Source organism: Vicugna pacos, chromosome 6 (genome assembly GCF_048564905.1).
Source record: "Vicugna pacos chromosome 6, VicPac4, whole genome shotgun sequence".
NCBI lineage: Eukaryota > Metazoa > Chordata > Mammalia > Artiodactyla > Camelidae > Vicugna > Vicugna pacos.
Window position 1 is genome coordinate 618,602 of NC_132992.1, and position 68,272 is coordinate 686,873.

General features: G+C 45.8%; 3 long non-coding RNA genes across 3 annotated transcripts; 2 read left to right on the forward strand and 1 right to left on the reverse strand.

The window, feature by feature from the left end:
* Nucleotides 1-10,728: 10,728 nt before the first annotated feature.
* On the reverse strand, nucleotides 10,729-24,246 carry LOC140696742 (uncharacterized). The gene is made up of 10 exons (XR_012073219.1): nucleotides 24,117-24,246; nucleotides 22,303-22,385; nucleotides 18,996-19,100; nucleotides 18,510-18,670; nucleotides 15,551-15,668; nucleotides 15,068-15,109; nucleotides 14,628-14,681; nucleotides 12,274-12,386; nucleotides 11,966-12,054; nucleotides 10,729-10,879 (listed from the first exon to the last, which is right to left on the reverse strand). It is a non-coding gene; the product is annotated as an uncharacterized lncRNA (long non-coding RNA).
* A 179-nt stretch (nucleotides 24,247-24,425) lies between these two features.
* Nucleotides 24,426-30,671, forward strand: LOC140696740 (uncharacterized). The gene is made up of 4 exons (XR_012073217.1): nucleotides 24,426-24,661; nucleotides 26,058-26,223; nucleotides 29,421-29,550; nucleotides 30,404-30,671. It is a non-coding gene; the product is annotated as an uncharacterized lncRNA (long non-coding RNA).
* Nucleotides 30,672-50,106: 19,435 nt separating this feature from the next.
* On the forward strand, nucleotides 50,107-61,882 carry LOC140696744 (uncharacterized). The gene is made up of 3 exons (XR_012073221.1): nucleotides 50,107-50,382; nucleotides 59,640-59,789; nucleotides 61,826-61,882. It is a non-coding gene; the product is annotated as an uncharacterized lncRNA (long non-coding RNA).
* Nucleotides 61,883-68,272: the final 6,390 nt, after the last annotated feature.

The window sequence follows — 68,272 nt, forward strand, 5'->3', positions numbered from 1 at the left end:
GCCCTAACAAGTTATTTTTGTATGTCTAGCTTTCTGTGGTTTGCAAAGCCTGCGACTAATGATTCCCTTACAGTGAGTTATTTTGAAATTATAAGTTACTGGACACCGTACCCTCATATCACACTTGAAAAAAATTGATCCACATAAGCAAGGTGATCTGACTTAGTAGTTATGAGCAGGGGCTCTGGGGTCAGCCTGCCTGAGCATAAATTCTCACTCTGCCTCCAGGGGGTTCTGTGTGAATCTTGGAAAAATTATTGTTGTTGTTGTTGTTGTTATTATTTGTGCCTCTTTTTCCTTCCCTTTTAAATAGCGAGAAATATGTAGACTCTATCTCTTACCGCGTTGCCAGGATTAAATGAGTAAACGTCTGTGCTGCCCACTTCCCTGGGTTTCAGCATTCTACAGGCAATCAGAGTCAATCTCAGAGGCATTCTCCTCTGTCTTCGTCAGTCTGGGATGCTGTAACAAATTACCGTGGGTCGGGTGGCTTAAACAACCAGCATGTTCCTTAAGTTTTGGAGGCTGAGGTCAATGTATCTGGGAGAGAATAGCCTTCATGGCTCGAAGATGGCTGTCTTCCCTCTATCTTCATGGGCCAGAGAGCAGAGAGAAGCAAGCAATCTGGGACCCTTTATAACAGCACTAATCCCATTCATGAGGGCTCTACTCTCATGACTTCACTTTATCCTAGTAATCACCTCCCAAAGGCCCCGCCTCCCATACCATCACCCTGGGAGATGGGGTTTCGACATATGGATTTTGAGGGGATGCAAACATTCAGCCCTCACATCGGCTAACTCTCCCCAACATGCAGTCATCAAACCTGTAGCTAATATCAAAGAAATGTTTATATCCCTCTGCACAATTCCATTCCTGCATCCACTAACACTGAAGCCCTGTTATTTTATTCCTTATTTTTCTGGTAGAGATTTAATTGATTCCTCTAATCCAATGCTCTCCTCACTCCAAACAGTCGTCTTAACAGCCCTGCCAGGTAGGTCTTCCTTAAGACACCTTCCCACTGCACCTGGTTGTTTTTCAGTATAAATGTCAGAATCCTCTCCACACCCCAGCCTAGACCTTTAATCCCTTACACTACCGCCCACTATGTTATTTTTCTATTACCACTGTAACAAATTTCCATAAGCTTAACAACTTAAACCAGCACAGATTTATCACCTTATGGCTGTGGAGGTCAGAGATCCAACACAGTTCTCATTGAGCTAAATTCAACTTAACAGCAGGGTTCCTTCCTTCTAGAGGATCTAGAAGAGAATGTTTCCTTGTTTTTGGTTTTTTTTCTAGCTTCCAGAGGTCACCCAACTTCCTTAGCTTGTGCCCCACGACTTCCTCCATTTTCATGGCCAGCAGCCTTTCTGAACACTGCTCCATGGCTACACCTCCCTCTGAGTTTAAACTCAGCTGGGCTATGTCCTCCATTTTAAGGACCCCTGTGATTACATTGGGCCCACCTGGACAATCCAGGCTACTCATCCTATTGTCTCATCTCAGGATCCCCTTCTCCCCTCCCATTCAGGCATTATGTATGTGGCTGTGACATTCACCTTGTGTGACATTTCCTCTCATGAGCAATTTAAAGTTCAAGGCACTTATGAATGACTTTTTGTTTTTCTTCCTTAGTCTTTCTACATTCAGTATGTGTGGTGAGATTATATGAATCCTTTTAATTTGTGGCCCTCCACTAATCTTTAATAATGTATCATGGGTTTAAAAGGCTAATAGACAATTTAAAAGACAGAAATCCTCTAAGATTTTTCTCCTAATATAATCTGTCATCCCTTTTACCATGTACAGAAACATGTCACAGTTGGCTAACCTGTGGCGGGGGAGGGACATGATTCTGCCAACACACTCCCCTCATTCTCACCAATTTGATGATCGGCTAACCAAGGATCTATGCTCCCCGCTTCGCTCACTTCCTCCTCCTTTCCACTGACTATTCTGTTCCCACTGCTACCTTCATTCACCACATCAGGATTTCATGACCACATTCTTCTCTAAATAAAGTGGATATCTTGCATCTAATGTCTGATAACTGTTCTTATTGTATATGCACACACTGACCTACACATAACTCCACTGATCTCTTTATTTTCCTAGAATCGTCCAGAGGAATCAGTTCCATGATGATGATGATGATGATACTGACAGTGATGACAAGGGCCTCTCAAAGATTGATAAAGAGGGAATCAATAAAGAGAGGGAATCATTAAAAAATTGCCCCGGAAACAGGCTTAAAAGTAAATAACTGCTAAAGTGTTTAATGAAATTGACTAATATTTAACTATTTTTAAAACTTTGTAACACTGAATTTAAAATTTTAATGGGAATTTTCATTCACCCCTAACCAAGATTCAACTCCAGGACCAAAATCTAGGGAATTCTATCTTCTAACAAATTGTCCACTAGCCTTTTAAACACGTGATCCTTTAAAAAGGATAATTGCTGGGCTGAAAATAAGCAGGATTCATATAATCTCACCAGACATAGTGAATGTGGAAAGACCAGGGAAGAAAAACAAAAAGCCATTCATAATGTCTTGAAACTTACGTTGCACACAGGAGAAAATGTTAGCCAAGGTGAGTGTCACATCAACATGACGCCTGAGTGGGATGGGGAAGCTGATCTTCCTCATCAGACATTTATGCTGATTTGTTAGATGCCAACACAATTTCCTCATTGGATTTGCTTCTAATACGTATGGAAGAGTTTAGGCTCTACCAAGAGCAGACTAAACATTTTCCCCTGCTGTCAGGTCACTGGACTGAATGTCCCCACAAGAAGGACATGATTATGTTTCATAGGTAAGTCTTCTTGAGAAGCAACAGGCTTTTCAAGGGCAGAACTGCATGTCCCCCCATGGAGGGCTGGAGGAGGGCTAGATGGGACACTAGAAAAACAGCAGGAGTGAGTTCACATACTGCTGCTCAGGTCGCCAAAGTCAGCAGTGCTATCTCTAAGGATATGTCATTCTCCCAAAATTTCCATGAGTGAAGGAGCCTGTGAACACTAAGCAGGTTTTTAAGACACAGCAGCACATAATTTACATCACAACTCAATTACAGTATGTTTTGATATTTGGAAAATAATTAGCCATTGTTCTTTGAAACTGCAGAAGTAGCAATAGAAATAAAAAAGACTGAGACGTCTTGGAGACAACAATCAATAAACAATTCTAAATCTGCAGGATTTCTTGACAATATGCAAGCAATGAGCTAGATGTGTGCTGCAGATACCTCTTACTGCAGGGCTCACTGCTGCAAAGCATAGAACTAGTTTTCTCAGCAGATATAGGGAACCAAGTCAAGATTCCTAATTTTGAGAGGTTTACCATATGGCTGGAAAGATCAGACAAGTACATACAGCCAAATATGAATAAATGTAATCAAATAATATGAAATGTGAATGGAGCACAGAAGAAAGAGAAATTCCTTTCACCTGGGATCTAGAGAGACTTCTTCTGAAAATGCGGCTTTGGAGATGGCCAAAGACATGGGTGGAATTTTGGTAGAACAGGATGTAAGGAATTTAGAAACTGATTGTAAAATTCATATAAAAATGCAAAGGATCCCAAATATCCAAAACAACTTTGAACAAGAAAAACAAAGTTGGAAGACTTACACTATATAATTTTCAGAATTTTTTTATAAAGCTACAGTAATCAGAAAGTATGCTGTTGGTGTAAAACAGGAAAATAGAATAATGGAACGGAATAGAAAGTTCAGAACTAAACCAATACTTATATAGACAATTGATTCTCAAAAAGGATGCAGTGGAGAAAAGGATCTTTTCAACAAGTAGTGCTGGAATTGTTAGACAGTGATACGCAAAAAAAAAAAATGAACTTTGATCCACACCTCACAAAATATACAAAAATTAACTCAAAGTGGATCATAGATCTTAATAGGAAATCTAAAACTATAAAACAGCTAGGAGAAAAAGCATAGGCTTAAGCTTTATGGCCTTGGGTTTGGCAAATATTTCTTTGCTATGACACCAAAAGTATCATCTATTTTAAAAAGTAACTGATAGAGTGAACTTTACAAAAATGAAGACTCTTCAAAGCTCTTCTAAACACTGCTAAGCAAATGAAAAGACAAGCCATAGACAGAAGCTATTTGCAGATCATATATCTGGTAAAGGTCTCTCTTTGTGTCTGATCCAGAATAAAAACATTTCAAAACACAATAATAATGCAAACACCTGAATGAATGAATGAGGCCGGAAAACACACTTCAGTAAAGATATACAGATGGATAATAAGCATATGAAAAGATGCTGATTAAAGATGCCATTAGTCATTATAGAAATGCTTTTAAAAACCACAGTGAGATACTAGTTCACATATATACTAGAATGTATACGATTAGAAAGACCGACCTTACAAAGTGCTGGCAAGGAAGTAGAGCAACCAGAACTGATACACACCACGAGGAATTTACAATAGCACAACCATTTTGGAAAACTGTTTAACAGTTTCTTTTAAAAAGGTAAACACCTATCTACCATATAACCCAGATATTTCTCATCTGATGCTTTAGAAAATAAAAGCGTATGTCCATAAAAAGACTTGTAACCAAATATCCACTGCAATATTATTTATAATAGCTCAAGTTGGAAATAACCCATGCATCCATCAAGAAGTAAATGGAGAAAGAAAGGATGGTCTAACCAAACACTCTTCACAATAAACTATTCAGAAAAACTCAGCATTAAGCAATACTCTGCTATGAGAAAAATAAGCTATTAATACAGCAACACAGATGATTCTCAAAATAATTACACTGAATGAAAGAAGTTAGACAACATAGAGTAGATACTGCATGAATCCATTCATACAACGATCTTGAAAATGCAAACCAGTATGCTGTGATAGAAAGCAGATCAATGGTTTCCAGGTGAATAGACGGGGAGGGAGGGAAGGAAAACAAAATGCAGGAGAAGAGTTTTGTGGGTGATGGGTATTTTCACTGTCTTGAATGTGGTCATGGTTTCTTGGGGATATACTTATGTCAAAAAGCATTAAGTTGTACACTTTAAATATGTGAAAATTATTTTGCCAAGTATACCTCAAAGCTGTCTTAAGAAAAAAGGAACTTTTGTCGACGCAACTCAGGGCTTTATTGGAGTGAGATGATCAGTCTCTCACCCTGTCTGCCTAACGGGAAGGTAGAAAACCTCTTACGGAAGATAAGATATGGATTTTTCATTTGCAATATCTGCCATGTAATAAAGAATTTCTAGACATGCAACATGTCAAGACTATATGATGGATAAAATGAGAATAAGAAATATTAGACAAAGGATGCAAACCCCCAGGTGATGTAGGCATCAGAGTTACCAATAAAGGCTATAAAACACTTTTAATATATTCAAGAAAATAAGGAAATGATGGGACAACAGATAACAGGGTCAAGACTTTCACCAGAGAAATATACTGGAATGTATTTTTAAGAAAAATCAAACAGATACTCTAGAACTGAAGCTTTCAGCTCTGGAAACAGGTAAACAGAGCTAATTAGGATCCCTTTTAAGTAAAACTTTCAGTAATGCCGGATAAAATACAACAACAAAAGTAACACAGAGATAACTATGGAGAGAGAAGTTCCCAGGTGACAATAAAAAGAGGACACTTAACGCCAAAATGGTAATCTTGTGAGCTGATGCCACAGCACCCTGGAGGGAAGGGGTTTTCATCTGCACATAAATAGGGATACAATGTCCATTTAGGAAAAAGGGTCCATACCAGATGTAGAAGAGTCTTCCTTTATAGAAACCTCTGCATAATACGTAATGGACGACTTGCCTCTTCACTGAAAGGAAGACTCAAAGTTCTCCACCTGTGCACGCAGGAAAGGGGTGAAACAGCCGGTTCTCTAGGGAAAAACAAAATCTCCCTTAAAAAAATCTAATCTCCACGCCCCTGCTTTATATGAATGTGGAATCCAAATTGATACTCCAAGTAAGATTCCGGAATTCCCAAACTGAAAAATATACTTCAAGGTTGATCATATCACCTGGAGCCTTAGGATAAGCAACACAAAATTGTTCTCTAGGGAAACTTTATAAACCAGGATGTAAGGGACAATCATAGGAAAAAAATTGTACTCACTATAGAGAAACTCCCACAACTCTACACACACACAGACACACAACTATAAACAGAAGGAAATAAGTGCCACAGGGAAGAAAGAGCTCACCGTAAAACACAGGATGATTAATATTCCAGAGCCTAAAATTATGAAACAATCTAAGAGAGAGCATAAAATAAGTATGACTGAATCATTAAAAGATAAAATGAATCTTATGTAACATAATGAACAATCAGGACATCATGTAAAAGAAAGCAGATCAATTTTTTTATAGAGCTAAACAGAACTTATGGAAACAAAATACAGATATCATTTGGTATATAAAATTCAATGTATGGGTTAAGTAACATTTTAATCTTCAATATCTAGGGTGTTCATTAAAATTCAACAGTAATCTCTAAAGTAATTGTTTAAAAAGAGAATAAAAATAAAGAAGTCAAAATGAAGAATGCAAAATAGGCCGGTCACTATCCTAAGTTCTCCATCCACTTTATCACTTAATACTCAGTCTTTGAGGTGAATAGTACCACTTTTTGTATATGAAGAAAGTGAGTCTCAAAGGGTTTACATATCCTGGTTACATGGTTAGCAAGGGAGGGAACCAAGCCCGGATAGGCTGTCTCTAGACGCCATGCCCTTAACCATGACTGCAAGGTCATAACAGGCAGGAGAAAAGCAGAGCAAAGCAAATAGAAATCACAAAACAAGAGGCCAGAAATACAACATCATCACTAATCACACTGTATTTAGATGAAATAATGAGTTAAAAGATTTACAGATTTCATTTGTTTACCTGAGACAAAGCAGAATTAAAACTTAAAACTGGTTGAAAGCTTAGAAGAATAACAGAAAGAAGTCAAAAGTTAGAGCCAGAAAAAGAGACACTTGAGAAATACTAATCAATGGAAAGGGAATCACTCAAGCCTCCCTCAGGTTCATAGGTACCTGAAACCCACCTTGGCCTGACACTTACCAGCTCTGTGCCTGAGCAAAACACTCAATCCCCCGGAATCTTCGTTCACTCACCTGTGAATGTAAGGAACGATCCCTCCTTCCATCCGGCCAATTTGTATTGACTGCTGTGCCACGGGTACTGGTCAAGCCACCTGAGGTCCGTCAGTGAACAAATAAGGATCCTTGTCCCTATAGGACTGAGGAGGAGCAGAACATAAATTACAGTCGTGACAGTCATGTGAAATATATGGTATTCTAGAAGGTGATAGAAATAATATGATCAGGGAGAGGGGGTTTCTGGGGCAGAGACAAGGGGAAGGCAGTTTCCAGTTTAAAATGAGATGGCCAGAGCAGGCCTCACTGAGGACCTTGAGAAGGGGGTGCTAGTTGCTGAGCTTCCTCTAACACAGCACCGCACACTGGGTGACGGGAACCACAGGGGCTCACTGTCTCACAGCCCTGGGGGCGGGGAGTCTGCAGGCAGGGTGTCAGCAGGGCTGGCTCCTCCTGAGGGCTGGGAGGGAGAGGCTGGTCCAGGCCTCTCTCCTTGGCTTGGAGACGACCGTCTTCTCTCCACATTTCATCACGTCATCTCCCATGTACACGTGTCTCTGTGTCCACATTGCCCCTTTTTATCAGGACACAAGTCATACTGGATTAAGGCCCACCCTATTGACCTCTTCTTAACCAATGACCTCTGCAACAAACCTATTACCAAATGGGGTCATATTCTGTAGTCCTGGCGGTTAGGACTTCAGCATATGAGTTTGACAGAGACCGGCCAGGGCAACAGGCCTGTGGGTGCAAGTCTGATGTCCCCAAGGGCCAGCAGGGAGGCCAGTGTTGCTGGAGCAGAGTGAGCCAGGGGAGAAAACCGGAGATGAGCTCAGCTTGGGGAGGGGAAGGAAACCTGTAAGGTCACCATAAGGACACTTGCTTCTTCACTGTGTGAAATGAGAAGCCATTGCAGGATTTTGAGCAGAGAAGATCACACCCAGGGTCTCACTCATGCCTGACTTAGGCGATGAGGATGAAAATATTTAGGCTTTTGAGCTGATAATACTTAGACTACATGTTGGACTTTGACTTGATGGTGTAGTAAATGAGACTCTGGAGGGTGTTGGGATGAGGTGGATGCATTTTGCATGTGGGATGGACAAGAACCAGTGGAGCCAAAGGGAAGAACTTTGTAGAATAATGGCCCCCAATATGTCCACGGTCTGATCCCTAGAACCTGGGAATATGTCACTGTGCATGGCAAAAGGGACTCTGCAGGTGTGACTGTCAAGGACCTTGGGATGGCAGATCACTGTGGGAAAGCAAACGTCATCACGGAGGTCCTTAGAGGACAGAGGCACATTGGTCAGAGACAGAGATGTGAAGTGGCAGCAGAAGTCACAGTGACACAGGGCCCTGGGCCAAGGAGTATGAGCACCTATGCAAGCTGGGAAAGGTAGGAAGATGAATCCCTCCCAAGAGCCTCGGTGTGAAACGTAGCCTTGGCCACACGTTGGTTTTAGCCCACTGACATTGACTTTGCACTTCTGCACCCTAGAACAGTGAGAAGATGAATGTGTATTGCTTTAAGCCACTGAGTCTGTGGTCCTTTGTTACAACAGCAATAGGAAAGGAACTCAGGAACCAACATGAACATGAACCACTGGCTGCCTGCTGTGCTGGCAGGAAGTCCTTAGTCTCTGAACCTGGGGGAGTCTCCTGTCTTCTGGCAGCATCCACAAACTACCTCATGCTAACTTGGCAGCTTGCAGGTGGTCAAATCTTAACCCTGCACAGTTCTTGATATTTAGTTAATAAAAAAGATGGTGTCATCATGGGTATTTTTCCATCTTTTAAATACACTTCAGTTTTCTAATTGAGAGACCATGTAAATAGTTTTCAATCTTAATAATAAATAACTGTGGTTTTATTTGGTTACTTAAATTATGAATAATAATATTCACATTAGTAAAAGTTATTAAAATCAACATTCTTCAATGAAAATATCAAGTTTCTTTTTGCATGAACATGTATTAACTACAAGAAATGTTCCATGCTTTGTTCTACGATTTAGTGTTAGGGTCTTAAAGAATAATATTTTCCTCAAAAGATATTATAGTGAGAGGATTCCTTTTAGTGGAACAGTTCCTACATAAAATCTGGTGCATGGCTCAGGCCACAGGGAAACTAGAAATGATAGAAATCAGGAGGCATTATAAACACAGAACAATTTTTAAAGGAATTAAAAAACTGGATGTATGAAAACAAAGAATCAGAGAATATTATGGTGAAATAAAAGTATTTTTCAGCTTAAGCAAGACACGGGATGAATAAATCTAAAATGAAAAAACCACCCAGGGATTAGCAGCGAGTCATGCATGCTGTGTGACTGATCAAAACCAAGTTGTTTCCAAACCAGTGTGCAGGCTTGCTGCCTTCATGAATCAAGTCTCTGTGGCACCAGGCCACCTTGAATACATGTTGATGAGGTATTTATAAGCCCTTCAACATCCCAGCTCCAAGCCCACACACACGAGCCAGACGACCATCACCTACACATCTGCAAAACACACAGCATGGTGAATAGCACTTTTCTTGCTCAGTAGCCGGTGGCAGGGTAGTGTGAGCAGACAGATATACAGGGACACAGGGACACAGAGGCACCTCCCCTCACTCAGCTGAAAAACTTCCGTGCATTCCTGAGGACAGGATTGTCATAAAATGCACCATGCATTGATCCTCCTCCTAGGAAAGAAACGACAGTGTTGTCCTCAGGTTTGAGCAAGGGTGGCCGGGGGTCTCAGAAGAGCTGTTTCAGCACAACCAATGGAAATGTCGTCCACCGTGACCACGAGAGACAAGTCTCCTTCCATCCCGTAAGCACTTGGGCTCCTGATAAAACTGGGCTCAGTAAATGGTTGAGTAGAAGGCACAGACCTGAGGGGTGCCCCAGCAAGAGACAGGAGGTAGGGCCTGGTTTATGCTGCCATCAGGAATTTTCAAAACAGCAGAGCTGAGATGGATCATCTACCCCCACTCCTAGCCTTAAGGTTAAAAGGGTGGCAGCCCTGACAGGCAAAGCAACGTGCTAAGCAGAGCGTGGAAGTGACAGCGCCAGATGAAACGCACCGTGCCAACCCCATTCAAGGCCACTGACACTGAGGATGGGGCCAGGTTTCCAAGTAGGAGAATGAGACAGTGTAAATACTTTGTTCCCCCAAAAACCACAAATTTTTTTTTAAAGGCACAAAATCTCACCTTAACTAGCTCTCTTCTGAGGGGGCTCTCTTCTGTCTCCGTCTTTCTGTCTGTCTCCATTTCCCTCTCTCAGACACAAACACATACAATTTTGTGAAAGGGCAATTCCTGCCATACAAAGACAGACTTCACATCTTCAGAAAGACACTTGACAAAGCACGATTCTCAATTCAAGTCTTTGTGTGAGGTCTGAGCAAATGGCTTATTTTCTAGAACAATCGGTGGTTCCAAAATCAGGAGATCATCTTCCCTAAAGGAAGAGTTCTGGTCCGTATTGATGAAGTTGGGGATGTCACATTTCATGAGCCTGTTCAGCTCCTCCTCTGGCCACCTGCTGCATCTGAAGGCTTCCTGGAGCCGAATATCACTGTCAAGGGCAATGGTTGAGATACCAGTTTGGCCTTGTCCAAGTGGTCCACTTCATTGATGTAGCAGTGAAAGAGGGACCTAGATTCGTCATTGCCCTGCCAGAGAACACCTTGGGCACCAGCGGTCTTCCAAAGTCTGACACAAAGCTTTTCAGTCTGAATCTCTTCTCTGGAGACTCTGCATTGCTATAAAGAACACCAAAATAAAAGATCGCTCACACTCTAGCTCGGTGACCTGAAGAATTATAGTTTTTGCCATCTACTGAGTGCAAACCCCTGCACAGAGCATGCTTACAAGCACTGGAAGTGAGAGGCATCACTTCTGAACACATACAATTAAACCAAGGCAAAAGTCTCAAGTGAGGGCCCTAGGACCATCCTGAAAAGGCATCGCTCCCTGAGAATCCTCAATATTGGTGCCTCGAACACCAGTGTTTCTCAGTGGGACACTCAGATCATCTTCACCAGAATTAGCTAAAGTCCTTCTTAAAATGCAGAATTCTGGGGTACACACCCTCAGAGTCTCCAGAGGTAGGGACCGGTAGTCTGTATTTTCATAGCCACCAAGATCACTAACCATGCTCAGGTTTAGCACCGCGGTCTACATCGGGTCACCTGAGCATCGACAATGCTGTCTCACGGGGTGGGGGGGCCATGTGTGTCAGGGTGCTTTCCTACCCACGTGTCTCCCCTGATTCTCAGAACTGACAGTGCAGCCCAATTGGGCAAGAAATACCACCATTTCACAATGCATACACAGGGCGCCCGACTGACAGATACAATCAGTGATAGGAGAGGGGACAAAGCTCAGGTTCCTGATCCCATGTTTCACTTACTGTGGGACAAATGATCAGTTCAAGGGTAATAAATCAGTGAATGAGTGAATAACATGACTCTCGTTAGTCCAATGAGTGCCTGGAAGAGCGAGCCTAGGCACACTGAGAACCATAACAGCCCATCTACTTAATTTCCATCCTCCTCAGATTTATGTAAAGGTTACTTCCACCCAGGCAGTGACTCCTGAAGGGCAAGAATCATGTCTGAACAAACTCTCAAATCCAGAACAGAACCTGACAACAACTAGGCTCTGGAGTCTGTTTAGCGAGTGTTGAATCTCAGTGATTCTAGCACTTACACCTTGCCTTCCCATCCCACCCCTCACGATATGGCCCTTATGACCAGTTCTCCTGGGGCTGGGGCCACGGAACCCATTTACAGGACTGGAAGAATCTGATCATATAAACCATCCCCCAGATTATCATCAAGAGTCACCTGCATTTCAGGAATCGGTAACCCCAGAAGCTTTGCAGTTCAGGCAGGTGAGGGATTTTTATATCAGCTGTGTCTTCTACTGTGACTGCCTGGGTAACATCAGACAAGGAATTATCAAAAGCCTGAGCTTTTCCTTTCAGGAATAATCTACTAAACAAATCTCGTCGACCACTCAACAAATGTGATGTAAAGATCAATGATTTAAACAAGAGTACAACATTCACTAGGTTGTTGATTTTGAATCCGACAAAAATCATTTGAGAAAGATTGACAGAATGTAGCTTTAATGCAAATTTACGTATTCTTACCTTTCAGTAAATCATCTTCTTCCCCTACTTATCACTTCACCCAAGTTTAAAAGATGTTTGAGAACAGGGATGGGTGTGCCAGCAATCTGTGACCCAATAACCAAAAATGTCACCTAGGAAAAAGAGGGAAGTAACATATTTTTAAAAAGTATGGTGAGGACAGCAGGGCCATCCCCCAACTCCACACTAAGAAGCTCTGAGTAATAGCTTTCCTGCCTGCCTGGGGCATCAGCTGATGTGAAAATCCACCCAGAAAACTCACTGTCCAGCAGCTCTTCCGTAACGCAGGCTACACATTCTCAGAATTAAGAATTGCGTCCAGTAACCACTTAGCTGAAGAATAAAGACAAAGGAGAAAAAGAGAGTTCTGCCCCTCCCCAGGGGAAAGCCCAGACCTTGGGCTGCATGCACTGCGCCCACCTCCCAGGAGAAGAATAAACTGGAGAAGGGAGTTCTCTGAAACTGGGGCAGCAAAGGTTGAGATGGGAACAAATTGACCAGCTGGCCAGGGACAGCCCCCTCCGTCGCTGCCTTGGCGGCTGCCTCAACCCCATCAGCCCATCCTGCCCACCTCCAGTGGCTAAGATGTCAGAGAAACTGCTTTGCGACCTGGGGCAACAGAGGCTGCCCTCAGGCCAAGCTGCGGAAGAGATGGGAGCTAAACCACCAGCTCCCAAGCGGCAGGCTCCATACCCCCGCCAACACACCGATGCCCCCGCACCCTACAGCAACCCCGGGGAAATATGACCCGGAGAAATGTGACCTGGGAATGAGGGGCAGCAGAGGCCGCCCCCACGTCAGGCCTCCAGAGAGATGGGAGCTTATCCTCCAGCTCGCCAGGGGCAGCCCCCGGTCCTCTCCACCCCCTGATCTCACCGTGCCCACCTCCCAGGAGCAACCAGACCGGGTGTGGGGTGTCAGGCGAATCTTGCGCGGGAGAGGCCGTCCCCAGGCCAGGTCAGGGGAGAGGAGAAGAAGTGGCCTCATTAGGCGGGACAGCCGGACGTCACAGCTGCCTCTGCCCCTCGACCGCATCGAGCCCATCTCCCAGGAGCAAGCTGACCTGGAGACGGGCATCCGGCTTCTTGGGCAGCAGAGGACGCCCCCAGGATTGGCCGCGGGGAAGAGGAGAGCAAATTGACAGGCTCCGCGCTGCATGTCTTCTACCCCCGCCGTCGCCACCCACGCACCTTCAAGGCACCGCCCAGGGCGCCCCTCCCCCAGCAGGCTGAGAGGGACAGGTGTGTCTGGTGATCTGGGGCAGGAGAGGCCACTCCCACACCAGGCCATCAGGGAGACGGGAGCCAATCCACCAGCTCCCCAAGGCAGCCCCTACCCCCGCAGCAGCCACCACTCTTGCCCCTGACTTCAAAGTGGCCTCCTCTAGGGAGCAGGCTGACCTGGAGATGGACGTCCGGCGAACTTGGGACAACAGGGACCGACCCCAGGGCAAACCATGGGGGGAAGTGGGAGCAAATGGACAAGCTCCATGGGAAAACCTGCCGCTGCTGCCACCCCCCCCAACCTACCAAGTCCAACTCCCGGGGTCAGGCCGACTAGGATACACGTGTCTCGTAACCCAGGGCAACAGCGGCCGCCCCCAGGACAAGACGCGGGGAAGATGGGAGCAAATGGGCCGCTCCCCCGCTGCAGGCCCCCGACCACCGCCACCCCTGCACCCTGATTACCCTGCCTCCCGCCCCCAGCAGGCAAAGTGGGACAGGGGTGTCCCGGGACCTGGCGCAGCAGAGGCCGCCTTCAGGCCACGCAGTGCAGACAGGGAGCTAATCCACAAGCTCCTCCGGGGCAGCCTCCCTATGCCCTCAGCCACCACCTTACCGGCCCCCTGACCGCACCGCACCAATCTCCCAGGAGCAAGCTCACCTGGAGTCGGATCTCAGGCAAATCTCCGGCGGCAGAGGTCGCCCCCAGGCCAGGCCGCGGGGGAGAGAAGAAATGGAGCAGCTCCCTGGAACACATCCCCTCCCCCTGCCGCCGCCGCCCCGCCTCCCAGGAGCAAGCTCACCTGGACACCCGCGTCCCGCCTCTAGGGCAGAAGAAGCCGCCCCTGGCTCCGCCGCCGGGGAGAGCGGAGCGAATTGATCGGCTCCCCCGCGGCAGCCTCCCTCCCCCCGTGGGTCCCGCAGCTTAACGACACCGCCTCCGCTCCCCACTCAGCAAGCTGAGTGAGACAGGCGTGTCCGGCGACCTGGGGGAGCAGAGGCCGCTCCCAGGCCCGGCAGCCGGGACAAGGCAGCTATTCCACCAGTTCGCCAGGGGCAGCCCCGCTCCGCCCCTCTGTCGCTGCCGCCGCCCCCTGACCTAACCGCCCCACCTCCCAGGAGCAAGCTTACCTGGAGTCCAACATCTGGCGAATCTCTGGCGGCCAAGCCCCACCCCAGGCCAGGCTGCAGGGAAGAGACGAAATCTACCGGCTTGCCCGGGCAGCCTCCCAAACGCCACCGCCGCCGCCGCCGCCGCCGCCGCCCCAAAGCATTGTACTAGCCTCCCGGGGTCAGGCTGACTGCAAGGATGTGCACTTGCCTTCTAATCCTGGCCACGTTCCTGAGCACCTCCTTGCATCCCTACACTCCCTGCACATTTGCACCCCTGCTACTCTCTGCAATTCTGCATCCCTCCACTCCCGCATCCCCTGAACTGCCTGCGCCCTCCACAGCCCCTGCACGCCTGTCATCAGTTACTTTTGCACTGCCTACACTCCTGCACCCCTGCATGTCCCACACACCACCTCTTGGGCCTTTGGCAGCTGTTAGACCAATGCACAGGGACTCACTCTTTGCCAGTATATGATGCATCAGTGGACGTCAGGGGTTGCCTGCAGGAAGGTACATGTTCCCGGTCACTAGCCTGGGCCACTTGGGTGATCTCTGTGAGGTCACCAAGGACGGGCTTAGAGATGCTGTTTTCCGGGAAGAGAGGAGTTGAAACAGGTCTTGAGGGCAGAGCTGTGCTCACCAGGCTGTCCACGCTTCATGTTTTACACAGGACTTCACGGAATTGAAATATACCTGGCCAAGTAAGGCCTGCTGTGCGCCCACCTCAGTCCTGGGCTCTGAGTCAGACCGACTGGCTCCCACCCTCAGGGCCCAGTTTGGGCACCTGAATGGTCCCTTTGAGGCATCCCATCAGTTCTCAGGATGAAGTCTGGCTGCTTCCACCCCATGGCCCTCCCTCCTACTGTGCTGGCCTCAGGAAGGTTGCTTATTTGGGGAAGAAGGCAGCCCACCCCCTACCCCACCCCTCACCGTGCTCTCACCCAGGCTGGTGCTCTCTCTGCCCATCAGAGTCTGGGAAGCCATCCCTCTTCAGTTATGTCCCTTCTGAGATGGACTTGCTTCCACTCAATTCTAGGAGAGGATGCACCATGGAATGCACTGGGTAAGAGAACCAAAATAAATAATTTCTTTTGTGAGGTTGTCTGTTTATCTACTGGGGCTGGGCTGTGTGTAGTTTGCTACAGCTATTGGTGTGAGAGGATAAAATAGCCTGCGTGTCCTTGTTTTCATCTCCCCGCTGTCTTTGGATTTTCCCTAGACACTCCTGAGACATTTACTTCTTTTAGTTTTATTCCTGTTATTACACAGGGGCCCTACTGTCATGGAGGTAAGGTGTTGGGGGAGTGGGACAGAGCAGGGCATCTGCAGTCCTGTGATTAGTTCTCATTGAGCCTGTGCCCTGAGCTGTGACCTCCACAAGTGTGTCTCTTTCCCCCCACCCCAATTTGGGTGAGACAGAAGGGATTTCCCTTCTCCCAGGTTGGTTAGTCTCTGGTAAAATAATTTTTCATTAAAAAAACAAACAAAAAACAACTATCCCCAATGAAACAGAATGTTCTGGGTGTATTTCAATAGAGTTATTTTCTCCTTTCCAGGCAGGAAGCATGAGGAATTTTCCTCTGACCTTCATTCTGAGAACAGGACACGTTCTTGGAGGTAAAATGCATGGAAAAGAGCAGGGGGCCCACCTGACTGGCCCCCTGGAGTTGTCACACTCAGATTTCCCCACGCTGAGCCTCCCGCTGGCCTCAGGGACCTGTTAAATCTGCCTGCCCCTGGGGTTCTTACAAAAGACGATTCTGCCCTGGGAGCTGTGACTTTCTAAGCCTGCCCGCCTGCCTCTCTGGGTTGGGAGCAGCTTTCCCCCTCAGTTTTCTTGTGGATCTAAGAAGAGCAGTGGGTTTTCAGCTCCCTCAGCTCTGGTATTTTAAGGACAGAAGGAGCAACTTCTGAGCTCCTCACAAGCTGGACTAGAGTCTGCAAGCCTCCCCTCCTCTGCCTCCATGCAGACAATCAGTGGCTGTGGTTCTAGCCGAATTTCTGAAGATGTGGATTTAAACACACACATCCCAGCCCCCACAGGAGCACACAGTCCCATAAAACCCTACAACATCCACTGGTAACTACGGAGCTGATGAGGACATGGGTTTCGGGGCTGCAGGGGCCTGACTGCACGACTTGCTCCGTGGCCTATTAACGTGGTTGCTCCGGGCCTTGTCCCAAGTGGCTTGCTTACTATACCTGGTACATGGGAAATATAAAATAAGTACTAGAACCTCCAATTTTTCTCCCTCTTGGGCCTTCCAACATAAAAAGTAATAAGTGAACTCAGACGTCATAGTCATCACAATGAGGTCAGACCTCCCTGGCTCCCCTGAGTGACCGGCACTGACTTGCACCTTAACTCGGAACAGTAGGGGAACCGCCTTCCTCTAACTGGGCCTCTCCCCACACCAGGCACGCCCTCAGCTGAGACGGGGCCAACTCCCCTACTGAGGTGTGTGCTGGTGGCTTCAGTGTGACCTGGCCCTGCCGGGACACGAACCTGCATTGAGGTGGAGGGTCAGGAGGAGGGGGGTCCCTGTTGGGGCAGCAGGGGGCCCGGTGACACCCTGCCCAGCCTGGTGCCTAGGGCTCCCCAACATCTCCTATGGCCCCCGGGTCGGCTCTGGTCTGGGCAACTCCATGCAACCTCCCAGTATCTTTTCATTAAGGCCCTTTTTGCTTTTATCAGACAGAGGTTGCTTCTGTTGCTTGTTAAGTGAAACAGTGCATCAAGAAACCAGACTATTTCTAAGATCAGTAAAATACCAACTTCGGTCAGCTCGCCGGGCAGACCGTGCAGCACAAATTCCCGCACAGGGCTGTGCAAATGCCTTACGTGAAGGGTCCTCATCATCTGTCTTCAGAGATACAGAAGTTGGTGCTTCAGGTAAAACCTCATGGAGGGATTGAGGAATCCAAAGCTGGTTGGTTTCAGAGACTAACCAGTCGGACCAGACCCCTGAGCTGTGGTCAGAAGCCTGGCTCAATGTCACGCAGACTCAGCGCCCTAAGTGTCCGGTGGGGCTGGTGCTGTTCCCTTCACAAGCTCTCGTTGGGGAGTCACTGCAGCCCCTTACCCTCAGCAGGGAATCCAGCCCTCTTAGCCCCCACCCTGAGTATTCCATGACACAAACCTCGGGAATGTTTAATTTTCATCTTTGTTTAGGAGGATGAAGGTGGGGCAAGTGGAGACATAAATTCACACTTAGTGACACCAAGTCACAGCCAGTACCTCCTCCTCGGAGAGCTATGTGCTCCCACAGTGGTGGCTGGGTGGCTGGGCAGAGCCCCTGCACTGGTCACAGAGGGACTCTCTCCTCTGGCTGCAACTGATTGGTTGGACAACAAATCCAGATGGGACAGAGCATCTTTCCCAGGAATTTGGAACTGACACACAGAAATTAATTTCACTCATCTGGGGATTGGGAGGAGGGTGGGAATCAAATGATACCAGAGCAGGAGAGAAAGTTACAAGTGACAGAGAGAGACACAGAGAGATTGAGCTTGTGAGAGCAAATAGTGGGAAGGAAGGAAAACAATCCGGACAGAGGAATTCTAGCTCCTGGTTGTCTAGTGTGTCCCAGCCCATCAACGAACCTGCGGGATGGTTAACATCATTCCAGTTTTGCAGATTAGGAGACACATTAGGTGCCACTGACCCCTCAATTCCCACTGCCTGAAGGCACCATGATCCTCACAGGGACCCTGCTGTGCTGACAGCCCAGCACCCTGATTAAAGGGCCCCGGTGGGAGTGGGAACCCCTCTGAGTGTGGAGAGTTCCCTACACAGAGATGCCATGCATCAGCAGGTTCCCGCTCACCCCAGGTTAACATCACCCCAGCTGTGCAGTCTCCCGACCCGCTTCCCTCCCTGCCAGGCACCCCCATCCTTACCACCGAGTGTACTGCAGGAATTCAGGCACAGGGATGCCCAAAGCAACACGAGCCCACCGGCTGTACAAACAGCACACTCCCAGCCCCACCAGGGCTCGATGGGGATAGTAGGTGTCCTCAACTTTCATGTATCTAAGGCAATCTGTTTCTTCAGCTGAAGGCTATAGAGAAAAATAAAAGGTCCAAAACATCATTCAGTGAGGAATTCCTCCAAGGACCTGACTCTAGGGTCTATAACCAGTTGTGCTGGCCGCTCCTACCCCCGGACTTTGGGTGAGGTGGATTAATGATCAGCACAATCGCCGGTAGCCCAGCTCCTGGCCTTGGCTGCCCAGAGGGGGCTGGGGGAATGGGTAAGGCCAGGGCACTCAGGAAGACCACAGAGGACCTGACCTCTACCCTCTGCACTTGTAAACCCCCAAATCTCAAGGCATCGGACAGAGTGCAGCCAACACAATAATGAGATGCTCCCATCTCTTCACTCACTCCTGTCGGTTCACTTATGTGCTGAGCATCCACTGGGTCACAGGACATGACACATAGGATGTCCGATGGAACAGGCTTGGTAATTCCCCCAGGATCCTGTTCAATCTGATGGAAGAATGATCACTCATAAATGGTTTCTCAAAAGAATACATAGACAGAAGACAAACTACAGAGTGAATCAAATTTTAAAATATAAATGAAGATCCCCCAGTCTCCCAGCCTAAGGTTAACAGTATAAAGAAAATAGACCTTGCCTTTGATCACCAAGGGAGTGGTCACCCCCTCTCAGGGGGAAAGGAGAGTTATTCTTTGAGCAGGATACAGAAGTGCTCCATCGGATTGGACCAGGACCTCTGCATTCATTCAGCAAATCTGTGTAAGCTCCTACTACATATGGGAATCTAGTAACTAGACCCATTCCCAAGGCTCTTGGGCTTTATTATTCAACAAAATAGACACGACTCCCCATCCCTGGGGGCTCAGAGTTTTAGCAGAGGAAACAGGCAGCATGTTGGGGGTAGCAAGAGCTTGGGGAAAAATACGAGTGATATGAGCAAACTCAGGTGATGGCAGTGGGGTGTGAGGCAGATAGGAGGGAACAAGGCAATCCTGGCAGAGCTCACGGAGTAATGAACTTGAAGCAGCATAGATCCGGAGGAAGAAGGAAGAGCCGGAGCCAGAGGCCCCCAGACTGAGGGGGAAAGTGTGGGCGGAGAGGCAGAGCACACCGGGTCCTGGAAGACTTTGGGACGACTTTGGATCCTAATGAAATGGTGACCCTTTTAGTGAGTTTTGATGAGATGGGTGATGTCCAATTTATGCTTTTGTTTTGGTTTTTTGGGGGGGAGGGTAATTTATTTATTTTCGTGAAGGTGCTGTGGTTTGAACCCAGGATCTCATGCATGCTAAGCATGGGCTCTATCACTGAGCTACACCCACCCCCTCAATGTATGCTTTTATAGGCTCCCTCTGACTCTGTGTGGATGAGACTGTAGAAAAGCAAAGATGGAAGAAGGAGGCTATTTGGTGTCCAAGAAGTGGCTGAAGGTGGCTCCTAGGAGGGTGGGGAACAGGGAGTAGGTGGTTAATGAAGACAGAGTAGCCAGAATTTTCTAACAAGATGGATTTGCTGTGTGTGTGTGTTTAAGAGAAAGAGAGAGAAAGAACACGGTTCCAACATCTGGACCTGGAAAATGGGATGGATGTCCTCTCCATCCACAGGGGATAGGACAAGATGGGGTTGAGCAGGTGGAAAGGGGCTAGAATCAGCTCAGTTCTTCAATGTCATGGTTAAGGAGACTATAAGATATTGCTACCAAAATTCCTAATAGGTAGAGGAGTCTGGGTTTTTTTTTCTTTCTTTTTAACTTTAAAAAAATAATTTAAATGTATTAATTTTATTTTGTGAATGAATTTGGAATTTTATTTCATGCCAAGTTATATGTTATAATAGCCAAATGGAAAATATATCAGAAAAGGGGAGAAATGAGGGCTTTCACATAAACTGACTGTCCATAACATAGGTAAAATTTCCATAAAAACAGTCTTCAATGCAAAAACCTCATCTTGGTGCTACATAAAATTAAATGAAAAAGGATTATGTTGATGTATCATTATTTCATGTTACATAATAGTCCCAAACAAACACACTGTTTAACTATGGGGCTTGTAGAAATACTATTCACTTTATTAATATAAATACAGAAATGCAGAAATGTTCTAAGGTAGAATGAGCATCTTAGTGGAAATAATAGAGATCTGAGCATTTTACATGATATGTATGGACTGATTCAAAATTTGGAAAAGTAATTTACACAGTAGAACACATGTATGAATGTGAAAGCAAGATGAATGAAAGAAAAAGAATATGAGTATCTGGGAGAGAGTTCCAAATGGAAACGGCCAATCAGGGAGTTTTGGACATATCGAGAAATTGAGGGCATGTCAATTTCCATTTCTGGTTGCTTCCACCAAAGGTATCGCAGGACCCAACTCCGGGACACATTCGCATTAAATGTTTGGAAAAAAGAGGAGACTTTGGCAAAAGACCAGCCAGTGGATCGAAAGCAGAGCGATGGGCTGGAGGCCAAGTAAAGCAGGAACACGGGGGAGGAGTGATGGAAGAGCTGGGTCAAATGCTGCCAAAGGGCCACGCATGATGAAGACTAAAAACTGACCACTATATTTAGCAACGTGGGGTCACTGATGGCCTTGACAGAGCAGTTTCCATAGAGCAAGGGATCAAGGGAACAGCCAGAGTGGGTGCAAAATGGGATGGCTCAAGAGAATATGCAGACATTGAGTTTAAACTACTCATTAAAGATTTGCTGCAAAGACATGGTGTGGCAATTGGTGGGGGCGAATTAGGGTCAAGGAGTGCTGTTCCTTTCTTTTAAGAGGATGGACTTTTATATACTGATAGGAGACAACTAGCAGGAGAACAAAATAGATGAGGTAGTGACAGAGAGGATGGATGTGGGAGTGACAGCCTGGAGAAGATTGGATGGATGGCCCCCATGGCGACTTTTGGTTGATCTGGCTTTCGATGTCACCTGTAATAAGAGGTGGGGCAGCGAGAGTGAGGTCACAGACATCAGAAGGCGAGAGGATGTGCTGGGGGTTGCTGGTGAAAGTTCTCTTCTGTTGGCTTCAGTTTGCTTGGTCAAAGTAGAAAAGTAAACTTACCAGCTGAGGAACGAGGAGGAAGAGCTACTAGAGTCCAGAGCATGAGTTACGAAAGAGCCTTCAGGGACAATGGGACAGTGAAAAGAGCAGGGGAAGACGGGGGGGAGTGTGCTCTCAGAAAGTTACATTTTATCTTTGAGGTCCCCAATTGTTGGATGTGTGATTGCCCTTCCTGCTGTCTACAAAATAAAAATTGAATATGGTTCAGGGAAAATGCTATTTCATTCTAAGAGGCTGCCTGTTTCTCAGGAATGGTCATCTTAAACTGTAAACATTACAAAAATGTTGAAAAGAAGAACTTGTGTACCCAATGACCCACTATTTTCTATAAATTTGCTTGCTATTTAGTTCCCCTATCAATACCGCAGAACCGATACTGCCTAGGATGGAGATACATTAATGCTTATGTGGAAATTAAATCTGTAACTTTTTCCTAAACTCCATGGCTTCCTTAACACTCCATTCCCCTTGGAATTTAGAGGTGTCTGGTATAAGAAATGAGAAACAGTTTAAGAAAATCCCGGCTAAGAATTACACAGCACAACCTCAGCTCAGAAGTATACAGCAGTAAAAAATGTTTAGTAGCAAAACTCCGTAACTACTCTTAAAGAATTTTGCAAACCTGGGCCTGCCCAGATGTTTCCAAACTGGAGAGGTACTCCAATCACTTGACCGGTACGGGAACCAGAGGCTGGTCAGCCTTTTCTGTAAAAGCCAGAGAGTAAATATTTTCAGTTTTGCAGATCATTTTGTTATAACCATGCAGGTCTGCAATAAGAAAGCTAAGAGCACTGGGTGACAGGAAACAAATGGGCATGCCCACACCCTCCCTTCCACTCAGGGCAGATTCTCTGTGGTGGGGAGCTTTGCCACAATGACTTGTTTCTTTGTTTCCATTGGTTTCTTTGTTTCCACCTTACTGCTCAAGCTCAGAACTTCAAGTGAGCCTGGTCCTTCAGCATCCATGCAGACAGAAGGCTGAGTGGGGGTGGGGACCCCACCTGACAGAGAAGAGAGTTGGCTTGTCACCATGACATTAGACAATCACACCTTCCGGGGTGAAAGGGAACAAAGATAAGGGAGGGGCACAGCTGTGGGACCCCTGGGTCACCTGCCAGGCTTTCTCTCCCTCCAAGGCCACCCTGGAAGCCTGGGTAGTGTTGGAACTCAGCTACAGTGATTAGGCTGAGGGGACTCAGGATAAAGGACCCTCCGTTTCCACACTGGGTTCCAAACGCAGCCTCTCTAAGTCTACCCTCTGAGTTTCTGGAACTCAGCTGGAAGAATACATGATCAGGCCAGACCCAAAGCCCAAGCCAAACACGACAGGGGTCACGTGGGGTTGTAACTCCATGCTCAGTGGTCGGGGTCTCCTTGCAAATCTGCAGAAATCCCTGTCCCGCCTCATTCCTGGGAGAAACCCCAGATCTCCTCCTGCTCTGTCTGTTCTTCACTTGAGGCTATTGTCCTAGAGGGATGCAGAGTCCTTGAACCTGGCCCTCCAAACGTACATAAGCAGCCTGTTCAATAAAATAAATTATGCACTTTTTCACATTTGCCAGTTTTTTGATTCCAGAAAGGCTGCGGGACTCTTTCTCACTGTCTCCTGTGCCCGCATCACTTGGTGGCCCTCTGCTCATGGAAACACGATTTCCCAAAACTGCACCCTGCCTCCCAGCTTGTCAGAGGGGAGTGACCCACAAAGACACAGGTGTTTGTGAGGATCCTTTCCCCCAGCAGAAAGCCTACTCCTGGAGCCACGGACAGGGATCTGGCCTCCTGAGCTGCTCAGCTTTAATTGAAAGCCTAAACTGGGGACCCCGAACATTGCTGAATGACTTTCTGAGTCACCTGCGCTGGAGGGGCCTGATATTTCTTTCCAAGAAAGGATGTAGCGCAGCCTCCATTTTCAGGGCTGACATTCATGATGGATCTAGTTCCCCCAACTGCACCCCTGGAAGGAGAGGCCCTTCCATCCCACTGGTTAGAAACCCAGCCCAGGGGAGTTCCGAAATACCGCATCGCTATCAGGTCCAGCATCGCTGCAGAGTGGCCCCTGTCCCTGAATGTGCCCCTTCCCTGGGCCTTCCCTGCCCCGACATGACCACACACCAGGTGGTGCTGGGGAAGGCAGGGAGTGCAGTGAGGGGTGGGGGGAGCAGAGCCCCTTGCTCTGGAGTGAGGATTCTTGGGGAGACCACAGAGCAAGGCACAAACCACCCCCACCCTGTACCACAAACTCTTAGCCCCGCCAACACAGGGGCCGCTCTGCCCCCTCTCACCATGGCTCTCCTGTGAGACTGCACCCAACCCGGCATCTGGTACCACAGCACTACCTCCCCTCTTATGACAGATCCCGACTTCTTGGAAACTGCCTAGCAGCGCGTATTCAAGGCCGGCAGCGGGCCTGGCGATTCTGCACTTCAGGTGCCCTACCTGGCCAGCCGTGCGTGCCTGGGCTCAGTCCTCTATCTTGCCCACCGGTAGCCTGGGTCCACATCCGGTGCAGGCGGAGGCCGCGGAGCCCAGGCTGATCCCCACACACAGACAGGTGAGGGTGCCCCCGCCCCGCTGCCCCGCTGCCCCGCTGCCCCGCCCACTGGTGGCAGCACCGCCCCAGCCTCCGGCCGGAGCCACCTGCAGGTCAGGACGTCCGCGAGGCCCCGCCCTCCCCGGCCCCGCCCTGGCCGCGCCCTGGCTCCCATTGGGTCCGCAAGTTCTGCCCTCGTACGTCTAGCCTCGGAAGGAGGCACGACGCAAGCGCTAGGGGAGGGCCCCGCGGCGTTGCCATGGCTACAGGCGCCGCGCCCCGCAAGGCCAGCGTGCACTTCTGGGGCGGGGAGCGGGCTCCGGAAATGTGTAGCTGCTGGGGACAATGGCTGTGCTTGCTGCTGGGGATGGCGGCTTTCTCGGTCTGGCGACTAGTTCTTGCTTGGTCAGTCGGCAGCCGACATCCTGTCTGGGGCGTCGTCCCACAGACGGTAAAAGTACGGCCGCGCTGTTGGCGGGGCCAGTGGACATGGTCCGGGGTGGGATCCGGGTTGGTGTGGCGGCCGGGGAGTTGCAGTGGTGCCGGGGAGCGGGTTGGGGCGGGGTGGAAAGTGCTGGGTCATAGCCTCGGGCTTTCCTCCCCCTCGGGCGCTGGGGCTGGGGCCGCGAGTCCGGGTAGCCCTGGGTGGCCGCGGCCTCCCAGAATCCCCGGGAAGGGCAGGCGGAGGACCCATCATTTATGAAGCGGGGCCTTATCCGGGTTTTGAAGAGTCCCAGAATCAGATGTTGGAATGGGGTGGTTTATCAGCCTTGTTTATCTGCAGGGAAATTTCAGTTCCATCCAGATGTTGGCTCCTTCGGTAAACCTCAGGAATAAGACAAGGGTCAGTGCCAATTAGTAGTTATCTAGGGCTTGACTCAAAATAGACTGTGCGGGCTGTAGGGATGGTAGATGGGCCCTCCCTCTCAAGGTTGGCAGACTTCTGGGATTAAAGGCCCCACTTGAGGATTACATCCTCATCTGCAGTAATGGAGGTTGTGGAAAACATTAACACAGAGAAGGGAGGGGTGTTGCTGCGGTAACTCATTAAAGAAGTCAGGACCCTTGCCTGGCTCTTCTGTAGGAAAGTCTCGCCTAGGGTAGGGCAGCAGCTATCAAAGTGTGTCCGAGGCCCCTGGGATGCAAGGCTATTTTCGCAGAAACGCCGGGAAGTCACCTGCCTTTTGCACACTCTTGCACTCCCGAGATTCCTGTGGGGTTTTCCAGGGAAAACCTGGTCTGTGATATCACAAAAGAGGGAATACAGAGGCAGATAGGAGAATTCAGCTCTCACCAGTCCAAAAGAGATTTGCAGAAATTAAAATCACTGCTATTCTTCTCACTAATGATTTTTGTTTTGAAAAATAAAATTTTATTTTGTTTAAGTGTATTAATGGTAACATACAGTAGATTGTTAATATTTTTAAGTGAATTCATACACTTTTTCTAACTTCTTATTTAACTTCTAACACAGGAAATATTGATAGATTTAACTCACATAAATAGCAGAGTTTTGGAGTTCTCAGTAATTGTTAAGAGTGTATAGGGTTCTGTAGAACAAGAAGTTTAAGAGCCCCTGTAGAACGGGTGCTCAGGTGCTAGTCAGGTGCTTAGTGGTGTTAGACGGATGCCAAGATGTCTTCCGCAACTGCTCCCCGACTTAAAGTAATTGGCCACATGGAGATGGGTGGGCAGTGCCTCCACTTTACAAACCAGAAGCTGCTGAATGTGTCTGGAGTCTAGGCCATGGGCTGTGCAGGGATTCCCGTTGTATCTGTTCTATCTAAGCCGGGATTCCTGTGCAGAGTCCTGGTCCTGAAGACCCGCTCTCCTTTGCTCCCTGCCAGATACTTTCTGTGTTACGTCAACACTCCAGAGGGCTTCAGCCTCCGTAGGAACGTCTGCATCCACATTGCCTTCCTCCTGAAGACCCTGCTGAAGATGGAGGAGCCGGTACTGGTGCTATCCCCTTGGGGCCACCCCTACCACTGGCAGAGCCCCGACATCAACCAGGTCTGGATTCCCTGGTCGGTTTCCTTTGACCTCCCAAGTCTCAACAGAAACATCCCTGACATTGAGTACGAGCAGTTCATTGCATGTGAGGTGGTGGACATTTAACTGGGGCCAGGTGGTCGTTGTTTTGGTTCCGATCTGAACATTGGGCTGTCTTACTTTGGGCTTGTCGGTCTGCTTCGGGACCATGCTCATGTTTCCCACACTGCAGGTGAATTTGACTTCTCCTTAGTTTTTTCGGGAAATCAATTTGAAGTGTATGAGCTCTATGTCCCCTCACCTCTAAAAACCCTGGCCTCCTGGTGAGATGGAGCGGTGACAAGGAGGCCACTGCCACAGAGGCCTTGTCCCAGAAGGACTCGCTCCCTTTGCACTCAGGGATGTTCTTACCTGTAGGAAAACACAGTGTGTGTGTAGCATGGGCCACGTGCTGGAGAAGGTATGTAACTGCCCATCCAGTATAATTTGGTCCTGCTCAAGCTTTCCATTTTAAGTTTTGTAACAGGGAATAGTACAAGATTTTCTTTGAATAATGGTATTTAGAGCTTATCATTTTTTTAATTGAAATGTGGTTGATTTACAATGATCTGTTAGTTTCAGTTATACAGCTGTTTTGTTAGTTTCAGGTATACAGCACAGTGATTCAGTTGTACATAGACATAGTCTATTCTTTTTCAGGTTCTTTTCCATTATAGGTTGCAAGATACTGAATATTGTTCCCTGTGTTCTACAGTGAATCCTTGTCGTTTGTCTGTTTTACAAATAGTAACTTGTATCTGTTAATCCCAAACTCCTAAGTTTGTTTTACAAGTCTGTGAGTCTGTTTTTGTTTTATAAATAAGTACATTTGTATCTTTTTTTAATTCCACATATAAATGATATCATATGATACTTGTCTTTGTCTGATTTATTTCACTTAGTGAGATCATCTCCAGTTCCATCCATGTTGCTGTAAATGGCCTTATTTCCTTCTTGTTATGACTGAGTAATATTCTGTTATATCTAAATACCACATCTTTATCCAGTCATCTGTCAGTGGACGTTTAGGTTGCTTCTATGTCTTGGCCATTGTAAACAGTGCTCCTGTGAAAATTGGAGTGCAGGTATCTTTTGGAATGAAGTTTCCCTCTGGATATATGACCAGGAGTGGGATTGTTGGATTAGGTGATAAGTATTTTTTCTTTTTTTCCTTGTCTTTTGAGGAATCTCCATACTGTTTTCCACAGTGGCTACACCAAACTACATTCCCACCAACCGTGTAGGAGGGTTTCATTTTCTCCACAGCCTCTCCAGCATTTATGGTTTGTGGACTTTTGAATGATGGCCATTCTGACTGGTGTGAGATGATAACATTGTAGTGTAGTTTTGAGCTGCATTTCTCTGATAATTGAGCGATATTGAGCATTTTTTATATGCCTATTGGCCATTTGTGTGTCTTCAATGGAGAATTCCATGTTTAGTTGTTCTGTCCATTTTAGTATTTGGTTGTTTATTTTTTTCTTTTTAAGTTGGATGAACTATTTATATAGTCTAGAAATTAAGCCATGGTCAGTCTCATCTTTTGCAAATATTTTCTCCCATTCCATAGGTTGTCTTTTTGTTTTACTTATGGTTTCTATTGCTGTGCAAAAGTTTATAAGTTTAATTAGGTCTCATTTATTTATTTTGGCTTTTATTTCTGTTGCTTAGGTTGCTTAGATGGCCCTAGGAAAACATTGCTGAGATGTGTGTCAAATAATGTTTCCTTGTGAGAAGTTTATAGTGTCTTGTCTAATATTTAAGTCTTTAAGCCATTTTTATTTTGTTTCTTTTTGGGTTTTTTGTGACTATGTATGCTTTTGATGTGTGGTTACTTTATTCTTCAAATATATCAACATATTACTATATCTATTTCCTTTAGACTGATAATCACGTAGGCTCCAACACATCCTAAGAATAACGAAGAAATAAAAGAAAGAAAAACATCTGTATTTTCTTGCTCACCTCTCCCATTCCCTCCTTGTTTTACTTTGATGTCCTTTTTCATTTTTACATCTTTATGTTTATTCTCTTGTAACTCGTTATTGCATTTTCATCTATGGTTTTCCTGTTTCTATAGCATCCTGCTTCCTTTCTGTTTAGAATAGAACCTTTTAATGTCTCTGTTAGGTTCAATATTGCTGAATTATCTCACCTCCCCCTTCCCCCTCCCCCCAGGCCTCTTAATACTCAGTCCAGGAAAGCTAAACCATTCTAGCCTTCATCGGTTCTGGGAAATCAATCCTCAGAGTGGGAAAAGACATTGAAAAATAATATTCTGTGAGTTGCTTTCTAACTTTGCCCAGAGATGAGAAACATCTGAAGGTGGAGGAAAAAAGTTGGTGGTGGAGAACACAAAGCCTTTTCTCCTTTTGCTACTGAAGAAATGATTGCTTTTGTAATTAGTGATGATGCCCTTTAAATTGGTGAGATCGAGATTCCACAGCTTCAGCGCCTGTGAATAACCAGCCGGGAGAAAGCTCTCTAGGGCCTCTGCAGTGGGAAAGGCAGCCCCTCTGAGCACCTGTTGTTGTGTATTCTTCTTGCCTCCACATGGGTTCACTAGGCACCGTGCAGGACGATGCAGTTAATTGAGGTGGAGGACGGAGGACGGGGAGACCCCTGCTGTGTGGCGAGCCACAGGAGCCCACACTTGAAGGACAAAATGTAGAGTAGTGGGGAGGTCATAGGAACAGAGGATGGTTGAGACCCAGGATAGTGTCCTGGAGTCCAGCAGCCAAGGCTGGTGGGGCAGATGGGGTCCTGGGGCATGGGCAGCACTTGAGGGATCTGAAGCAAAGATAGGAACCAAGAGACTGGATTCGTGTGGGGGTACGGCGCCCCTTGGAGGCTGCAGGGCAGCACAGCGAGCCCAGGGGGAGCGGGCACTTCCCCAAAGCTGGGTTGACAGGTCACAACCAACTCACTGGGGACCGAGAGGCACTGAGTCATTTTTAACTTTTTGTCCCTCTTCCTGGAAAAGAAACTACTGCCTGTTAAATAGCCTGTGTCGTTAGTGAGAATTAAAGACATGAAGCAAGATTGCCTCAAATGTCATCTATTGTGTAGTTGTTAATAAGTGTCAAATGCAAACTGGAATAGATGAAATGAAACATTCAACAGAGGATTTTAAAATCATTTAAAATAAAAATTCTTGCTGCCTTTGTTCTTCATTTCAGGGTTCACTTGGTGATAATAATAGTAACCAAAGCAACAGCAAACCCTTACAGAGCTCTGTCCTGCTGTTCCAGGAACGCTGTGTTCACGACAACCCAATGAGTTGGCACCACTATGAGTTCCACTTTAAAGGTAAGGACATTCATTAATCACACGGCTAATAAATGGCAGAGCTGGGACTTGAACCCAAGCTGTCTAGCCCCAGAGTCCCCTCTCAGCCCCTTCACTGCAACTCATCACTTGGCATGCCCGACACAGGCCAGCATTTAAGAGCAGCGTGACCTTGGCCAAGGCTGCTTCAACGCTTGGTCTCTGTTTCCTCATCTGTAGAATGGGGGTGTGGGCAGTGAACTCTGTGAGCTCAGTGGTCAGTCACTCCAGCTCTGCTATTCTACTGCTTTGAGTTAGTTTGGTAAGTATCTGAGCCTCTGAATGGCCCACCCATAGGCTGGCGCTTTGCTAGGCCCTTGGTTACGGAGAAAAGTAAGATCAGCCTGCTGCTCCGAGGAACCTGTGTCCCTCCATGGGAAGCAGCTGCGAGGCCCAGGCTCCCTCGCTGGCTGTCGGGGGCTGGGCAGGAAAGTCTGATAAGAGAAGATGGAGGCAGAGCCCCTCCTGGAACAGTGGTGGCCACACAGCTCTCAGGAGCGAGAGCCTCTGTCCAGGCTGCTGAGAGGGGGGTCCTCATGAGGCCAGTAGTCCCCCCAACCTAAGACCTCAGGACAAAGATCCAGCCATCCCTGCAGTGTCACCATAGAGCCAATCCATCCTCATCACTGTGCCTCTGTGCTCCTTTGTCCTGGGGCCTCTCTTCCCCCTACACCCAGAAGACTTTCCTCCCTCTCTTCTCTGAGTGTCCCCTCACTTCACCCGTGGCCCCTGCTTCCTGGATAACCATCTCTGGAGTTGACACTTTGCCCCCTCACAACCCCCCATTTGATCAGGATCCTGGGTTGACCTCCTTGTGCTCCCTTTCCACCTTCAGATCATTGCTCCTCCTCCCTTGGGAGCACCTGGAAAACCCAGATCCTTTCCTAGCAGTGACTTCCACCCTAGCCTCCCTGCTCATCTGCCTCAGTCAGGAGCACCTGGACCACCAGCTCTGTATTGCCTCACCTCCTACCATCAAGACGTCAAAGTTGACTCTCCATCCACCACCCAGTATGGTCATTTTAGGGTCTTCTTCTCCTTCAGCCTGAGCCAGCCACCGCCCATTCACCCTACCCCCGGTCACATACCCGGGCATGTCTCCACCCCAGTTCCAGCCTCTCGCCTTTAAGTGCCCACCTCTAGCCGTCCAGGTGCATGTCCACCAGCCTCCCTGGCCCTCCTTCACCCTCACTGGGGCATCAAGCGCTGAATCCTCTGCTTTCCTGCCTGTCCACATTCCTCTTACTTCCACTTCCCCACCTTCCAGCTCTGCATCCACAGTCAGCACTCTCTTTATGACAAACAAAACCCCCTTGACCCTTGATCTTTTCATTTCCTCACCAGGACGACTTCCATCTTGGTTCACCCAGCTCTATTTGTTCTGAGGCTGCAGGCAGCAGGCTCTCCCAGCACAGATTTCTAAGACTACAAATCAATGCCTACCATGCTGCCACTGCCAGGCAATACTCCAGGAATTATCTAGTGAGCACATTTCCCCACTTATCACTTAGTGGTGTCAACATTCTCTGCTCTCTGCACAACTGTAAGCTTCCCTCTGTCTCTTCCCTGACTCCCAGCAGATGGCCTCGCCTCCTGCTTCAGAGAGAATGACATGTCACTGGAAAGGAACTCACTCACCTGCAGCAAATCTGCTCACCTCACCTTTTATCTGTCTCTCTCCCACCTGGACTCTAGCTGTAGTTGTTCTAATTTAGTGAGTTTAGTTGACATATATATACACAGTTAAAAGCATAGCACACTATAGGCTACCTTCTAGGGCTTACTTTTTCAATTTAACATAGAGTGTATGATTCATCCACTTCGTTGCATATACCTGCAGTTCATTTGTTTTAACTGATCTTAAATGTTGTGTGTGTGAAAGTAACACAAAGCAAGGGTAAGCCAGGATTCAGGATGCTGGTTACTTCCTGTGAGAAGAGTCCAAGAGCAGGATAGGGAAAGAGGACATAGTATGTCACTGTCAATAGTCCTGTTCTGATGCTGGGTGATAGGTTCACAACTGTTTCTTATAATATCAATTTTAATACATAAATACTTCTGACAGGCACCTAAGGTGAGAATGTGTCATGAACCAAGACATACAATGGATAATATTACATCATTATTTTTATGTAATCTTGTTATAAAATATATTAATAATAATCCTACATTGTTATGTTATATATTATATAGATGCATGAATTATATATTCTGTATATAAATACATACATATGTATTATATACTATCTGATAATAAATAAACAGAAAATAATATGCTTGTATATCTACTATTATGTATTATTTAATAAATAATAACATAATATATCCTGTTATATGACATGGCACCTAATCTTTAATCAGATAAAAACATGCCACTATATGTAATGGTAATTAATGGAATTAAATGAAAAAGCCCGCAGCTTTAATGCCAACACCGCTCCAGCTGTCACTGTCTTTTTTCTTCCCTTTCATTTTCGAGGTCCTCACGGTGCTATCTGTTCCCCCTTTCATCTCCTTATCCTGAACCTTCCTCCTCCTCCCATCCCATGCTGGCTTCTGTCCCGGGGTCCCGCTAGTCACCAGCGGCCTCTGGGGCACTGATTTGCGGGCATGGTCTCAGGCCCCAGCTCACCTGCCTGTTCGCCGCCTCTGCCACCGCTGGTGGGGGCGGGGTGGGGGGCAGAGTGCACCTCTTGTCCTGGAAGAGGACACAGCCCAGACTCAGTGAGCAGCAGCAGGTGTGGCCGGGACCTGCAGGACTGAGGGATGAGCCAGGCTGTCTGCGTCCAGACCGGGGGCACTTGGAGTGTGAAGAAGCCCAGTCCTCACTGCCCCTCAAGTGAGGAAAACACCCTCAGGTGAGTTAAAGTGCTTATGACCTAGGTCTGTTGGCTGGAAAGGACAAACGGGCCCCTAAGGGGAGGGTAGTTGATGTTCCAGGCCCCACGAAAGCCCTAAGGGCTGGCGGGGAAGCAGGCTGGACGCTCCACTGGATCCAGTGCCCCTTCGGGGGTGGGGCCTTCGGGAACAAGCTGAAAGCCCTCGGTCTCTGGGGGGAACGGGGCAGTGAGGGAGCATCCCTGCGGCGAGTCAAGTGACGTCAGGGCCTGTGGGATTTGTTTGTATGGCCACATCGAGCCTCAGCATAAGCCACAGCAGGAGTGGATTCCTGTCTCTCCAGGTGCCACCGTGTCAGAGTGCCAGGCTTCAGACCCGATCCCCTGGGGTGCTAGGACAGTTATAGACAGAGGCGGCTCGGGGAGGCCTCAAGACGGCGGTACTGGCCTTCCTGCCGACACGATTACACAAAAATCAAACAATCTATCGATGGGAAGAAAATAAGAAACATGGTCACATCTGGACCCCAAGCTTACACGTGGTATATGGGTGACATTTATCGACAATCCAGTGAGGTTCTGGTCAGAGCTAGAGGCCAGGGCAGCAAGCCGGGAGTGGCATTAAGGAGCATCGTGGTGCAGAGGATGGACTGGGGGCCTGCAGGTTCCTCCCAGGAGGAACCTCAGTGTTTGGGAGGTGGCTAACATGCCTGCTTCTTGTCACCAGCAAGTGATGCCACCTGCGGAAAATCAGCTATGATCCTGAGCCGGGTCAGCCCTGGGTGATGTGATGAAGACTCCTACAAGAGGAGGCGCCAGACGGATAGTGAACCAACCAATAAGCTGATGACTTTCTGGCCTGTGTTTATCGTGCTTTCGTATCAAGAATGAGGAGAGAGTTGAACGGCTCACCATGAAGATTTTAATAACTTAAGAGGTTTCCGTGCCTCACTGCATTTCAGTGTCACCCGGAGGAATTCAGGAGGTGTTTAGACCCAGTGGAGACTAATGGCCTGTTGGTTCCTCATCAACCTGGCAAACCCACCAGCCCTCTATGGCCAGACCTTGGCAAGTGCCTTCCCTTGTTCTAACAAAACCCTTTCTACCCAAGCCTGTGGTAAGCTTTTACTTTTTTTTAATTAATGGGGATGAAGACACCTTACAGCCTTCTCAGGCCTTTTCATAGGCCTTCTGCCCTTAGACCTCGGCAAGGGGGCTCGCTGCCCTGAGTCCTGCACTACAGAGGGTCCCTCTGGCCCTGACACTTCCTCTGGCCACACCCTCCACAAGGTGGAGTCAGCAGGGCCAAGGGGACATGGTCATTGGCTCCATCCCATGCTCTAGAAACCCAGGACCACAAATGCCCTGCCTCAACAGCCCCTGTCCCATTTCTAGTGCCTGCACCGGCTATCCCCAGAGTTCAGATTCCCAGGACTCACAGAGAGGCCAAAGGGCAGCTGTTTGCATGGAGGGTATGAGCAGAGCCCGGTCGTGAGGACTGAGTTTCCCCCTGTGCACATCCAAGGCCCCTTGTGGCAGGGGATGGACCCAGCATTGGGAAGAAAAGGATCAGGCTAGTGGTCAGAGACTGGGAATCAGCTCTCCCCACACACTCACTTTCTTTGCCGAACTCCCCTGTGTCTGGGAATTCTAAATTTGAACCTGGTCTTCCCCCTTATAATGAATGTATATTTGTAAAGGCAGGACTTTAGAACCTACTGCACTTAACATGTTTACATGTATAGGATGTGAGCTCCCAGGTATGCTCTGGCCCTGCACTTCCAAAAGTCCAGAGCAGTTATGTTGTCTCTACTGAGACTGTAAGTGGCAAAGACCATCTCCAGAGAGGAGGGGTTCCTGTTTCACGCTCCAAAGTCAGGATCTTGAGTGGATAAAACAATGGACACTGTGACCCTCAATTGTAAATTGATTTAGAATAATGCCAAAGCGTGTTAGACGTGTGTGTGCGCATGCACGCACCTGAGGACGTGTGTGGTACATGATTCTGTGTGCGTGTGTGTGTGTGCGCGTGCACACGCCTTGGGATGTATGTGGTTCTGTATGTTATGTGTGTGTGTGTGCCTGAGGACGTGTGTGGTTCTGTGTATGTTATGGGTGTGTGTGTGTGCCTGTGGGGATGTATGTGGAGCAGAGCCAGTATGTCTGCATGTGTGTTTGTGTGTACTTGCATGCATTAGTTTTAATAGTAGAAGCTGTCCATTAGAATTATGAAGTATTAAATATTGTATGATGTCCTTTGCTGTATAATTCAAAATTAAAATAATCTTCAATCACAAGAAATTTAGTCCCTCTCAGATTCTGATTTTTTTTCCAAATTGATTATGTCTTCATTTTACTGATGAGGAAACTGTAGCTTAGAGATGTTAACTGACTCAACCAAGGGCATGGAGCTTGCGAGTCCAGGACCAGGACGCAGTCCAAGCCGCGCTGCTCCAGAGGCCTAGAGCCCTGCTCAAGATCACGCGTGGCCTCTTAGCGGGGGAACAGATTCTGATGGGCTGTGGCCAGCGTGCAGGCTGCCCAAGACGGAGACTCGGGAAGCCGGGCGAAGAGTACCAGACAGCAGACAAGAGTGAAGGGCTGCTCAGAAGTCAGATAGGTTCCTAGGTCTTGGATGAGGAAGGAGGCTCACTGCTCATCCTTGATCCCTTTGCTGGTGGCTAAAAGGGACCAAGACCCACGAAAGCACTTCTGGAAGCTGCCTGCCAACACCTGGAAAAGGACTGCTCAGGACTGGCTCTGCAGTAGGAGCAGAGGAAGGGAATGTCGCCTCCTGTTGGACATCTTTGGTGATGGCAGTAGGAGGGCTAGCAGCCTTGGTATAGAGGTGGCAGGACAAGGTCCTAGTGGATATGATCGTTTTCATGTGTCTTAAAAATCATTGATTCGTATATTGTATCCATTTTGTGGTTTATTGTAGGGTGGTAAATATGGTCAGTGTTACTCCATATTACCTGGATTAATTAATTTTTTATTGTTAATTTTCTCTTCAGTGATTTGGAAGCTATATTGCCTCTTAATGAAAAGTCTCTCTAAATTTTTATAAATCATCTCTAAGTTCATAACTTTATATGTAATTGGACCAGTATACCTAGAAGAATCTCAGAAATGAAATAATCTATTAGATCCTGTTCCTCAATAATGAAAAATTTAGCATATTTTAGCTCTCTGCTATTCCAAATTGTGTGTGTGTGTGCGTGTGTGTTTGTGTGCTCCAGTTACTACTTTTTAGACAGTTGCTTAAAGTTTGTTACATTAACAAAGAAAATATAGGTATAAACATCTTGGATTTCATTCCTCACTACCACTATTTAATCCCATGTCTTTCTCACTTTTGAGTTATTTACTTATCGTGATTTCCCAATCAACTGGACACGTGATTGACTAATTTTTTTCGAGCGGTGGACTTGGAACACTTACATATCTATATGCAGATATATGATCTCCTCATCAACAGCTCTCAGTGTGTTGTTGATAGCCCAAACCTTTTTTTAAATTAAGACATTGTTTTTCATCACCAAAAAAAAAAAAAATTCTTAATTTAAGGTGCTGTCTTTTTATGGCTGGCTAGTCTTGTATGCTGAGTGGATATTAATAGAGATTTCCTTAACCTTCCTCCTTCTTTTTGCCATATCTCGAATTCATTGAGAAGCATGTTTTTACCATTTCTCAGATGGGCTTCCACTTTGACTTCCGCTTTAAACCATCACTCCACTCTTTTTCTCCATGCTTATTCCTGAAAAAGTGAGCTCTCTTTCAGTTTAAAGGCGGTTCCCGTCAAAGATGTGTGACTCCCCGCCCAAAGGTCCAAAGGAAGAGAAAAGGAAAGATTCCTGTTTCTGGTGGTTACATTTTGTCAGGTTAGAGATCTAGTTATCCGTGTGGCTGCGGTGGAATCTGCAATATCTTGGCTCAGAGTTTCCTTTTTCTGGCTTACAAGGGGAACCGCATTAGCTGGGGTCACGGCGCTGTGGCCGTTGTCAGGATCCTGGGACTGAGGCAGCCCCTTTGCCTCCTTGTTATTTTGATCTTGCAAACTGGGTCCCAGCTATGTGAACCCTGCACCTGGTGGCCAGGATCGCCCCACACGTGACGTGTACCCAGTTCCTTGGCGTCCCTCACTGCTATCAGCTAGTTCCAGTAAGAGTACGTGATGGCTTCCACTACTGTCCTTCCTCCATCCTCTCCAGGCAGGCCCTCCTTTCCCACTAGTTGGCCCTAAGCCTTCTCTCCTGCGCTACATACGCTGACGGAATTCCTCAGGGTTTCCAGCAGGTAGATAGGTCTCTTCTAAGTTTGGACCCCTTCAGTGCTTGCAGTGAAAATATAGGATGTGGGAAGGAGGAGCTTGGGGATTCTCCGTATCTAGGGGCTCCCTATCCAGCAGATTCAACTAACAGTGGATTGAAAATATTCGGGAAAATACAGAAAGTTTCAAAAAGCAACACTTGAATTTGCCATACACTGGCAACTACTTACATAGCATTCATGTTGTATTAGATACCATGAGTAATCTAGAGATAATTTAAAGTACACAGGAGCACACAGTGAAAGAGAAAGTGACAACAAATATGTGTATATACATGTATAACTGAAAACTTGTGCTGTATGCTGGAATTTGATACAACTTTGCAAAATGACTATAACTCAATAAAAAAAAGTTTGTATATATTTTAAAAAAGTAGATGGGAGGATGTACATGAGTCCCATGCAAGTCCTATCTCATTTTATACAAGAGGCGTGAGCATCCATGGATGTTGACTTCAGGGTGAGTCCTGGAACCAGTGCCCCATGGTTACCAAGGGATGACTGGAAGTCCAGGCTCCTTATCCCAGCCTGTCCGGTCCCCACGTGGTCTGAATCCTACCTGTACCACACTTCCCTTGTCACTCTCCCCCAACCCTGGCAGACTGCCCTCTGATTCCTGAACAGGCCACACTCACTGCGCTTCATGTCTGGCCCCTAGAAATACCCGTTACTTTCTGAGCATGGCTCTGCTTTCACAAAATGGGCTGCATTGTCACTACAGAAGACAGTGTGGAGATTCCTTTAAAAACTGAAAATGGGCTTAACTCATGATCCAGCCTTCCCACTCCTGGACATATGTCAGAAGAAAACTCTAATTCAAAAAGTCACATGCACCTCAATGCTCACAGCAGCACTATTTATAATAGCCAGGACATGGCAACAAACCAAATGTCCATCGATGGCTGACTAGATAAGAAGTAGTAGTATATTTATACAGTGGAATACTACTCAGCCATGAAAAACAAAACAATGTCATTTGCAGCAACATAGATGGACGTAGAGATATTCATTCTAAGTGAAGTAAGCCAGAAAAAAAGAAAAATGCCATATGATATCACTTATATGTGAAATCAAAAAAAGACACAAATGAATTTAACTACAAAAGAGAAATAGACCCACAGACATAGAGAAACAAACCTACGGTTCACAGGGAGGGAAGGGGATGGGAAGGGATAAATATGGGGATTTGAAAAGTGCCCCTCTTGGGGAGTGATGGAAATGCTGGCTATCTTGATCATGGTGATGGTTTTCTGGGTGTAGACATTAATCAAATTAATCAAATATTACATGTGAAATATGTGTATTTTACTGTACAGGAATCATACCACAATAAAAGTGCCTGTAAAAAAACAAGAATAGATTAGCGGCATTGTGTCCTACGTTTTTATGTGTCTTCAGTGAGGGGGTCTTCAAGTCTCTGGTCTGCCATATTTTCTGAACCAGAAGTGCTCTGCTTCCCTTTTCTTTGTTAAAATGTCAGTGGGTGGTATTTATTCCCGTGGCTTCAACTGCTCTCTGTGCACTGATTAACTGTCAAATCTTTTTCAGCATGGACATCTCAGTTCAGTCCCAGATATATACTTCTAATTGACAAGTAGACATTCCCAATTGATTAGCCCATAAAAATCTCAAGCTCTGCATGTTTGGATTTACTCTCACTCAGAACTAGGTTTTCTTTTTCAAACAATGGCATCACTATCCCATCTGTATTCCGTGACATACATCTGGGAGATTTCCTTTACTTTTCCACTCCCTCACCCCCATCAGTACTACAATTCTATTCCTTAATGTCCCCCAACTAAGTCCCTGCTCCTCGCTCCCCACTGCATTAATTCCCACCCCTTGCTAGTCTCCCCAGTGCTGTTCTTTAGAGTGAACAGTCCACTTTTCTCACTTTTAATGACTAATCTGTGTTACTCTCCTCCTTAAAACCCCAAAGAAATCCCTGCTGCCTATGTGAGGAAGTCCACGCTCCCTGACTTAACGTCACAGCTTCTCATCACCTAGTTGCTGCTTTTTTTCAGCCTCAGCTTCCGTTAGTTCCTCACAAACTCTAGCCTCACTGACCTTCCTTTCCCAGTTGCAAAGTGCTGTTAGACACGACAAGGCGTCTGCACGAGACACGCAAGCTGCTGAGAATCCCGTCCCCACCACGCACTCTCCTGGTCTACAGATTTGATGGAATCCTTCAGATGTCAGGGCAGAAAGCATTTCCTCTCTGACACCTTCCCTACCTTCTAGAACCCAGCCCCAGGCAGTGCAAGAGGCCCTCTGAACATATAGTATATATGATGCCATGTGACTCTTAACTCATTGTTTTGAAAACCTATTTAAATTTGTCTCTTTCACGACACACTGTGATCTCCTTGAGGGATGGGGGCTGTGCGGTATTTGTCTAGACAGCTAATGTCTGGCACAGACCCCAGGCCATCGGAAACATTCTGCTGACTCATCAAGAATTGTCATCTTAGCGATGTAAGAAAGAATACATGATCTCTCATCTTACACCATCCGGCAAGGGCCAAAATAATTTCACATAGAGCTACACAGGCAAAGTATGTGTATTCTTTTCCTCTTTGTGAGTCCGAGATCATAGGCATCCTGGAACGGAGGTGTCACTCTAAGCTGTCTGTCCCCTAGGATTTCACGTCCAGCTTCAAAAAATTTTTTAGAAGTTGTAGGGATACGTGTTCATCACCCTGTCTTAGAGCAAACGGCGCTTCAGCCTGACCAAGTTTAATGTCCATATAAAAATCAGAAATCTTCCAAACTGAAGCCTGAAGAAACATTTCCCGCCTCTCCTTCCAGTATGTCCGCCATTGTATCCCACATCCCCACTGCTCGTCTGCATCAGGACACCTTCCATCTAGAAACATTTTCGGTGGGACACTTGGATGAGAACTAATTACAGCAGTCATGAAAATGGCCCCATGAACGTAGGCTCTGAAAAACAACGATGCTTTGACCGGAGGCCTCAGCCGTGGCCTGCAGTGTCTGTTCACGTGTTCTGCCTGGCTTCCCTGCAGACGTTCTGCAGAAAATCAAGCCTCAGTTAAAGTCATAGAAGGCCCAAGAAATCCAGAAAAATGGAATGAGATTCATCTCCTTGGAAATATTTTTGAAAACCATCCACTAATACGAAGAAGAGCTTTAAGAGGTTCGTTTCAGAGCAGATGATGTCCAACTGCAGGGGGGTCAGTTTTGTCATTGTTGCTCGCTAGTTGGCTTTCTGCTGCTTCTAACACGCCGCTTTTAAGAGAAGTGGCCTGAGTCGGCCCTCAGAGCAGAAAGGTGAGCTGGGCCTGGAGACAACCAAGCTCCTCTGCTGTGCAGTAACCCGCTGAGAAGGAAGGGATGGCCCAGGGCTTCCTCTCTCTCTCTCCCTCAGTTATAAACTCTATGAAGGGAAAATGGAACAAAAAATCTTAATTCAATATGGTATTGCCAAGTATAAAAATAATTGTCTTTGGAGGGGATGGTATAGTTCAAGGGGTAGAGTACGTGCTGGGTTCAATTCGCAGTAACTCAATGTAAAAGAAAAATAATAAAATTTCTTTAAAATAAACAAGGAAAAGAACAAAGAAGAAAAGAGATCTCAAACAACCCAAGTTTAAAAAGAAAATAAAGTCTTTTAAAAATAATAGTCAGCTTGGTCTTTTGCTAGATTAGGAGTTTGGGATTAACAGGTACACACTACTATATATAAAATAAATAACCAACTCCCAGGTCCTCAATAACTTGTTCAACCTGAATCCTTTCTCTTTTTTCCCCTAAGCAACCCGTAGAAGCCTCTGAAATTCTCATCTTATAAAAGAATTCATTTAAAGGCGGTTTGAATGTTACTGGTTAAAACAGTTATTTGTGGTTCCATTAATATAGGATTAGTAAGAAAGACAGACAATAAATCAATAAGCAAATAAATATATGACGTACTGCCAGGTAATAATAGTTGCCACAAAGAAACATAAAGCATATTAGGAGAGAAAATTATTGAATAGGAAATATGTGCGTGTCATTTTAAATAATGTGGTCAGATAAGTCCTCTCTGAGGGTAAAATAATTTGAATAAAGTCCTGAATGAAGCAAAAGAATAAGCCACGTAGGTAGCAGACAAAAAAAGCCTCCCAGACCGGGAGAAGTGTAAGTATGAGACTTGGAGTTACAAACACAGCTGTCCTGGTGGGGACCATCGGGGCGGTGAAGATGGGCTGGAGCAGAACGGTGAGAACTGAGGCTGCAGAGACGGGTGAGGGTGCGGATCACACAGGACCTTGGTAGGGACTCTGGATATCCTTCTGAATACAATGGAAAATCACGAGAGTATTTTGCAAAGCGGAACAAATTGATCCGATTCATACTTTAATAAGACCGTTGTGGGTAACGTATGGGGAATAAGCAATGGAAGCAGGGCAAGGTAAGCTGATGGGAAGCCAGTGGGAAGAGTGCTGCTGACCTGGAGAGAGACACCGAGGTTGGGCTGGGATGATGGCGGGAGACGGGCTGAAAGGGGGACACGATTTGACAGTAACGGTCACAGGCCTTAATGCTCGAGTTGGACACAGACACAGAGTGGTTCAGGGTGATAGGTGTGTGATATTTTGTGCTGAGCCACAGTTTTTGTGCAGAGACCTGACAGGAGAATAAAGTGGGGACGTTGACGTCGGTAAGAACGGTTGGCGGGTGTTGAATTCCCCATACAGCCGCGTCTCTCTTTCTCGGTAGATGAAGTCAGCAGAGCAGGGATGGGTGTTCCTACTTCTGCAGAGAATTGCGTGTCCTCCTCATCAATAAATTCGAGAGGCCGACCTGCCCATCCAATTGCAACATCTTGAATCTGCTTCTTTCTATCCAGGAGGAGATTTCCAACTCAGATGCCAATCAAAAATTCCCGTGTCCAGAGTTAGAGATGTGTGCCTTTGGGATCATCTCAGAGACGCCTCCACAGAGGCTCGGTGTGCTCTCTCTCCCTCAGAGCACACAGTTCTCTTTAGTCCGGTGGGTCTCAGCAGAGAAGATTTCACAAATAGCCCCTCTCAGGCCCTGGGGACCAACCTCCCTCTTGGCCGAGCTCTGAAAATGAGCACGAGTAAAGACCTTCTCCAGGGCGCCATCTGGCAGATTACATGAGGACAGTGTACAAAAGATTGGGTGGGTTAATGGTATAAATGGATTTTAATTTTTGCTCTGAATCTGATTCTGTCCTTCCGTTTTGTTAAGAAAGAGTTCTTAGGCCAGACATGATTCTTCTTTTTTCTTTGTATTTAATCATCCAAGAGGTTTAGATAGGGTATTTGTTTAAGTGTAAGAATCTTTAAAAAAAAAAAAAACTTGCAAATAGCGTCTTGTTAGGCATTTGGACAAGTAAATTCTCCCAGCAGTATTGAACCCCCTTGTTCCTCCAGGGGGTCTCCAAAGGTATACATGTTCCAAATCTGACCCAAAACCAATGAGCCTTTTCTTTTTTTAAGCACTTCACCATGGACAAAAGATGCCACTAAAGAAGGTGAGAAAAGAGCAGGTCCCCATAATCCAGAGTCCCCCCAAAGAGCCCACAGAAGCAAAGAGGAGATGAACGAGAGAAATGGTTTATTTATACACACGCAGGAGCCAACCAGAAAAGTAACTACCATGTTAAATCATGAAAGTTAAAGGCTTTTTTATCAACTGAACTTAATAGGATAAAGGGAGAGGAGAGAATTGGTTTTCATGATAGGTTTTCTTCTCCATGTGGTGAATCGCAGGTTTCTTCAGCTTAAAGTGCTTTTGTATTAACCGTGGGTTCCATCTGACTTACCATTCCTCGAACTTTGTTCTTCTTTGTCAAGGTTCACTCATGTATTCTGAGCCCCTGGATTTTCCACGTGAATTTTAGATTGATTGTCAATACCTGCAAAACACCACCTGGGATTTGTGTAGGCATTCTTTGAATCCTTAGATCTATTCGTGGACTATTGTCATCTTAGTAGAATGAAGCCTTCTGCTCCATGAATATGGGATTATTCTCTGTGAAAGCAGGTCTTAATTTCTCTCAACAGAATCTCTCATCTTTTGTAGTCTTCAGTATCCAAGTCTGGTGCTTCTTCCTCACCTCTATTAGATGCTGATTCAGAAGAGACACGAACTCCTGGAGAACCTCTGCTGCCACGGAGCTGACATGGAACTGAGTCCTGAGAAGGCTTTAAATTCTTTTAAAAATAAGATTAATGTATTTTAATTACTCCATAGATGAACAATGAATGGGTCACATTAACATAGGATTTTAATCCTTTTAGAATTAGTAGAGTAATACAGACACATTACAAAAAATTAAAATATTGCCTAAAAGAGAAGAGATTTGTAATTCCCACACACAGAGGTGATTGTCATGAATGATTTGGTGCTTATGTCTCAGTCTTTGTGTCTCTCAGTCTGTCTCTCTTCATCTCTGTCTCTCACACACTCACAATCAGATCCGTTTACATCTATGCTGATTTCACACATATGTGGTCGTGCAGATGGGACCCTGGGTGCAGACGGTGGGTCTGCATATTTCCACCCTGAGGCCTCCCTTGACGTTGGGTTGAAACCAGGCACCCACTTTTCCAACTGCATAGCGTTCATTCATCAACATGAACCAGAATGAATGGACCCCATCCCCTCTCCAACAATATTAGTGTTGCTTTAATTCTGAGTGTTTCAACCAGTGCTGTGATGAACACCATTAAAAAGTCATCTTTGAATAGGTGTGTAAGGATTTTAGTGGGATGAACTGTAAGGATCAGAACTTCTGGGGAAGAGATGCATCTGTGACCCTTTGATGCGTCCTTCACCCTCTTCTCCTGGAGAGTAGCGTCCCTTCACTCTTTCCTCCAGGGGATCTGCTAGAGCCTCTGCCTGCTTACATTGTCACCAGGGCTGGTTGTCACCTGACTAAAGAGCCGCCAGTGTGATGGTGACCGGTGCTGTCCCTGCAGTGTTGCCGTCTGCCTGTGTTCTCACCTGAGAGATCAAGCATCTCTAACACACACTGGCCACCTGCATTGCCTCTCATTGGAACTGCCCATGCCTGTTCTGTTTCTGTTTAGAACATTGGGTTTCAAAAGGATTTTGGACTACAGGGATGGGAAACCTTTCTCCAACCTTGGGTTATGAGGAATGCATTTTCCAGTTTGTGATATTTATTTCAAGCAGTTTTTCTGGGCTTTTGCTAATGTTTTTGATTTGTTTGGTTTTGTTTTCGCCACAGGAAGAGCTAAGCATCTCCCTTGTGTCTTCTGGCTGTGGTGTCACAGGGGGAACAGCAGCGTCTACCATGAGATTTTGCACAGGGTTACTAAAAGGGCTTCACTTTGTACATCACAACGTTAATCAACCTGGATATCCCCTTAAAATAATAAAAATGCTGTTTCAAGTGAAGACAAAAATAATACACACCCCAGCTTGAAACATGTGGGCAGGGACAAAAAATTTTTTTAAAATTTCATTGACAGGGAACACCCAGGAGAGTTAAAGACACGCAGAGAGAAAGAGGACTTGGGGTTCTCAGGGGCTGGGTGAGGAGGGAAGGGAGTGAGCGCTCAGGATCCAAGGTTTCACTTTGAGGAAAGAAATAATGTGAAACTAGATGGTAGTGATTGTCTCACAACATTGTGAATGCCCCTAATGCTCCTGAGTTGCACAACTTAAAAGAGGAAAAGTCTATATTTTATTAATGAAATTCTAAAAAGAATAATAAAGGATGCCATAAATGATGTGAAACAAACAAAGGAAACTAAAGAAAACCAAACAAAAACATCTCCAGAGGAAGGGACTTCAAGTTTGGGAGGGGTATAGGGAGGGGACTGATGGTGGGATTTTGGAGAAGAAGGTGTGGGTGGGTGCAGAGGGGGCTTTGCCCCAGCTGGTGGTGATGCCTGAACTGGTTCTCCGTTGCCCAGCTGTCCAGGTGCAGATGCAGTTTCAGAAGGAGCTGCAGGAGCGGCAGGAGGGAGCTCGGGGTCTCCTGCTGGATCCAGATCGTCCTTATTTTGGTCTCTGACATCTTCCCCTGCCGCTGCCTCCTCTGTAACTATTGGATGTGGAAAGAGTTTTAAGTCTTGTGGAAGAGCTCATGCTGTGGGAGAGGAAATATTTACCCACCTGCCTCCCTTTCCATGTGCCTCTTCAAGGACAGATATCTTCCCAGAGCTTTCCAGACAGCTCCCACCCAGAAAGTGCCCACAGGATGTGTTCTGTGACTAAAGTTTTCCAGACAGGTGGTCTGAGGCCATTCTTTGCTCTGGTCCCAAAAGTAGCCTCTGGGGACACCTCCCTATGTGGCCCAGCCCTCGCCCCTCCCTCACCTACACTCAGGCACCAGCCCTGCCTTTCTGAACTTCGGGCTGTGCTTTGGGGGCTCCTGGTCCTCCACCTGACTTGCAGCGAGGTGGGCACGGTGCTCCATTTCAGAGCCGGTTGTGCTGAGCTACCCGTCAGCCCCGAGCAGTTCCCTGGGGAGAGCCCTGGGTGAAGTCTGGGTCCGAGGCCTGCTCCACTGGTTTGTGGGGACCCCTACATATCCAGACCCACCTGGAGCCTGCGCTAGCCCTCAGAAGAGTGGTACACCAGCCCTTCAGTTGGGGAGGGGGCTTTGGTATTCTTTTTCATCAGCTTCGGTTCAGTATGTGGTATCTGGCTCTGCAATGACAGTGACCAGCAGCTGACCCAGCCTGGAAGTCTCAGAGCCCTGCCCGGTCAGGAACACTCCTAATTCTGTCCACTCGACCCTCTGCTGCTAGATTAGACCGGGACCGTTTTCAGCTCAGACACCCGGGAGGGAAAAGACATACCCAGAATGCATGGGCTCCACCTCGAGCAGCAGGACCTTTCCCGGGCTCTCCACATCCCAGCCAGCCAGCTTTGACCTGGGCTGTGGATGTGACCGGCCCCCCAGGCCTCTGACATGCTCTTGCTTGAGGCAGAAACCGATCCCCAACATGACTGCTCCACCTCCACCAGCCAGGACGGGGCCGTGGGGCTACCTGGGTGGGATCTGAGTGGTGGCCCGGCCTGGGCGTGCCTGCCCTGGGCCTCCCTGTGTTACCTTTGGGCCTCTCTGGCCAAAAGGCCAGAGGTGCCTCGAGTGAGACTTGACCAAGCGCCGGCAGCGTTGGTAGAGCCCCTCGCTGCGGGCTTTCTGGGGGCTGCGGCCTCGGGATATTGGGATGCAGCAGAAAATGCCTCTGTCTCCAACCAGGTGAGCTGAATAGGGGCTTCTGTACAGAGTGGGTGCCTGGTGACTTTGGTTCCAAGTTCTGTCGGGCTGTATTGCCAGGGAAGTGAGGTCACTTCCTGGGGTCCACTTACCCAAGCTTCCTCCTGACACAAAGCTCCCCAAGGGCATTTCTGGGCCGCCGATCTTTCATTTCTCTCTCAATGCCATGTCCACACGCAGTGATGACAACTCAGCACCCCCATAGCTCTGGGGAGGCCTGGATGCAGCCAGCGCCGCAGCTCTGAGGACACAGCTGTGTTCAGACCTGGCTCCCCCCACTCAGCAGTGCTATCATCCTGGACAAACCATGTGCCTCTCAGGGTCTCCCCAGTCCCCAATCAGCACAGTGGGGATCATTCTGGCCCTGCTTCCTAGAGAAGCCATCCTGTCTTTAGACCTAGAAACACCTACTGCATCTCTCACCCCCATGGGCTGGCATCACAGGGAGCTCGTGCACATACTCAGCAAAGGAAGGACCCCACAGAGGGCTGGCGGAGCGCAGAGCACATCCCATTCAGGCCGGGGTCTGCCCTGGGGTGTGGAGAAAGTCACTTTCCTTGCTGCTTGCTTCCCAGCTCCGAGTCGTGTGACTTAAATTAAATACAACTCTGACATCGTCCGCTCTGGCATACAAGCTCTTAGGTCACTCTGTCATGTTGACATGCAGGCCCAGTGTCCCATCTCGGCCTCTGTGGTGGGCTGCCCCACAATGGCTTCCTATTTTTTGCCTTCTGTTCCCACGCCCTTGTGGGATCCCCACACCCTCCCCTGGAGGGCGGATGGAGTTTGAGACCGGGTTCTGACATGCAGACTGACTTGTGAAAATGTGCGTGAGTTCCACTCCTTCCCAGCTCCAGTGTTCCTTCTCTCTGTCTCTGTCTCTCAGTGCCTCTCTCTCTGTCTTGTCTCTCTCTCTGTTTCTCTGACTCCCCTGCTTCTCTGCATTTCAGTCTGTCTGTCTCTTTTCCTGTATGTATGTGTGTATATATTTATGTGTATATGTGTGTATTTATGTGTGTGTATTGTTCGAGTACAGGGCAGGTCACTTCTGAAAATCCATTGATGACATATTGATTATTTTAAATTCATGTTACTGAAGAAAAATTATCTTTGAAAATTGTGCAAGCACTTTGGTGGGATCTTCTCTAAGGATCAGCACTGCTAGGGAAGGGATGCACCAGTGGCACTTTGATGTATCCTGCCTTTTGTTCTGCTGGAGAGGAGCGTCCATTTGATCTTCCCTCCAGGGGACCTCCTGGGGCCTCTGCCTGTTCACGTTGTCACCAGGACTGGTTGTCACCAGGCTAAAGACCTGCCAGTGTAATGGTGGCCAATGCTGTCTCTGCAGTCTGTCCGTCTGCCTATGTCCTCACCTTACAGGTCGAGCATCTCTAGCAGACACTGGCCACCTGCACCGCCTCTCATTGGAACTGCCTGTGTGTATTTTGTTTCTTTTCAGAACACTAGGCTTCAAGAGGTTTTTGGAACACAGGGATGTGAAACTTTTCTCCGACCTTGGGTCATGAGGAAAGCTTTCTCCAGGCTGTGGTTTGTCTTTCCATCTGTCTTTCTTGGCCTTTGTTTTCTGCTTTAGTTTGGTTTTATTTTGCCACAAGAAGAGCTAAGCATCTCCCTTCTGGCCCTGATTTCACACTTAGAAGAGCATAGCCTACCCCGAGATTATGCACAGAGTTACCAAAAGGGCTTCATTTGGTACGTCTCATCTTTAATCCATCTGGATTTTCCTCTCAAAATACAAAAATGCTAATTCACGTGAAAACAAACAAACAAAAAATTCACCCATCCCTACTTAAGATATGTGGGCAGAGAGAAAAAAAAAGCCACCTTTTATATGATTTCATTGATAGGGAACCTCCAGGATAGGTAAAGACATAGAGAGAGAAAGGGAATTAGGGCTTCTCATGGGCTGAGGGAGGTAGGATGTGGGGTGGGCTTTGTATTCAAGCTTTTAGTTTGAGGAAGGCAATTGTCTAAACCAGTGGTGTTAGTCCCACAGCATTCTGAATGCACTTAATGCTCCTTAAAATTGCACAATTTAAAATGGGAAAAGGCTAAACTTTATTCTTATAAAATTAAAACAAAAATAGAATATAGTATAATAGAAAAGAAAAAAATAAGACTCCATAGAAATTCTGTCCTTTTGGCTTTAACCCTGTGCCCTCTTTTCTAGGCTCAGTCTTACTAGCTCAGCACATATTATAAAACAATGTTGCCTTTAGCCTGAAATATACAGGAGAGCCTATTTTGAAGGCTTTGATCTTTAAGGTAATTAAAACTTTTGCACTTATATAAAGACAAGTTGCAGAATAGAAAATAACTTTTGTTTTGTTAGAGGTTTCACAGAGGCACTATGATCTGGTCTACATAGACAGTTTCAGACCAAGATAATGGCAGACTAGTATCTTGGAGAACCATCTTCCCCAAGTCAGACTTCAGGCTCCTTTTCTAGTAAATAGGGGAGGGGCTGTGGTTGGTTGTTTCAAACTTCTTGGTGTAGGATTTTTTCTTCTTGGAATCCTTTGCAGCTGTCCACGTGGGTCAGATCATGGTGTTCCTGTAAAACCTGCAACAAAACAAACTTTTTCTATTCTGCAACTTGTTATTTTTACAGGAGTGCAAAAGTGTTAATATCCTTAAAGGTCAGGGTTTTGAGAATAGGCTCTCCTGTTTATTTCAGGCTAAAGGCAACATTGTATTACAAAAGGTGCAGAGCTAGCAAGACTAAGCCTAGAAAACACTGCAGAGGGTTAAAGGAAAAGGCACAGATCCAATATGGATTCAGATTTTTTCTTCTCTATTACAGTGCCTTTTGGTGAGAGCTAAGAGAATGATTCCTGGGTGGGTCCTGTATTGTTCCAGGCTGGAGTTCAGGCAGGATCCCTGCCAGATTCACCATGACTTTGGACCTGACCTCCCGCAGAGAAACTGACAATTATTGGATTAAAATTACCTGTCAAAATCCCTTCAATTGCCTGTAAACTATACCACAGCAGGGGATGTCTCATTGGCCAGTCAACTGCCAGTCTCCCCTGGTGCAAGGGACCAGTGTCACGGCGGGCTCAATGGTGCCCAGGCCAGTGCACCTTCCTACTTTGCTCCCCAGCCTTGGCTTCCTAACTTTGATGCTTTAAAAGCTCCCGTCCCTCTTCCCTCTGGCCTAGTGTGAATGAACAAGATCCCTGCACCCACCTGGGCTGAGGCCAGGACACACACACAGCCCCATGCACACAGCCCACCATCTGCTGTCTACCCCTGGGCTCAAGTGCACCCTCTGAACTCCCCCACCTCAAAGGTCCGCGTCCCCAGTGCCTCCGCCCTAGGGGTCCAGACCACCATAAGGACCATCAACCACCCAAGGCCCACAGGCCAGTGGCAGGCAGCCTGGGATCACCCTGACCCATCGGGTCAGTTGAGGCACAGGGTGCGGGGATCAGGGTGCCAGTGCGGGAATTGGAACCGCCTTCAGCCCAGCCTGCCTCGCCCTGTAGCCTCAGACATTAACTATGAAGGTGCACACTAGGCTGGGTCCCCCACTGGTGGCAGTAGTCATCATTACTGGAGCCCGGATTCCCTCATCCTAACCACAGGGTGAGGGGTGAGGGAGTGAGTTCAGGGTAGGGGTGCACTCAGAGTGAAGGGGATCCCATGGTGAGGGGGTACAGGTTGTGGGGTATGGGGCCCACTTACAATGGAACTGACCTGGCTGAGAGGTGAGGGAGAAAATTTCAGGATGTTGGGGGTCCTGTGCTGAGTCATGAGGGGTAAGCTTGTGGGCGTAGGGGCCATAGGTTAGGTCCTAGCAGGTTGGAGTGCCAGGGCAGGGACCTCGGTGTGAGGAGAAGAAGCCCTGTCTTCAAGGTCTGGTGGGAAACTGGGCCTGGCCAGGGGTGGGAGCATAGTAACAGGGTGGGGAAGGTGAGCAGGGGAAGTGGGGCTGGCGGGGTGTGGCCTGGCCCAGGGCAGTCATGGTTCTAGTTCAGTGCCAGGACCCAGTCAGTGGCGGGGCGAAGGCTCTGGGTAAGGAGACCCGGCGGGACGAGCAGGACGGGCCCCACCTGGCTCCTCCCAGCCCCAGTGTCCAGGGCCGGTAAAGCAGGAGACCCACCCGAGCAGTTTGCGCTGCGGGCGGGAGGAGGAGGGGCGCGCACGCGCAGACGGACAGACGCGCGGACGCCGGAACCCACCCAGAACGCGTGGAAGCTGGCGGCAGCCGGTTTCTCCTGGACCAGCTCCTGGAAGAGGAACACGGCCTGGGGTCTGGGCCGTCGCTTGCCCTCGGCTCGGCTGCCGCTGCCGGGCAGTTCAGGGGACGATGGTGGGGGAGAGCTGCTTGGGGAGCCGGCGGATGACGCCTGGGCTGTGCGGCTGGGGAGGCGCCCAGGGAGGGGTGCGGAGGTGAGGTCCCGGCCGCGCGTCCGGTTAGGAAAATGAGACGGGTGGCAGCCGGCCTGTAGTTCATGGTAATCCCGCTATTAGTAGTTCCTGAACCCCCCGTTTTTGCCGCCGCTTATACCCGGGTTTAGGAGAGCAGGTACAGCCCCGGGAGGTGGGAGGGCGCCAGACGGCTCCGGAGCATCTCCGACTTGCCCTAAGACCATGGTCTGCTCCTGGGAGGCGGGTGCGGTGCTGTGAGTGGGCCTCGGATGAAATGGGTGCTGCCCCATGAGAGCCCCTGGATTTGCTCCCATCTTCCCCGTGGCCTGACCTTGGGGGCGGCCTCTAAATCCCCAGGTTCGTGGGACTCAGTTTACAGGACAGTCGGCTCCTGGGAGGTGGGCGCAGTGCGATCAGTGTGCTGAGATGGCTGCAGCAGCAGCGGGAAATGGTCGCAACCCCTGCGCTCTCACAGGGCAGCCACAATCCCGCCATCGCAGCCGCCGCGGTTCCCTGACAGCACAGCACCCGCCTTCCAGGAGCAGGCAGAACTGTAACATGAGTTCCACGAACCTTGGGCAGAGACGCCAAGCTCAGGCCATGCGCTGGGGAGTTTGAAGCAAATCCACAGGCACCAATGGGCAGACTCCATAACCAGCCACTGCCTTCAACCACACAGCGCCCTCCTCCTGGGAGCAGGCTGACCTAGGGACCGTGCCTGGAGCAGCAGAGGCCGAGCTCTGGACAGGCCGTGGGGGAGATGAGGGCAAATAGACCAGCTTGCGAGGTCGCTGCCCATCTTCCTGCCGCTGCCCCAGGTTCGTGGATCACTTGTTTTCAAGTCAGTGGGTTCCTGAGAGGCAGGCGCAGTGCAGTCAGGAGGCGGGGGCTGCGGGGAGGGGTGCTGCCCCAGGGTGAGCAGGTGGACTTGCTCCCATCTCCCCCAGGGCCAGACCTGAGTTCGGCCTCTGCTGCCCCAGGTTTGCAAGACGCATGTCACGTCAGCCCGTCCCTTGGAGGAGGGCTCAGTGTACTCGGGGCAGCCTCAGTGGGTGACAAGGATTTTAGAAGTGGGCTCTAGCCCAGCATAACTAACTCTCCTTTCTTCTCTTGCTTCCTCAGTTGGTGGCTGTATCGGCTTTTTCATTATAGGTTATTGCTGGATAATGAACAAAGGTTTCTGTGCTATAGAGAAGAAACTTTATTTAAAATTTATTTTTATATATAGTGGCTAACATTTGTAAATCTCGAACTCCCAAATTTATCCCTTCCCATCCCCTTTCCCTGGTAACCTTAAGGTTATTTACAAGTCTACAAGTCTGTTTCTGTTTTGTAGATGAGTTCACAGTGTCTTTTTCTCTCTTTTTTTAGATTGCACATATGAGTGGTATCATTTGGTATTTTTCTGTTTCTGGCTGCTTTCACTTAGAATGTCGAACTCTAGCTCCAACCATGTTGCTGCAAATGGTTTTATTTTGTCCTATTCATGGTAGAGTAGTATTCCAGTGTATAAATATGCCACAACTTCTTTATCCAGTCATCTGTTGCTACATTTAGCTTGCCTCCATGTCTCGGCTATTGTACACCGTGGTGCTATGAATACTGGGGTATAGGTATCTTTTCACATTGGAGTTCCTTCCAGTTATATACCCAGAAGTGGGATTGCTGGGTCATAAGGTAAGTCTACTTTTAGTTTTTTGAGGGATTTCCATGCTTTCCATAATGACTACACCAAACAGGATTCCCACCAGCAGTGTAAGAGGGTACCCTACACTCTTCAGCCTCTCTAGCATTTATCATTCATGAAATTCTGAGTGATGGCCGTTCTGACTGTTGTGAGCTGAAACCTCATTGTAGTTTTGATTTGCATTTCTTGGTTTATTAGTGATACTGAGCATTTTTTCATGTGTCTATTGGCCATTTGTGTCTTCATTGGAGAAATGCTTGTTTAAGCCTTCTGCCTATTTTTGGGTTGAGTTGTTTGCTTTTTTGTTATTAAGTTGTATGAGCTGTTTATATATTCTGAAAATTAAGCCTTTGTTATTTGTATCATTTGCAAATATTTTCTCCCATTCGTAGGTTGATGCTTTGTTTTACTTATGGTTGCCTTTGCTGTGAAGAAAATTATGAGTTTAATTACATCCCATTTGTTTATTTTTTTCTCTTATTTCCATTGCCTGGGAAGATTGCCCTAGGAGAACGTTGCTAAGATTTATGTCAGATAATGTTTTGCCTATGTTTTCTTTTAGGAGATTTATCATGTCTTGTCCATCTGCATCTTAAACCTGTATTCTAGATCTGTGCTTCAGTTTTGAATTTTCAGCTTCTTGGAGAACACCTACTCTTAGCTCATATGTCAGATTCAACATGTCTAAAGCTGATTTCATAATCTTTTTTCTTGCAGCGTCTCCACTTATTCAGTGGGATAATCATTCTTCTGGTCTTGAATACCCAAAGGCTTCGAATGGTCTTTGATTCATCTTCCTCTCACCACCCTCCACATTTTGTCAGCTTCTGGAACTGTATGTTCTTGGTTTCAAGTGTCTATTCTGATTGCTGATACTCTGATGAAGAGCTTTCATCCCTGATACATGAATTTTTTCCTTCTCCTGGATTCTTGGATATTCTCTCCCCCCCTTTCAGTCAACCTAGAGTTTTGACCCTCCAACAACTAGAGTCAAGTCAAACCTTACCACAACCAGATCTCAGCCACGTAGTCTCAACCCTCTATCACTTTGGCCTTACCTTATGTGTTCCAATCATTATGTGACTTAGCCTCCTAGGGTAACCTGTGCCTTATTAAAAACCAGGAGTCACCAGCCTTTTCCTAACCAGTCCTCAGTTAAAACAGCTTAGAATTGCCCTGAGAACTACTTGGAGCCCCATCACCTTCATAGAGTCTTCCCTATTAACTCCAAATACTTCTAGCTCCTCTTTGTATTCCTGCAATGTTTATGATCGGTAGCCTGTTATCTTGGCTTTAAGTACTGACTTGGTACCATTCCCGGTGGTTTCCAATGTGTCTCCTTACGTAGCTCGTAACTGGAGAAGACTCCCTTGTTCAGCCTTCTTTATACCCCTCACCCTGATTAGCATGGGGCAATAGCAGGCATCCAGGCAGTGCTAACCTACTTTATTTTTTTGCAGGGGTGGTGGTGTGGCGTATAGCTAATAACTATTTCTTCAGTGTTGCAATTAAAAAAGAAAGCCAAGAAAATCCATACAATTTATCTCCATGTTCGCTTTAGCGCTTTGCCTCAACAGTTTTCTTAACTCTGTGTTTACATTCACATAGTGTTCAGTGACTGTACAGTTCCCTGAGGCAAGCAGGTGAGATGTCATTATGTTTGACTTTCATGTTACATTTCATATTGGATATATTTGTGGAATGACAAAACCTTCTTTTATAAGTAAACAGCCAGAAGCCTAGAGAGACTAAGAGCCTAACCCAGGGTCACCTGGTTAGTGTTTGGCACAGGCCAAGACCACGGTTCACATCTTCCACCTGATCCTCTTCCAGTGCCTTTTCATTCCAGTGCTGGGAAATGTAGCCCCATCGGCCAAACGGCCAAGTCACATTGCTGCCCCTTTACTTGCCAGTGTTGGCAGTGCTACAAAAAGTGGCAAAGCAAAGGTCAGAAATAGAAGTGATAAAAGACATAGAAGTGCGGAAAATGGATCCTCAGCCTCCTCCTCCCTACTTGAGCGCCTCACAATTGTCCCACTCTGACCGTGCTGTTCATTGTTTATAACATAGTCTTTAAAATCAGACTGATCTTTTATAGGACATGCTTTTATCCTGGTCCCTTTCCTGCTAGTAGTCACCGTCATGGGCAGAAAGTGCCTGACTGTGCTCTGTTTGTCGCGTAGGTGGGAGGGAAAGTGGGAGAGGGAGCGGGTTGAACAGAAGCCGAGCTTTTTACAGATCTGTTGTTCTAGGACCAGAGCAGTTCCACTCTTGCTTTCATCACCTCTCCACCTCCGAGTCCCAGCCACACACTCCTGCCTGCTTCCCCACATGCCACGTCGTGAGGGTGGACACGGTGGTGGGAAATGCCCCCTCCTCCCTCCGCTCTGGCAGATGCAGGAGTCTGCTTTAACTTTTGAGCTGTTTTGGTAATTGTGCTTTTCCAGCTTTTCTAGACATCTCCTTTCCAGCTCTGAAAAATTGGAGATGTAACATAACCATACATGGACTCTACTAATGTATTCAGTGGCATTAATGTGATGTTGTCTGTAAGGTGTTCTGTGACTGGATAGGAGGTTTTTTATCTCACAGGATGTTTCACATCCAATTCTAAAGGCCTACAGGATGCAAGTGTAATTCAAGTTTTACATGTCTGTAAGGCAGACATGAACATTATTTGGTAATATGGCCATATGTTCATAGATTACGTTTAGTCCGACGTCTCTGTATCTAATAAAAGTTTAAATTGCAAACGCTTGAAGAAAATTTGCAGAACATGTCTTTTTGCCTATAACTACTTGCAAAAACTGAAATAACAAGTCTAATCACAAGCCACAGTGTTTCCCAGTAGAGAAAACCCTCTACTTTTACAACCTCTAAGTAATGCAGTGGTTCTTTGGGTGAGATGAGGGATGCCAGATTATTTTGTTGGGACACTAGAGTGGCATGACAAGTATTCTGGGACTGGTTACAGTTGAATCTCTTCTTCCTATATCCTGGATTGATTACAGAGGCAATCTTAGTGCGGTAACCAGCTTCTGAATGCAAGTGCAGCTAGGAAGACAACAGAGAAAATAGAAGGGATATAAAGTAATGGAGGGACTTCAGAGCAGTACAAATGGTGACTTTGAGACCACTAGCTGCTGACATGATCTTGGCAGGAATTTGTGAGAAGTGGTGGGTGTCATTGCAAGCAGGAGAGTCCTGCAGCTTTTGGGATGAACAGGCAAAAGGGAGAGCAGATACGGTGACCACCCGGGGGCTATTTGTGTCCTGAATGTGAAAATATCTGGTCCCCTGTTCAGTTTTGCAGCCACAACTTCACATGTCTCAGGGCATTATTTCCTCCAGAAAACCATAAAAACAAATACAATCTCTGTTTCCCAAAGTGTTTGTTCTCGATCTGAGATGATTGTCCTGTGGTGGGAGGTAAGTGGGCGATGGAGCCTATTACATCACCCCCTTTCACTAAAAGTCTACCTCGCTGCTTTTCACCCTACTCCTAGAGGTGCTGTCATTCTGTTACACCTAGACCTGTACGACGGGCTTGACTGAATCTTCACGTGAAGAGGGATGGTTGTGTGCAGTTTTAAAAAATTGCTTGGGTCATGGGGTCCTATGTTCCCTCCATTGGAAATCACTATTCCAGAGCAAATAGTATGCATCCATAGAAACTGTATTGTTTGCAAGATATCTTCAGAAGTTTTACAGTAGCTTTAAATATTTGCTTGGTGATGGCATCTTGATTGATTGAAGGAGGCAACCCTCACTAGGGGCATTGTGTGCTTTCTGTCTGAGAGTTCCTTTACTGGCAGCAGAGTGTTCGTAGGCAGAGTTAGAAAGTTACCTGGTCTGAGAAGCCGAATTTGCCTGCAGCTGGGAATTGGCAGAAGAGTCAGTTATGGAAGGAAGGCTTTAGGATTACCTGGTAGCAGAGTTCTGGAATCCAAACCCGGAGAAACCTCAGGTTTTGTAGAGTATGTTCTGTAGAAATAGGCTATAGGATAATTTTTACACTTGTTATAGGATGTAGAGTTGGGGAAAGGCTTAAAAGTGCAAGAACCTTAAAAGAGAATCTCCGAATATTTTAAAGAAGACAGTTCTCAGAATGAGAGCTTTTCTGGAAAAGACTAGCTCTTCACTTCACAGGGGAAGCAGGGAGCAGGTGTAACTGCACTTACGGTAACTTAAAAGGTAAACCTTACCCTCCCACTTAGCTGTTTCCTGGTGTAGGTTCATCTCCCACATCTGTAGTTTTAGACCTGATGTGTCATTTTCTGGTACTCCATTCTGCTTCTTAGTGAGAGACTGACCCAAAGTCACATAGCAATTGAAAAATTGCGCAAAGGTCTTTATTGTTAAAAATGTGGACCTGTGGCAGGGTGCTGCATTTGCAAGTGACTTTCAGTACAGAGACCACTGAAAAGAATGCAGTGTTATTTCTTATTTTATTCCTTTAAGCCTTTGAATAGAAGGTTTTCTTTTCAGAGTTTCTGGAGTACATCAGAAAAAGCAGGAACTGAAAATAGCTTTAAGAAAGCACCAGTATAGACGTTGCTTATACTGTAGTATCTGTCTTAAAGTTAATTCTTTAAAGCAGGAAGCTGTAACTCTCAATTTCTTAAGCAAATATAAACATTCCTGACCATTAATGACATTCTTTGTGGGGTGAAGCTGCTTTTGCTTCCATTCTGAGCATTGAAAGGCCTTCTATGGTACTTTTCTCAGTCCTCAATATTTTATTTTCCCTCTGTTGTGAACTTGTTATTAAACTTGAAGCAGATATAAATATCATTAACTTGCTACATATGTAGATATTCAGTGTTACATAGTCAGAAAGTTTGTGTACATCACACGTATGTACATAATTCCCCCTTTTCCAACTGTGTTCCTGATGAAAGGATGGTGGGAAGTGGCATTATGGGGAAATGTCTTACAATACACCATGTTTCCCTTGTTCCCTCTACCAGATCTGGATGTTCTTTCATCTTTTGGCTTCTAAATTTACTAGCTCTTTTTATTAACCCAGGTGTAACTCATCCCCTTGCTCACACACACATGCGTACACACACACACACACACATACACACATTCTGCCGTAGGGAGTAGTGTGCACCATCCCATTTTCCCACTCCAGCTCTGATCCTGCCCACTGGAGGCAGTGTCTTGCACGAATTCATTTCTAAGTACCTTTTTAAAACTCGAGTGGTCGGGAAATAGGACTGATATCCACACCTAGTAGGCAGGCCCTCAAGGACAACTTCTATGGTTAACGCCAGGTTATCTTAATGTTTGAGTACCTGGGTTTCATGTCTTCGTGTACCACCTGTGTGACCCATAATTCCCACATTTCTGTCTCCAGCTAGACTTTTTCTCTCCAACTCTGGGCTCTTACAATCTTCTGCTGATTTGACATCTTCACTTGGATCTCTGATATCTTCAAACCTACATGTGTAAAAACAGAGCTCTTGGTCCTCCTACACCACAAACTGGTTCTTTCTGCTGCCTCCTCCATTCAGTTAGTGAAAACTTAATCCTTCCAGCTGCTTGGGTCAAAAAACTTGGAGTTATTCTGACTTTCACTGACATACCACATGAATTCTGTCAATAGATCTGGTTTAACACTGCCTTTAGAACATATCCAGAGCCCAGCCACTTCTCACCATGGCTCCTGCCTCCTTTGCTGCTTCTTTGCACTGAGCCACTGTCCTCTCCTCCTGCACAGCCCTTCTCAGAGGCTTCCCTCCTTTCATCTCTGACCCGTTTCGACTATTCTCACCTGGCAGTCAAATGAGCCTTGAAAACCTGTTAGATTGTGTCGTCTTTCTGCAGTGCCTCCCCTTTTCACTCCGGGTAAAAGCCACAGTCCTTACAAAGTCCTCCAAGGCCATACAGGATCTGCACTGACCCTTCTCCGCAGCTCCAGCCGTGCCCCCATTCTGGAACATGCGAGGTGCACGCTGGCCTTGGTGATGGTTATTCCGTCCACATGGGACTTCTCACCTCCTAGTCCTAGTTCTAACCTCAGTCCTCAGTGTGGCCTACTCTGGAATTTAATACAACAACATCCTCATCCAATACCCTCAACCTTATTTACCTTGCCTTTTTTTCTTTTTTCCATGATTCCTCTTTCCTAGCATTCCACCTCCTCTGCTGCTCTGTTGTGTGAATTGTCATCAACACCCCTCACCCCAGCTAGACTCCAACCAAGCCCCGTGAGCACGGGACTTTTGTTTTGTTTTTTGATCTATTCCAAGTGCCTAGACTAGTCCTGGGTACATAGTAGGAAGTCAAAATTTATTTGCTGAATAGATTAAAAGACTATTTTAAGAATGATTCATCCTTTAAGGAATGGGTGAGGAAAGGAAGCTGCATGAAGGAAAATGGTTCAGTAAATAATGATATTTGCCTGTTGTTCTTTGTGTGATATATATATGTGTTTTAGTCTTAATTTGGTATCTCAGATTCTTAATTTAATAGCTGTATTAAGGTGTAAATTACAGTGCATAAAATTCACACATTGTAATTGTACAAGTCAGGCATTTTAGCTATTTCTACAGTTGTGCAACTGTGTCCTCAAAAAGTCCCCTTGTTTCCGTCCATATATAATTCGGCTTCCCCCCGATGGCAACCTGATTTTATTTGATTTTGTTTTTTGGCAATCACATCTCAAAAGAATAATTTACACAGCAGTACTAATATAGCTTTGCACTTTTAGAAATGACACACTTAAATATGAAATCAGCGGTCATTGCTGAATGTAGTTAGCAGTATCAGACATCGGTGAGAAGAATGGACTTGAGTGTCAGACTGGCGGCCGTCTTACCCAGCTCCACCATTTACCAAGTTTCCAAAATCATTTTCTGCCTCAAGCTCTTTATCTGTTAAATGGGGGTAATAAAAGCAGCTTACAGAGTTGTTGTGAGGATTAAGCAAACAGGGAAACAAAATTTAGTACAGTGGCCAGCTTATGTTATTACCCAAAAAATAGCCTTGCAGGTAGACAGCAAAATTCAAATCAGTTTCTAAAGTATGTGTAAAATATGATCCCGTTCCTGCCTGGTTTGTAAACACGTATGCCTACTGCAGAATGTAAAAGCAGACTAATTTCCAAAAGAAAAGATCATTTCTCAGCATTTTTTCAAAGGTAGTTGCAAAATCGTTTTTACTAAATTTTCTTTACCCATCTCTGACAGAGCTTTGACACCAGGGAGGTAATTATCTACTGTTTTGTTAAAATCATGCTGACCCTCTGAAAGTGTTCTGAATTATATTTTAGCCTTTATGTTGGGAAATACTGTGAGACTTCTTCTAAATTAATGGGGGGAGGAGCATTCATTGTAGCTCTTGTAGCCTGATACGCCTGCACTAAATTAGCTTTTTTAAACTTTTAATTAAAATAATAAATTAATTTTTTACAGGGAATGGTAATTAGGTTTTTATTTATTTATTTTATTTTTAGAAGTACTGGGGATGGAACCCAGGCCCTTGTGCATGCTAAGAATATGATCTTTCACTTGAGCTATACCTTCCCCCCTAAATTATCTTTAATAAGGTATTTTTCTCTGTTTTGTTGTTTTCTTTTATGTAGAGATGCACAAAGCAGGGTGATCAGAAGCCTCTCAATTCCAAAAATGATAATAGTGAAAAACATTGTGCAGTGACAGTGAATCATTGACATATGAAGAAAGACTGTAAAGTCCTGAATGAATTAAGAAGGTATTGTTACATTAACATACAAGTAACAATGGCTCTGGTACCTTTATTCTTCACTTTATAATGAAGATACTCATCACCCGTCAAGTTTGCTTTGTTTGATATAGGGAATATCTAAAGCCTTTTCTGCAAGTTTTTTAAATAACTAAGAGCAGGTAATTTATCAGAAGTGTGAATGGTGTAATCTACTCTTTCCAGTATGGTAGCCACCAGCCACATGTGGCTATTGTGAATTGAGATGTTCTATATGTGGGAAATACATAATAGATTTTCAAGACTTCGTACAACAAAAATAATGTAAAATATTTATTAATAAGTTTTAAAAGTGTTAATAACACTTTTGAAATGATAGTATATTGGATATTTTGGGATAAATATAATTATTACTGGAATTAATTTCACTTGTTCCTTTTATTGTCTAAATGGTATTACTGGAAAATTGTGACTTGCACTATGTTTCTATTGACAGTCCTGGCTTCTAACTTATTGCAAATAATATGAAAAGAAAACTTTGATTAAGAATTTTGTAATTGAGTAGTTGATTTACATCATATTAGTTTCAGGTGTGCAACACAGAGGCTCAACATTTTTATAGATTATATTCCATTTAAAGTCACCATAAAATAATGGCTATATTTCCCTGTGCTGTATGATGCAGCCCTGTTACCTATCTATTTTATATGTAGCACTTTTTACCTCTCAATCCCCTACGCCCTTCCTGCCTCCCCTCTCTTCCTTCTACCAATTGGTAACCACCAGTCTGTTCTGTGTACCTGTGAGTCTATTTCTGTTTTATTATACTCATTAATTTGTTTTATTTTTTAGATATACATATAAGTTAATACATAGAATATTTGTTTTTCTTTCTCTGACTTATTTCACTCAGCATAATACCCTGCAGGTCCATCCATGTTATTGCAAATGACATTATTTTATTTTTTAATGGCTGAACAGTATTCCATTGTGTGTGTGTGTTCATGTGTATATATGTGTGTGTGTGTGTATGTGTGTGTGTGTGTGTGTATATATATATATATATATATATATATATATATATATAAAATATACAACACCTTCTTTATCCAGTCATCTGTCAACATTTGGGTTGTTTCAGTGTCTTGGCTATTGTAAATAGTGCTGCTGTGAACATTGGGGTGCATGTGTCTTTTTGAATTACAATTTTCTCTAGACATATAAACATGAATGGGATTGCTTGATCACACGGAAGTCTATTTTTAGTTTTCTAAGGAATCTCTATAATGTCCTCCATAGTGGCTGCACCAATTTACATTCCCACCAACCTAGTAGGAGGGTTCCTTTTTCTCTTAAAAGGTCAAAAATTCTCTACATTTATATACTTTCCTTACAGTTTAGGACACAATCTGGCAAAAGCCAGATAGAATTTAATAGCAGCAAATACAGAATTTTTTTTAAATGTCCATGCATTATGGATAGATATGTTATTGATGAGTTGGTTCCCTATATTTGTAGATGCAGAAGTTTTTAGAGCTTCACAGACATTTCAGTCTTGCAGAGAGAAAAATGTCTTTGCATTTTGCTGAAATTGTCCGGGTGGCTTTATAGAATTTTGTCCAGGCCTGCAGAGGTGAATACACATCCAAACCTGAAACATTTGAATGTCTGCAAGATTTTAAGAATCTAGAATATCAGATCTGGTCTATAACTCTGGTGAATGACATCAGTGAGTGGACTCAAGAAAACTCCATTTGAGTGCAAAGCCTTTCATAAGCTAAAAAAGTCTTTGAAATTGTGGCAAAGCCAGAGACTTTTGTGTGTCATATATGGCCACAAACCCATGGGGACAACCACAGGCCTTCTGGAGTGCCAAGGGAATTCCATGTGAGGAGTCCAGTACTCACAGGAATCCAACAAGTCCCTGCCAGCCAGAGCACCTTCATTGCTACTGTGCTGTTTTGAGCAAATGCCTTTTCATCAGGTTCAAATTGGTTTGTTGTTATTTTTTTACATAAAAAAAGTCAAACAACTACTTGTTCCCTTGGTGAAAGTAAAAGCCTAACATTTTCTCATTTCTTTTGACAGAGAAAGCGTGAGCCTATAAATCTAACCTCATCTGTGATGGTCTGCACCTGGGAGCAACCTGATCAGTGTCAGTCCCTTTGCAGCCATTGGCTGGGAGCCTGCATGTTACCTGGAATGGTAATTGAAACATGTCACCCTAGCGGTACCTTCCCTGTGGGCTGGGAGGTGAGTCAGTCAGAATCTGCATTATGGAATGTATGTTTCAGATCCAAAGCTAGGAGATCTTTTTTAATAGCCAGAGAATGTAGTCATAAATATATCTATTAATGTATTAACGCAAGAACCTTTTTAAAGATATTTTTATTATAAAAATTTACACCCAAATTTGAAAATGAAAGAAAAGTGGAATTAAAAATCATCTGTACCTTAATTATACATAAAGAAACTTAAAATCCTTCTAAACTTTTTTTTGTTCAAATGTAGATATTTTTCCCTTCCAAAAGGAAAATTATTATTTCACATGTTTTTGCTTTTTCCTTTTATTATATATTCCATATCAGTAATAAAATTCTTTTAATTCCCTATTAATTGCTGTTTAACACTATATTGAACAGATATATAAATAGTCCTAGGTTTCAGAAATTTAAAACATTGTCGTTACAATACTACTGCAAAGAATATTATGGTGTTTCAATTTTTAGTTACTAATTTGGACTAAAAATTAACAAGTTTGCTTTTCTTCATGTAAAACTGGTTTTTTTATGAATAAACTCTAAGGATTTTAAATAACTTTTCAGTAATTTCAACAAAGAAATTATCTTTAAGGCAAAAATTTATGATGGTTTGCAAATCTATTTTTATTATATCTTCACTTTTACCAGTGTCATATGTGTGTGTGCTTGCACAAGGGCTTTAACTACCAGCAATGTAAGAAAAATCTGTGTACTAAAAATGAGAAAATAATTTCCTTGTTTGTGTTTTCATTCTCCCAATATAGGTTTTGGATTACAAGCTTGTAATTGAAAAGTACACACCCTGTGGGAGGTGCTCTGTACATACGATGAGATACTGCACATCAAATTGCCTCTGAAGCCCAATGATCTGAAAACCTGGTCCTCAGACTTTGATAATTTCAGAAGTTTTATGGAAGTCCTCCAAGTAGATGAAAGTATCATTAAGACAGAGCAAGAATTTTTCATTGCCCTATTTGTGAAGAGCTGCATGAATGACTAATATATTCAGGATAGAGATACATTCTTCAATCCAGCCACCAGAAGCTGCATTGTAAGTCTAAACCGAGTTTAGCTGCTGTCTTGGGGGTGATTTAGAACCTGCTGTTGAATTATCAGTGATTTGGTTGGGTTGGTTTGATTTGGTTTTTAAAAGCTGCCCATAAAAAGGAAAAAATAGAAAGAAAAGAAATATGCCTTCAGATTCCTGTTAGGATAGTAAACAGTGGCTGGTTTGTTATCCTGTATAAACCACACACTCTCTTAGAATATTTTTAGGTTTACTTCATCCTTTCTCAGATCAAGTATCAAGTAAGGGACAGTGTTAAAAAAAATTCGGGATTAACAGGCTAGTGAGCTCCGGAATCTGCAAGGCAGCTTTCCCTCCCCATGGTGTAAGTCAAATGGCAGAAATGAAATAAAGCACCTCATGTCTCCTCAGGTGTTAACAGGAAAAGACTAATCTTCTTGACCTTGTTTCTTCCTGGGTAAAATGAAGATAATATGTCAGGAGGCGACAAGCTCATTTAGGGCAGGAAACATGTTGTCTTGTTCACTGGGGAATCCCAGGCACCGGGAAGGCTGAGTTTAACGAGTGAGTGAATGAATGAACTGTAGTTCCCCTAGAGTTACCGTGTGGGGTGGTGCGGATTAGCAGCTAAGAGCATAGACTCGAGAATGGAGGGTACAGCTTAAGTAACTGGGTGCATGCTTAGCACGCACAAGGTCCTGGGTTCAGCCCCCAACACCTCCTCTAAAATAGACAGATAACCCTAATTTCCTCCCCACCCCCCACCAGAATTACCTTATTATCTCCCCACCACCAAAAAAAAAAAGAAAGAAAAGAGGCCAAGAGCGTAGACTCAGGCTGGAACACATGTGCTGGTCTCTCACTGTCGACCTTGTAAAAGTCATTTAGCCTCTGTGTTTATCAAGTTCCTCATCAATAAAATGGGGATAATAATAATACCCACCTGGTAGAGTTGCTATGGGGATTAAAAATTCTGTGTCAATGTTAGAACTGCCCTGGCTAATAGTAAGTACTATGCATCTGTCAGCTCTTTTCATAATTACTGACAGATGTTATTATCAACCAAAGGAGTATTAGTTCTTTGTAAGGGAAATGCATGTTAGACCATTTCATTTATCATTTTCTGTAATTCAGGATTTTTCCCTCTGAAATATCATTTTCTGTCTGTGCACTAGGAAGCCACAGGGCTTTCCAAATTTCATCTCTCTGGGTTCTTGTCATGATGGCAATACTGCAGAGTGTTGACATTTTTTAGGGACTCCGTCTGAGATGACAGCAACCCCTCAAATTCAGGAGCATTTCTCTAACTGAAAACATCTTGCATGAAATGACATTTTTAAAATGTAAGAGCTTCAGACGATGAATGATGCCATAACTGCAAGGATGTTATATCTAAGCTCTTTAAATAAATCCTGACATTGAAATAAAGGAAATACTATATTATAGTGCTCTATGACTTTGTTATCTTTGCTATCCATTTATCTGACTCTCTACGACCAAAGAAAGCAAAGACTGAGATTGATCATTAGTACTGTGTGATGTGTGGATGAAGACAATACTGAAATGCACTGTTTAAGATATTAAAATGGACACTAAACAGCTGCTTGATGCACATGCATGAACAGAACAGGGAGCTGGGTGCAGGGAGCAGACACTGAGCTTCCTGGATCAGAGACCCAACATAGCAGTCCAGCCCAGCAGTCCACATGTTTCATATTTATGTCCCAGCAAAATTAGCAGTGAGAGTCTGACATGAACTTTGGGGACACTTGCAAACAGCTGTCATGATTACTAATGTGGGACACCAGGATTCTACAGTGTTTCTTTGGCATCTGCGCACAACCAGTTCTTTTCCACTAAAGCCTGTTGTAATTGCTGGTCCCACATCCAGGCTTAGGAATAATCGCATGTGGTGTTTGGGAGGGAGGTAAGTGGAGTCAGGACCCATGTTAAGGCTGGGTGGGTAATAATCTGGTTCTAGTACAGGAGAAAGGAAAGTAGGTCAGGTGGGAAGGAGAATGACTGGATTTAAATTTTGTTTCTTGAGTAAGCTAAATATATAACATCATGTCAAGTTTCTTTGTTGTTTATATTACATGTGCTGTCACCAAATAACTACTGAATTGTGTGGACAAAAAAACCTGGGTTTTAGAATTGACCCTACCCCTAACCAGCCAGAGTCCAGGTTCCTCTGGTTGTCCAAGGAGGGGGCTGGACCGTCAGGTTTCCCTCCACTGCAGCAGTTTGGGCACTTGGGTGGCCTAGTTTTTCGCTGTGGAAGACTGGCCCGGTTGTAGGACGTTAAGCACCTGCAAGTCTCTCACCAGGTTCCCACGGTGGTTCCAGGACTGTAACATCCAAGCGTTCCTTTCTACCCACGTTTGCAAATGACCCTCAAGGTGTTAGTATTAATCCTGGGTGAGAATTATGAAAAATTATATGGTACCTCCATACATTCCGACAAGTGAGGGCCCCTTATTTACAAATGACCACAAAGTTACAGCACCACGTATTATCAACAGAACATGGGATCACGTGGTGACAGTGACGCTCACCTGTTTGCTTCTGCTTCCCAGGGCAACTTCAGCCTCCGTCAGAGGACCTCAGCTGCCCCAGCGAACAGGGCATTCTGTACAGGGAATGGGCTCCTCCTCGAAGCATAGACAAGAAGCAGCCCTTAGATTTCCTCAGGTGAGCTGTTGTGGAGAGCACCCCAGTGGGAAGGGCTCAGGTTTGTCCTCATGGCATCTGAGGGAGACAGTCCTCCAAGAGTGTTACCAACCAGGAAGCTCACAGGAGCACTGAGCTTTGTTGCCCCAAGTTTTTACTGGAGGCTTTATTACAAAGACATGATTTATTGGGTCACTACCGACATGGCTAACCCAAACCCTAACTGTAACTCAAACCTTTCCTTAGCCCTAACCGTTGAGCCCCTTCCTCTCCTGGTGGTCACTCACTTGTCACAAAGCTCAAAGCCCCACTCCTCTAATCACATGGTTGGTGTCTCTGGCTGGCCAGTCCCCATCCTGAGTTATCCCATGAACACAAGCCATCAAAAGTTCCACCATGAATAGCAAAGTCACTCCTATCTTGGGAAATTTCAAGGCTTTAGGGGTTGCCGTCCAAGAACTGGGAATAAAGACCTACCAAATTCTTCATTAAACAGGAGTAAATGTTAGATTTCACTTAAAGTATAAAATAAGAGAGAAATTCTCACTGCTTTGCTATATCTGATTTTCGACAACGATTCACTACACCATGTGACTGTAATGTCGCGCTCAGCATGTGTCTTCTCAGAGCAGCAGTGCCGGCTGCTCCCCGGGAGCTTATGCTGTTTGGGCAAGGCTGCTGGGGGAAGGGAGGCCAAGGACAACCGAGCAAACAAAAATCATCGGGTGAATAAGGAAACAATGTCAGATTGAAAAGAAGGAAATAACACAGTGTTGTGATGGGAGACTTGGGGGGAAATGAATCAAGAAAGCTATCTTTGAGTAGGTTACATGTGAGCTGAAATGGTGATAAGGAGGCTGAACTTTGAGGATCTGTGAAAAGTCACCCCAGGAATTGAGGCAGCTTGTCCATTGGCCCCGAGGCACAAATGTGCTCAGCAGGTTTTAAGTGATACTGGAGCCAGCGCTGGTGAGAGGGATGAGACGCGAGATTTAGAAGGGCATCAGGAGCATGGAAAGGAGTGTAGACTCTAAGTGCAGTGAGAAGCAGTCATGACAGTTTAAGCACTATGGTAATTTTCTGTCACTCACATTTTGCAAAGATAATGTGGAGAATGAATGGCAGGGACCCAGGAAGCAGTGAGGCCGGGTCGGAGGCTCTTGGAGTGGGCCAGAAGAGAGATGGTGGGAGCCAGGGAGGAATGTGTTTGTGGAGTGGAGCTGACAGGATGCAGTTATGGGCTGGCTGTGGATGGTGAGGAGAAGAGGAGGGTCAAGGTAGCCCCAGGTCGGCCTGGAGCCAGATGCGTGTTCTTTCTCATCACAGTGCCTCATGCAGGTGCCCACCTACTTGGGCAAACATCTTAACCTTCAAAGTGAGGGTTTTAAAACACAGAGGTCTTTTTGTTTGTTTCACATTTTATGGAAAATTTCAAACATGTACAGAAGTAGAGAGAAGACCACAGCCAGCCTGCCGGTATCAGTCAACCAGCTCCAGAATTATATACTCAGAATCACTGCTGTTGCATCTTTCATCTCCACCTGCTCCCCTCCCCCACTACGGGATCATTTTGAAGACAATCCTACATAGCTTAACCTTTCATTAGTGAAATGACAAGGTCTCTTTCAAATACAATTGGAATATTCCTTTTTTTTTTTTTAGGGTTACAAAATAATTCCCTGATTGTCACAAAAATACACTTTTAAGTAGTTTTGGGGTTGAAATCAGGATCCAGACTTGGTTCAGACATTGCATCTAGCATATCTCTCAAGTGGGTTCTAATCTATAATTTTCCAGTTTCTCATTTTCCTTGAAATTCCTGAGGGGTTTCTCTATTTCCTGTTTGGCTGAATTCATTCTCCCCTTTGGTGTTAGACTTGTTTCTCCATCCTATGTATTTGCTTTAGCTAAGTGATTTAATCCTCCCCTAAAAGCTTGATCTGATTGAGGTTCAACTTTGTGCAGGAATACTTGTTATGTGAAGTTTTGTACTCCTGTCATAAGGTACATAATGTCCAGTTGGCTCTCTTTTTTTGATGACCACAGCCAATAATGATTGTCACCCAGGATCATTATTTCATAAGGGATTTTATTTCATGTGGTCGTACTCTAATTTCCTACGTCAATTATCAGCAGGATCACAGTCATGAAGAGGCACTTTCTCATTAACCCGGGTTATCGTGTAGAACATAGTTTTAAAAGAGGATGTTTGTACATATGTAAATATTCAAAGCTGATACATTTTTCTTTTATTTTTAATTTTTTTTCTAATGGAGGTAGTCAAGAATGAATCTAGGACCTTATGCATGCTGGGCACACACTGTGCCACTGACTGTACCCCATCCCCCTTGAGATTCATATTTATATGATATTTTCCTTATGTTATTTTTGTTTTATGTTATACAGTTTTTGATGGCAGGGCTATGGCTCTTTAATCATTCCTTGTGGGTTTTGGGGTTTGTGTGTGTGTTTGTGTTTGTAAAGAATACATTTTCCCCACTATTTTAAGTATGTTTTGCTAAGGAAAATATGTTGATCTGTTCCCTGCTCCTGGTCCATGTGTTCCCTTTGTTGCTT